The following is a 72089-nucleotide window of genomic DNA, read 5'->3' as shown; positions in this document are numbered from 1 at the left end:
TGCATGTTGGCCATGTCTAGGTCTTCCTCTGTGAGATTTCTGTTCATGTCTTTTGCCCATTTCATGATTGGATTGTTTGTTTCTTTGGTGTTGAGTTTAATAAGTTCTTTATAGATCTTGGAAACTAGCCCTTTATCTGATATGTCATTTGCAAATATCTTCTCCCATTCTGTAGGTTGTCTTTGAGTTTTGTTGACTGTATCCTTTGCTGTGCAAAAGCTTCTTATCTTGATGAAGTCCCAATAGTTCATTTTTGCTTTTGCTTCTTTGGCCTTCGTGGATGTATCTTGCAAGAAGTTACTATGGGCGAGTTCAAAAAGGGTGTTGCCCGTGTTCTTCTCTAGGATTTTGATGGAATCTTGTCTCACATTTAGATCTTTCATCCATTTTGAGTTTATCTTTGTGTATGGTGAAAGAGAGTGGTCTAGTTTCATTCTTCTGCATGTGGATGTCCAATTTTCCCAGCACCATTTATTGAAGAGACTGTCTTTCTTCCAATGGATAGTCTTTCCTCCTTTATCGAATATTAGTTGCCCATAAAGTTCAGGGTCCACTTCTGGATTCTCTATTCTGTTCCACTGATCTATGTGTCTGTTTTTGTGCCAGTACCACACTGTCTTGATGACCACAGCTTTGTAGTACAACCTGAAATCTGGCATTGTGATGCCCCCAGATATGGTTTTCTTTTTTAAAATTCCCCTGGCTATTCGGGGTCTTTTCTGATTCCACACAAATCTTAAAATAATTTGTTCTAACTCTCTGAAGAAAGTCCATGGTATTTTGATAGGGATTGCATTAAACGTGTATATTGCCCTGGGTAACATTGACATTTTCACAATATTAATTCTGCCAATCCATGAGCATGGAATATTTTTCCATCTCTTTGTGTCTTCCTCAATTTCTTTCAGAAGTGTTCTATAGTTTTGAGGGTATAGATCCTTCACATCTTTGGTTAGGTTTATTCCTAGGTATCTTATGCTTTTGGGTGCAATTGTAAATGGGATTGACTCCTTAATTTCTCTTTCTTCAGTCTCATTATTAGTGTATAGAAATGCCACTGACTTCTGGGCATTGATTTTGTATCTTGCCATGCTACCGAATTGCTGTATGAGTTCTAGCAATCTTGGGGTGGAGACTTTTCGGTTTTCTATGTAGAGTATCATGTCATCGGCGAAGAGGGAGAGTTTGACTTCTTCTTTGCCAATTTGAATGCCTTTAATGTCTTTTTGTTGTCTGATTACTGAGGCTAGGACTTCCAGCACTATGTTGAACAGCAGTGGTGAGAGTGGACATCCCTGTCTTGTTCCTGATCTTAGGGGAAAGGCTCCCAGTGCTTCCCCATTGAGAATGATATTTGCTGTGGGCTTTTCATAGATGGCTTTTAAGATGTCGAGGAATGTTCCCTCTATCCCTACACTCTGAAGAGTTTTGATCAGGAATGGATGCTGTATTTTGTCAAATGCTTTCTCTGCATCCAATGAGAGGATCATATGGTTCTTGGTTTTTCTCTTGCTGATATGATGAATCACATTGATTGTTTTACGGGTGTTGAACCAGCCTTGTGTCCCAGGGATAAATCCTACTTGGTCATGGTGAATAATTTTTTTAATGTACTGTTGGATCCTATTGGCCAGTATCTTGTTGAGAATTTTTGCATCCATGTTCATCAGGGATATTGGTCTGTAATTCTCCTTTTTGGTGGGGTCTTTGTCTGGTTTTGGAATTAAGGTGATGCTGGCCTCATAGAACGAATTTGGAAGTACTCCATCTCTTTCTATCTTTCCAAACAGCTTTAGGAGAATAGGTATGGTTTCTTCTTTAAACGTTTGATAAAATTCCCCTGGGAAGCCATCTGGCCCTGGACTCTTGTGTCTTGGGAGGTTTTTGATGACTGCTTCAATTTCCTCCCTGGTTATTGGCCTGTTCAGGTTTTCTATTTCTTCCTGTTCCAGTTTTGGTAGTTTGTGGCTTTCCAGGAATGTGTCCATTTCTTCTAGATTGCCTAATTTATTGGCGTATAGCTGTTCATAATATGTTTTTAAAATCGTTTGTATTTCCTTGGTGTTGGTAGTGATCTCTCCTTTCTCATTCATGATTTTATTAATTTGAGTCTTCTCTCTCTTCTTTTTAATAAGGCTGGCTAATGGTTTATCTATCTTGTTAATTCTTTCAAAGAACCAACTCCTGGTTCTGTTGATCTGTTCCACAGTTCTTCTGGTCTCGATTTCGTTGAGTTCTGCTCGAATCTTTATTAACTCCCTTCTTCTCTTGGGTGTAGGATCTATTTGCTGTTTTTTCTCTAGCTCCTTTATGTGTAAGGTTAGCTTTTGTATTTGAGTTCTTTCCAGTTTTTGAATGGATGCTTGTATTGCGATGTATTTCCCCCTTAGGACTGCTTTTGCTGCATCCCAAAGATTTTGAACGGTTGTATCTTCATTCTCATTAGTTTCCATGAATCTTTTTAATTCTTCCTTAATTTCCTGGTTGACCCTTTTATCTTTTAGCAGGATGGTCCTTAACCTCCACGTGTTTGAGGTTCTTCCAAACTTCTTGTTGTGATTTAGTTCTAATTTCAAGGCATTATGGTCTGAGAATACGCAGGGGACAATCCCAATCTTTTGGTATCGGTTCAGACCCGATTTGTGACCCAATATGTGGTCTATTCTGGAGAAAGTTCCATGTGCACTTGAGAAGAATGTGTATTCAGTTGAGTTTGGATGTAAAGTTCTGTAGATATCTGTGAAATCCATCTGGTCCAGTGTATCATTTAAAGCTCTTGTTTCTTTGGAGATGTTGTGCTTAGAAGACCTATCGAGTATAGAAAGAGCTAGATTGAAGTCACCAAGTATAAGTGTATTATTATCTAAGTATTTCTTCACTTTGGTTAATAATTGATTGATATATTTGGCAGCTCCCACATTCGGGGCATATATATTGAGGATTGTTAAGTCCTCTTGTTGAATAGATCCTTTAAGTATGATATAGTGTCCCTCTTCATCTCTCACTACAGTCTTTGGGGTAAATTTTAGTTTATCTGATATAAGGATGGCTACCCCTGCTTTCTTTTGAGGACCATTCGAATGGTAAATGGCTCTCCAACCTTTTATTTTCAGGCTGTAGGTGTCCTTCTGTCTAAAATGAGTCTCTTGTAGACAGCAAATAGATGGGTCCTGCTTTTTTATCCAGTCTGAAACCCTGCGCCTTTTGATGGGGTCATTAAGCCCGTTCACATTCAGAGTTACTATTGAGAGATATGAGTTTAGTGTCATCATGATATCTATTCAGTCCTTGTTTTTGTGGACCGTTCCACTGAACTTCTTCTTAAAGGGGAATTTTAAGAGTCCCCCTTAAAATTTCTTGCAGAGCTGGTTTGGAGGTCACATATTCTTTTAGTTGCTGCCTGTCTTGGAAGCTCTTTATCTCTCCTTCCATTTTGAATGAGAGCCTTGCTGGATAAAGTATTCTTGGTTGCATGTTCTTCTCATTTAGGACCCTGAATATATCCTGCCAGCCCTTTCTGGCCTGCCAGGTCTCTGTGGAGAGGTCTGCTGTTACCCTAATACTCCTCCCCATAAAAGTCAGGGATTTCTTGTCTCTTGCTGCTTTAAGGATCTTCTCCTTATCTTTGGAATTTGCAAGCTTCACTATTAAATGCCGAGGTGTTGAACGGTTTTTATTGATTTTAGGGGGGATCTCTCTATTTCCTGGATCTGAATGCCTGTTTCCCTTCCCAGATTCGGAAAGTTTTCAGCTAGAATTTGTTCAAATACATATTCTGGCCCTCTGTCCCTTTCGGCGCCCTCGGGAACCCCAATTAAACGTAGGTTTTTCTTCCTCAGGCTGTCGTTTATTTCCCTTAATCTATCTTCATGGTCTTTTAATTGTTTGTCTCTTTTTTCCTCAGTTTCCCTCTTTGCTATCAACTTGTCTTCTAGGTCACTCACTCGTTCTTCCACCTCGTTAACCCTCGTCGTTAGGACTTCTAGTTTGGATTGCATCTCATTCAATTGATTTTTAATTTCTGCCTGATTAGCTCTAAATTCTGCAGTCATGAAGTCTCTTGAGTCCTTTATACTTTTTTCTAGAGCCACCAGTAGCTGTATAATAGTGCTTCTGAATTGGCTTTCTGACACTGAATTGTAATCCAGATTTTGTAACTCTGTGGGAGAGAGGACTGTTTCTGATTCTTTCTTTTGAGGTGAGGTTTTCCTTCTAGTCATTTTGGTCAGTGCAGAGTGGCCAAAAGCAAGTTGTATTGGGAATAAGAGAAAAAGTGAGGAAAGAAAGAAGGAAAGAAAATGAAAGAGAAAAAAAGGGAAGACAAAAAAACGAAAAAAAAAAGAGAGAAGAAAAAGAGAAATAAAAAGAAAGGAGGAAAAAAAAAGGGAGTGGGGGAAGGAAACAAATCAAAAAGCAAAACAAAAAAAAAAAAAAAAAAGAACCACGGGGGAGTATCTTCAGATTCTGTGTACTTTAAGTCCCTTGGGTTCCCCTGGAAGTTGTCAGTCAGTCTAGCTGGTGTTCTGGGGGAGGGGCCTGCTGTGCTGATTTTCAGGTGTTAGCAGTTGGGGGAGCTGCTGTGCCCCTGCCTGGTGCAGGGCTCAGTGGGGGTTGTTTACCCCGTGAGGCCGCAGGAGGAACAGCCCCAGTGGCGGGGCAGCTCTGGAAACCTGGATTCAGCTCCGGCAGGAACTCCGTCTGCAGGGCCTGGAGGCTCCGGGCGGGGCCGCTGATCTGCTCAGCTGGGGCAGGAGCGTCCTCGCTGTCCTGGGCCCTCCCGGCCTCTGCCTGTACCGGGGGAGGCGGGATCCTGGGCTGTGTCCCGGCGCCCTGTGCTCCGGGGCCTGCGCTGTTGGATTCGCGCTCCCGGGCCGCGCAGCCCCCTCCGCGGAGCCGCCGCCCGAGCCCGTCCGAGCTGCTCCTGGAACCGCGCAGCCCCCTCCGCACGGAGCCTCTTCCTCTGCCCGAGCCCCACCGAGCTGCTCCCGGGGCCGCGCAGCCCCCTCCGCGGAGCCGCCCCCGAGCCCCTCCGAGCTGCTCCCGGTCCCGCCGGGTCCCGCCGCGCGCTGCAGCCCTTAGGGAGCTCGGCGCACTCTCCTGGGCGCGCAGTTGCTGTTACTGTCCCGGGGAGCCCGAGGGCATCCCCGCCCTCCTGGTTCCTGCTCCAACTCCCTGCGAGCCCCTTTCCGCCCGGGAAGGTCGGTGCAGCTCCTGCTCCTCCGGGACGGGGCTCTCCTGTCCTGGGGACACTCGCCCCGGCCTCAGCCCGGCTCCTCGCGGGGCCCCTCCCCCTCGGAGGCCTTTGTTCCTTTACTTCTTTTTCCCCGTCTTCCTACCTTGATAGAAGCGCGAACTCTTCTCACTGTAGCATTCCAGCTGGTCTCTCTTTAATTCTCAGGCCGAATTCATAGATCTTCAGGATGATTGGAAGGTTTTCTAGGTAATTTGGTGGAGACAGGTGATTTGGAGACCCTGCTCTTCCGCCGTCTTGCTCCTCCCCCCCCAAGGGGTAGTTCTGAGATGACTCCTGAGTTGGTTTATCTTAAAATTGACTGTTTTAAACAATCCTTCCTTTATAGAGAAAGCAAGTAATAAATATAGTCCCAGGGGCTTCTTCTTCTTCTTTTTTTTTCTGTTTACTTAATGCACAATCTTTTTTTTTATTAAACATTTTAAATCCCCAAAATGGACAATCCAACAATTGTATTTTCTCCTTAAATAATATAATTAGAAGATAGATTTGAACCAAAGATTATCATAACACTTTCTTTTTCTTCAAGATGATATTGGCACTTATGCATTAATACATTTTCACAGAAATACAGAGCTCCTCTATGTCTGAGTTTTCATCAGATAAAAAATTTCCTGAATTCATCTCTTCTTTAATCAATTCATGAGATCTGATATCTTTTTTTAAAGATCTACTTATTTATTTTGGGGAGAGCAAGAGAGAGAGAGTGAGAGAGAGAGTGAGAGAGAGAGAGGAGGGACAAAGAGAGAGGAAGAGAAATCTTCACACAGACTCTGGGCTCAGCATGGAGCCCAACGCGGGGCTAACTGAGATCATGACTGAGCCGAAACCAAGAGTCAGACCCTCAACTGACTGAGCCACCCAGGAGCCCCAAGACGTCTGATATCTTAACTACGAAGTATCCTCAAGAAAAGCAATGGATGGAGTATAAAAGGTGTTTCTTTTTTTTAATAAATTTATTTTTTATTGGTGTTCAATTTGCCAACATATAGAATAACACCCAGTGCTCATCCCGTCAAGTGCCCCCCTAAGGTGTTTCAATCACCAAAGGACTTTCAGAAAACTTCATCATCTATAACAGCTTGTTTCTCTGAATGTGTCTATTTTATTCTGATTTACCAGTTATCCTTATCACATATATCTCCTCTCCTCTGGTGATATCCTCTTCCAAATGAGTTAATACCATATGTAGCAAAATTACACAAAAATGTCGAGAAAAATAATTCCTATTACATACCCACAAAGCAAGCATATTACATATGTTATATAAGCCTTACAAAAAAAAGGAAAAAAGAGAAATAAGAAAAAGAAAGAAAGAAAGAAAGAAAGAAGAAAAGAAAGAAAGAAAGAGAAAGAAAGAAAGAAAGAAAGAAAGAAAGAAAGAAAGAAAGAAAGAAAGAAAGAAAGAAAGAAAGAAAGAAAGAAAAAATCTTTTTGCATGGTAAGTTGTATATACACTGTTAACTTTTAAGGAAATTGAAGCAAAGTTTTAAGAGATTAAGTGATTTTCCCAAAAAATATTCAACAAAAGAGTGATGAAACCAGAATTTGAATCTATGTTTGCTGACCTACAAAGACTAAACTTTTCAATAATCTTAAATGGTCTTCCACATTTGTAAAATAATTATAATATTTCCCTTGGATAGTTGTTGAGATAATTAATTAAGATGTTTACGGAGTGCCTGGAAGATGGTAGCCATGATTCAACAAATGCTATGTCAGTGACCTGGAAGTGGGGTGAGGCTGTATGTAAGAAATACCTAAAAATGTAGAAATCACTTTCAGATTGGGTAAGAGGCGACAGCTGGAAGAATAGGAAAGAGCATAGTAGGAAAATACAAAAAAAACAAACTTCTGTTATTTTAGAAAATTCTAAGATCAGCATAAACAGATCATTGGCAAAAATATGGGCATTCAAGATACTGCTGGTGAACACTCAGAAGGAAATTAGAAGAGCAATAGAGAAAACCTATCTCTTTCTAGACAATAACTACCCCATCACAGGAATAATTTTAGTAGAAATACATGTGTTAAATCATTGCTATTCAGGTTCAGAAGGCAATGAGGACAAAATTTTTGGAAACTGGAGGGAAGAAGACCCCTGTTATCTGGTAACAGAAGACTTAGCTGGATTTTGTCCTGAGATGAGGTAGAAAGCAAGATTTGCAAAGAATGAATTTGTATATTTATCTGAGGAAATTTCCAAGCAAAGCGTTGAAGGTGCAACCTGATTTCTTCTTGCTGCTTATAGTAAAATATGAGAGGAAAGAAAAAAGTTGAAAAAAGAACCATAAAGCCCAAAGGAACCAGAACTTACTGGCTTGGGAAATTCTTAGCTTATCCAGATTTCAGAATATGTTAAAATTAAGAGATTCATGGCCAGCATAGTGCTCTGGAAAGAAAGCCAAGGATGTGGCTGGATGACGTTCTGTTGGTGCCTGGCAGGGACCAAAAGGTCAGAATGTTCAATCACATAGAAGGCTCTTAGAAGATATTAGGTGTACGAATGATGAATTTCATCAGACAGCTCAGTAGAGGCCAGGAATAGAGATATGTTTATCCAGGGAAGATTTGTGAAGGAGCCTCCTGTGTAATGAAGTAAATTCCCCAGACACAAATGGGAGACCCACAAGGCTTTTAGAATGTTATATCAATGGAAACACCATAAGTTTGGACTCAAAAGCACAATGACAAGTTAAAATAAAGGAAGGCTATCTTATCCCCCAAATCCTACAGTCAGGAAACAGGCTGATGAAACCACTTACCTCTTAGAAGATATCAGGTGTACGAATGATGAATTTCATCTTACCACTATCCTTCAAGAAACAGGAGGGACAAGTCTGAGGGCAGAGCCACAGGTCCAGAGGATACTCAATTCATGAGCCTTGAATTCTAATTTGCCCTGCTGAATTTGTGAAATTCCTTGGGACCTGTGATTATGTCTTTCCTTCTGTTTTATCCCTTTGGATCAGGGATTTCTATCACTATCAACTCTTGTCCTATACCAGTCTCACCAGTGTATCTTGGGAGCAGATGACTTATTTTTTACTTTCACAGGCCCAACAGATTGAGAGGGATTTTGCTCCATGATGGATTAGACCCAGAGCCTCATCTATGCCTAATTTAGATGATTTAGATGATGAGATTTGGGACTTTGGAGCTGATAAGACTTAGATGAGATTTGGGATTTGAGCTGATGCTCTAATGGGTTGACAGTTGGGGGGATCCTGTGGTGAGATGAATATATTGTGCGTGTGAAATGGACGTGAATCTTTGGGAACCAGGTGGCAAACTGTGCAGCTGAATAGGGCTTCCTGAGGATGCCATACCCTATTCTCTGGAACTGGCGAATATATTACCTTACAAGGAAAAGGAACTTTGCAGATGGGATTAAGTCAGGATCTTGAGACAGGATGATTATCCTAGATTATCCAGATGACCTGGATGTAAGAGGCAGGTTCTAGAGTCAGAGTAAGAGAAGGTGATATGGTGACAGAAGCAGATTGAAGTGATTTCCTTTGGCTATGGATCATGAACCAGGAAATGCAGGGGACTTCTAGAAGCTGGAAGAGTTAAGGAAACATATTCTCCCCTAGAGTCTCTAGAAGGAATGCAGCTTGCAGCTACCTTGATGTTAGCCTATAAAGCCCATTTAGGACTTCTGATCTCCAGAAACATAAGATTATCAAATTTATATTGTTTTGAGCCACTAAATTTTTGGTGATCTGTTACACCAGTAATGGAAAACTATTACAGTATCATAATAAAAACTATTAATATTGTGCCTTTTCATTTATATATTTAGCCATGGTGATAGATATCTTTCTTATATGCATTGTTCAAATCAATTCCTTAAACAGAAAATACTAAGCAAAGGAGGACATTTCATTACAAAGAAGTCTTCTCATTTTGCCTAATGCCTGATGTATCATGTTATAATGAAGAGAAATAAATATTAACTGGACCCAAATGGACTATTTTAAAGATTTAATATTTGCTATTTATAACGGGCTTTTACAGTATCTTGATCTGTATCAGTTCAAATGTCTAGACAATATTATTTTGCCTCCAGAAGTCCCTTTTCCCTTATAAATTGCAACCCTACCCTACAATTCGCAATCTATAATCTACGGTCTTCAGCTACTACAATAGCAGATTTTCTAACAATTTTTCTAGAGTGTGCAATAGAATTGAATTTCACTTGGAGATTTTTATTTGGCTTAACAAAATTGATAAAAATGTGCTGAAATAAATTTTTGAAAGAAATTTATATATATATATTTTTTGGTTGGTCTGAATCTGGGGACCATATGGCTTAATAGTTTGAGCATTCTTTTCCAAACTTTTTAGATTGCACATTCCTATCATTACATATTTTAAGCACAACCCACAGTATATGTAAATTTTCGTATTTATATACTATATAAGCTTACTATATTATTCATATTGTATATCCTATACAAAAACAATTTTTAAAGAACAAAACACAAAAATTGAAATGAACCTCTTTCAGATTTTCTGCTTATACCCCAGCAGGTCATTTTATATGTCCACAGAGATGTGCACAGCCAGTTTGGAAACTGCTGATGGCAAAGCTTGAGTGGTAGAGGCAACCCGACTTTGTTGGAGGACCAGCTCCTCTTCAGGCATTGTAATCTCTGACAAATTAAATTGGTTTGTTGAGTGAACTAATTCACTTAAGCACATTGGATAGGTAGCCTTTTTCCTGGAAATTAGAAAGAGCTTAACCAAAAATTGTGGTTATTATTAGTATATGATAGTATTATTATATTATATACCTTCTATATATTATTATATTATAGTATTATTATATTATAGTATTCTTATAGTGTTTATAATACTTGCTGAAATATCGTATCAGACTTTTTGCTTGTGTTTCTTCTGGGTTTCAGGTTTGCTTGGGGGAAAAAAAAGTGACTTTTTGATAAGCAAAGAGTTGTCCTTCTTGAGAAATGAACTTGTTTTTAACTTCCACGGTCTCTCTCTACCTACGGTGCTTATCTCAGTGGCATTGTGTTCTGATCGTTCTGCTTTGCACCAGCCTTTGAGCTTTTACTGGACTGGTTGGCCCTTGTCGATTTGGTAATGCATGTTTTATGTTTACATGTGTTCTGATATGACAGACTTCTGTAGAACAGAAAAACATTTTCTAGTCTATGTACCTTTAGTCCCATGCCTTATATTAGCTGGAAAATAAATGCTTTCTTAATCACAATTTTTATTATAAAGAGCATTCCTTAAGGTGATAGGATACCTTCGGTTCGGTGAGGGGCACAGCCTCTCATTTAGAGGAAACAGGCTTTATAGGGAAAAGGCAGTCTCATGTTTTCTTCTCCATGTCTCGCCTCCTAGGTTCTTCTCAGCAAGCAGGATGAATGAGTCTTGTACTTATTGATGAATATTACATTCCCTTATTTTTAATTAACCAACCCTTCTATAACAGTTTGCGATCTATTAAGTGCTTTTCTAATTGTCGAGAGAGTCCCGTAAGTTGGTTTAATTGCAGCAGAATGATTTTGTGGGAAGAGAAACGTTGGCTTTTTATACTTGAGTCTAAGAGATTTGTATTCCTTTGTGTTTTTAAACTACCATTTCCTCCTCTGACCCCCTCCCCATCCTGCACACACCCCTACTCAGGGCAGTCAGGTGTAAAATTAGAAGGGAAAGAAATAATGCAAGCATGGAAAATATGAGATAACATTTCTAAAAATAATTCTGGTAACAGAAGCAGTCCACTTTGAAACCAATAAGAGGGTGTTAAGTCCTCTCCAGACTGTATTTCTCAATCGTTCTTCATTGGTGCTGCCTTCCGCAGCAGGCTAGGACCTCACATTTCTCAATCGTTTTCCTGGGTCACTTACCTATGATTTTAGAAGATTGCCCAACGTTTGATGCCAAGTTTCTTTTTATAACCCAGAGAAGTGCGTGTTCCCACCACACTTCCTCCATCGCTTATTTCCTCCTCTTACTGTCTTGTTTACTTCTGCCCACTATGGGGGGCCAGCCTTTGGTTAAGTTGTGAAATTTGTAGAATGTTCTATAGGCTTCTCCAACACCTCTCTGCAGCAAGCTGATGAGATGTCTTGGAGAATTATTAAGCCCAGTCTCTTTACCTCCTAACAATTAAAACTAGGACAGGTTGGAGAGAAGTTATAAGAAAATATTTCAAACTACAATGAGGAAAACTTGCTTAAGAACAAAAGCTGTTGAAGAATAAGATGACTGACTTGGGATAGGATACAAAATCTTATATATATAATATATATATATAACATATATATATATAACATATATGTTATATATATATAAAACAAAAGTAATACATTCTCATAAGAAGTAAAATAAATCAATCAGAGATGTAGAAAGAAGGAAAAAAACATGAATTTACCTTTTTCGGTACCCTTAAGTCCTACTGTAAAGAATTTAGCATGTATTATCCCATCCTTTTTCTTTTTTTCCTTTTTAAGATTTTATTTATTTATTCATGAGAGACACAGAGAGGCAGAGACATAGGCAGAGGAAGAAGCAGGCTCCCTGTGGGGAACCTGATGTGGAACTCGATCCCAGGACCTTGGGATCAAGACCTGAGCCAAAAGCAGATGCTCAACCACTGAGCAACCCAGGTACTCCCATCCCATCCTTTTTCTATGTCCTTTTTCTTAGCTTTTTTGGGAAGAGTTCCTACGAATATGTCTTATTATGGCAGAGGGAGGGAGCTATTAAACATAGTTCACCACTCCAGTGCTTAAAACCTTCCAATGAATCTTCACATCATGCAGAGTAGAAGGTGAAATCCTGGATGAGTGACCTCCCCACCTCAGCTTTGACTTCCTCTCCTGCCACTCCTGATTTCCTCTGCACTAGCCACCCTGTTCCTGTTCCCCGAGCTCGTCCTTGAACACACAAGGCTCCCTCCAGCCATAGAGCCTCCTGGAAGTGTCTTTTCTCTGCCTGGATTACACTTTTCTCTGATACTCATGTAACTAATTCCTTCATGTTCTTTATGTTTTTGCTCAGATATCATTTTCTCAATAACTTAGTAGTCTTGCTACCATTGCTGCTCTGCTTATTTATAGAAAGGGATTCAGGCCTGGTTAGTACTTGGATTGGAGAAAGAGATTCAAGGAGATGAAAACCCTACATCACTACTGTAGCATTCTTCCGGAAACCTACTGCATGTTTGCTTTTAATTCAACAAATAGAAGTTATGCTTGTATAATTTCTGTTCTTTTTTTAAGATTTTATTTATTTATTCATAAGAGACACAGAGAGAGAGAGAGAGACAGAGACCCAGGCAGAGGGAGAAGCAGGCTCCATGCAGGAAGCCTGACGTGGGACTCGATCTCAGGACTCCAGGATCACATGCTGGGCTGAAGGTGGTGCTAAACCTCTGAGCCACCTGGGCTGCCCATAATTTCTGTTCTTAAGTCCTCTTTCACAGTATACCCTTTTAAAATTATTTTTAACCTTGAGATTTTATCACTGACTCTTTCACTTAAGAGATCTCTTCTTTCCCCTTTGTTACTGGGATTCTTAAGTTGTCATTTTTGCTACCCAGAAACCTCGAACTGTGTGTCCCTCTCTAGCCTGGCTCATTCAGGATTATGCCTTACTCTCCTCTCATGTCTTAGCAAAATCTATTTGGTTTTGTGGAAACTTCTCCTAAAAGGCACATTCACTGAGGGGAGGAGGGGAAGAAGCTGGAAAATCCATGTATTTCCTTAATAACCCAAAGGAGTGCATTTCAAATGGTGGGATCCAGACATTAAACATAAGCAGGTCTCTTGCTTTCTGTAAGATATGTCCTGTACCTAACCGCCAAGGATTAGAAATCTTCGGTCTTGGAGAATATTTCTGTTTTTCATGACAGTCCAGGGGAATTAAAAAGAATTTAGAATCCATCATGCTAAAACAAATTTTATCACTTATAGTATATGTTGCATCTAGATAGGGAAGATCGACAAGAAAGATGGCTTTCCAGCCCTTGGCTCTTTTGGAGTACTGACTTTTTCATCCAGTTCCTGAAAGCAAGAAACTAGAGAGTAAAAAACAGTATGCGCTCCTGACAGCTGCAATGCCAAGATAACTGCCATTTCCCAGGAAGGGAAATGTCATAAGAACTGGGACACTGATTGGAATTAAATGAGATAATCTTGATATTGATGATATCTACTTAGAGTTACATATTGCTGAATTCCTTGTCTGTTCTCTCTGTTTTTAACTAATTGAGTTAGTACTTTTTCTTTGCCTTTGCTAGCTCAAAAATAAGGAGGGCAGAGTTTTCTTTGACTCCTAGCATCTTTTTCATTGTTCTTTCTGTTAATGTTTGTGTTGGCCTCCATCACACACCTATAAATGGACAAGTGAAATAAAAGATCTAATAATATTGTATTAATATCGGTGATATTGCTAAAGAGAAGCAGTATTATGGGTGGAGAGTAGTTAAAAATTATGCAATTTATAATTTTTTTAAATTAATCAATAACATTTAAGATTACTTTTCCAATAAAAACATAAAGCTAATAGCCTGATTTCCTATTATCAAATCCACTGTTTTTTTAAATGCATCTAAATGTTCCTGATGTGTTAGTTCAAAGTGAATATTCACTTGTTTCATTGTCACGGGATTCTCTAAACATTCTCTCACTATTTGTTTCACTAATATAATAAGTGTTGACGTCAATACTCTTTCCTTGCTTCCAACTTTATTCACTCCATGATGGTATCAAATAGTTTCCTGGATGAAGAGAGTATCATAAATATTTTATTATGATACAATCATTATGTCAAATACTTCCTGATCTTCTCTTTGAACTGTTTATTTTTTGCTTTTAATGGGACATGGTTTGAATGACAGTTTTGGATGTTGACGTTATACATGTTATTTGGAATATTTGACATGTGAATTTAACCATACTTTGACTTTGACATACTTAACCACTATAGATATGTATGCATGGTTAGAAGTATATTACTTCTATTACAGAGCAAATATTTACTAGTATTAATAGTTGTGAATTTCACTTTTATTCTACATCTACCCTAAAGTCCACTGAGCTGACAATTATTTTAGAAGTACTATATGCAGAGGTCTGTGCTACCTAAAAAGATCCCGTCCTCCAGATGTTTATCATTCAGACATGCTATCTCATTCCAAGAAATTTTGGAGCAAAAAAGGCTTCCAATATCTTGGAATCTTCTTAATGAGTTGTTCAGTGTAATGAATATACTAGCTTTAACATTTTAAGTCAGTTTGCAATAATTTATAATGATTCAGGAAGAGACAACTTAAAATGCAAATGTTAAACACTAGTCAGCATTTATCCCAAATTAATTCTACCGTTAGACTCCAACGTGAAAGTCCAAGCAGCCAAAGTGGATTAAAAATGCTTGCACAAAAAAAAAAAATGCTTGCACAATATTCATCATACAGTTAGTAGCAAAACCTCCAAATTTATTTTGTAATCCCCCCTTTATTTTCAAATAACACAATAAGCAGAATTGAGAGCTTTGTTTGAAAGGGGGTACAGTCTTGGAATCATAGTAGTGGCTTATTCTACGGGAACCACAGTTCAAACAATGTCCACATGTCCAAGAAATAAATTGGATTTATGTATTTTATCTGGTTTTCACTTTATTGATATAAACTTTCAAATTTGATAATTTAATTAAATTAACCTATTGACAGAAACTCTGCTTGTTAGGAACTATATCTAAATTAGTGATGTCCTGTTTGACAGAAAACTGGGCTTTTTACTGTTTAAAAGCAGAATCTAAGTATTTCAAGGTTATGCTCCCAGGGATTCTGAGATATCAGTATTACGATATAGCTGTAAGTCAAAGATCCAAGCTCCAATCCACAAAGCTCCAGGGCCCCACAAAGCAACTTTAGAGGTTCTTTAAATAACAAGTGCTAAATCCTACTTTCATAATACTGGCAAGAATCGAAGTTCATGAAAAATAAATTGTAAATCTGGTGTTCTGGTCCACTAGCATTACTCTCTGCCCTTCCAGATTTATTCTCAGGCTTGCTTTCCATCAAGGGAGCTTCACTGTAGGAACTACAAAGCCTAGGATCTTTCTTCTGGCCTCTGGCTGTGCTCTTCCAGTGAGAGTTATCATCAGAGGCACAGAAAGTGGGCATGTAGCCTTCTGTCACTTTCTTGTGGGGCTGTCACTTTTCCACTATGGCTTTTGCAGGGTGACTCCTCGTCAACATCTGCAACTCTCTCTGGGTTCTAGTAACCCAATTTTCTCCTTCTCTCTTCCAGGTTTAGAGGATTTATGTCTGGACTGGTGAGCCTCAGAAGGTAGTTCTGGGCACGGTGCCATCCCTTTATGATTCTGTTAATCCTGCCCTACCTCAGCAAATATTCCCTTCATTGAACTCTCTCCAATTAACCATTTGAATTAATTGTGTTTTCAGTTCCCTGCCAGAGCGCTGCTGATACGCGTGGTTTCATCTTCCTCCTTGCCATGAACCTATCAACAGGTCTCTCCACTCAGCACCACTCTTTCTCATCAGGAGTATGGTAACCACTGCCACCACAGACAAATATTAGTAGCTTACTACATGCCAGAGTGAATGCTCAACGCATGCTGGAAACCCTAGCAGGTATTTTATCTGTATCATTACCTCAATTGTAGACTCACAATAGTCCATGAAGTAGCTGCAATTATTTCTATTTTTCAGATGAAGTTAAGGAACCTGGCTGAAATCTGTCAGCCACAAAGTTGTGAAGCAGACCAATGCAGGAACATTCGCTATGGAAACCCTACTTTCAACCACTTGAGTTTATTTCCTTTCTGTAGATAGCTGCCTAATTCATTGGCATGAGTGCCCAAACAAGGAGCTTTTTATCTTAAAAAACCTAAATGCTTCCTTTACTTTATCTGAGTCTGAGATACCTACCTTGAAAATCTAAACCTCAAAGACTATATATTATATCCAAAATACTAACACTGAAAGAAGCAGCATGTGTACCATGCATGAGATGTGTTGCCTATGGGTGGTTTGCAACTGGGAAGCACAGAGTGACCGGCATAAAGTCTGAAGATTTACATGCCGTTGGACAAATGGGATGCCTTAGGAAATGGGTATCTCTCACCTCAACACTGGTGGCAGCAAGAGGACTCAGACTAGGCAATGTAACTAACAGACCCCAAACTGGGTTAGGAGTTTAGTGGGAAGAGGGAGGACAGACCAAGAGAGGACCCACCAGCAGTAAATCTTCAGCATTTGCTAGCTGGGTTCTGAAGAGACACATCACCTGTTTCACATGCTTGACTAAGGCCTGGCTTTCTCCTTTAAGCTTCCATTTCATCTCCCCAAATTCGATTCACAACAGTATTTTAAGCTTAATGAAATGCCAAAGCACCTCACCCCACCCCCGCCCCCAGAGTAATGGTCCTGTGAGATTTGGATTATTATCTTCAAAAATAACTCTCTGCCTAAGAGTTTTAGAAGATACAATCAAAATAACCAATCCACTCCTTGGGTTATCTTACTATCCTCTTTTTAATGGGCACTGCACAATTCTCTAGTTTGAATGTAAACTTTCCTTATTCATTTTATTCTTTCAATTTCCATTTCTTTTTCTTTCTTTTTTTTTTTTTCTTTTCCTAACTCACTTATCCTTTCCTTTGTAGGATTTTCTTTCTCTGAACTTCATCTATTATTACTTTTAGGAATCAGGGCCCCTACCAGTTGAACTCTTCACCTGGAATAAGAATAATCAGGCAGCGAGCACCTGGAAGGCAGGTACTCCAAGGTGAGTCATGCTATCTCCTCATTGTGTTCTGAGGCTTTCATGCCCTCCTCTCAGGAAACGTCTCTCATTCAATTTTAAAAGTCAACAGATTAGAATGGAGTCAGACAAAAGCAAAGCTGTGCAATTGTCCAGTTCTAACCAAGGTTTTATGATGAAGCCTTTGTACCCCTAGACAAGAGTGTATCTCGTGTTTGAGAAACACACAGTGCCTGTACTAATACCATCTCCGACTGATGTAAACAGGCATCGTTCCCCAAAACAGCACTTTCCTTTAAAATAAATATTAGCCTGATATATGTAAGGATTTTTTTCTACCTTTACTATTTAGAACACAAAACAAAGAGTTGCCTCGATAGTCAGAAAACAGTGAAGCATCTGTTCTTACCAGTGAAACCATCTATTTTCCTCCTAGTGCATATAAAACAAAATTAAAGACTTTTTGATCCCTTTTCATTTCAACCTGATAAGGTTTAAGGCTTGGAAAGAAAAATGCCCAGGACAATTTTTAGGACACATTGTCACAAATGTTCAAATGAATAAAAACAAACCTCAGAGTACTGTGTTGAGGAAAGTCGAATGAGATTATAGACCAGAATGAGGGGAATCACAATCACGCCTTTAATGTCATGTTTTGTTGAAAATATGTTGATGGAATCCTGATGGAAGGAAAGAACTGGCAGCTAATGGAGAGGAGAGGAAAACTATTTGTCCTGAATAGTTCCAGGGGCCACCCCATTCTCACTTACCACCATGGGGGAAAATGCAGACTAATAGACACTCATCTAAGCTGCTTTAGCTGGAACTCGATGATGGAAATTTCATAGAAGTGTTCTTTTATGAATATTACCTGTCTTTTCATTTACGGAAGAGGCCAGACATTCTGCTAAATAGTCTCTCCCTGGAATTTTAGAGTTTGGATGCTTGTCCTGGAAGCAGGAAACATCAAGCCTGATTAAAGTGAAAAAAAAAAAATCTGAACATATATTAACCAAATTTTGACTTTTATGTCTTACCCAGATAGTTCCATTTTAATCCATCCCATTCAAAAGCTAAAGAATCCTAAAAGATTTTATTTTATTTATTGGCCTGAGGGGAGTCCAATTTTCATTGTCTATTTTAGATGACATGAGAAATAGTCCCAAGAAGTAAAATGTGTTTAAATTTATTTTTAAAAGGTACTTACACTTCCAGAATTACTTTCAAAAATGCATCAGGCTTCTTTCATTTAGCATTTTAAAAGATAGTATGATATTTTAATTTGTGATCTGTGACTACCAGAGCTTTTTAGAAAAACAAACACAAGTCATGCCAGCATTTTTATCAACACGGCTCTTCATTTCAACAATCATTGATTTTTCAAACTTTAAAATTTCCCAACACATCCATAAAATACACTCTCTCTGGCATGAATCATGTTATTACTGTGATTCAGGAAGTTCTTTGCAGGACTAGCTAATGACACCCAACTTATAAAATGAAATGATATGCTACCTTCAACAATTGGTGTTAGGAAAAGAGAACACGATAAGTTTGTCATATGTAAACAGTAGTCTCAAAACATAGGTGACCATTATTTGGAGAGAGTAATCATTCCAAGAACTATAAAGATGGATGAGAACTAAAACCTTTCTGTCCATCCTTGGACAATCATTTTCCTAAATCCTTGAGAAAATTAGATGTTGAATGCTAAGAGGAGATTAATGTTTTAAAGGAATACCTAACTTTGGATCCGAAAGTGATCTTAGAATTTTTTCACATGAGTCTGTAACTGTCCTGTACTTTTAAAAATTCAGCTACTAAAAGCTGGAGCGCCGGGGATCCCTGGGTGGCGCAGCGGTTTGGCGCCTGCCTTTGGCCCAGGGCGCAATCCTGGAGACCCGGGATCGAATCCCACGTTGGGCTCCCGGTGCATGGAGCCTGCTTCTCCCTCAGCCTGTGTCTCTGCTTCTCTCTCTCTCTCTCTCTGTGACTATCATAAATAAACAAAAAAAAAAAAATCTTTAAAAAAAATAAATAAAAAATAAAATAAAAGCTGGAGCACCTGGGTGGCTCAGTAGGTTAAGTATGCGCCTTTGGCTGAGGTCACACTCACAGGATCCTGGGATCAAGTCCCACATTGGGCTTCTATTCCTAGTTTGAGATCATAATTTAAAAAAATGTATTTTCTAAAAGAAAAAACAAAACAAAATAAACAAACAAAAAAGTAAACAAACAAAAATGTATTTTCTAATGCAAATCATCCACTTATTCTTGGGATAAACCCCAGTTGGTTTGATGTATACCTTTTTCTTTTCTTTTCTTTTCTTTTCTTTTCTTTTCTTTTCTTTTCTTTTCTTTCTTTCTTTCTTTTCTTTTCCTTTTCTTTTTTAAGATTTTATTATTTATCCATGAGAGACACACAGAGAGAGAGGCAGAGACACAGGCAGAGAGAGAAGCAGGCTCCATGCAGGGAGCCTGACGTGGGACTCGATCCCAGGACTCCAGGATCACGCCCTGGGCTGAAGGCGGCACTAAACAGCTGAGCCACCTGGGCTGCCCAGATGTATACCTTTTTCATCTAATGTTACATTATAAGTTAATTTTTTTTAAATTTTGAATTTGTGTTTATGTATATGAATAACCTTTCTGCCAGATACATGTTTCTTTTCTCATTTTGCTTGTGTACTATTTAATGCAAAATAGTTTACATGTTATGATTATAAATCTATTAATATGATTCTTTTTGAGATTTGTTTTCAATGTAATGCTTATAATAAAGTCCTCAAATCCAGGGTTATGCATCCTAATATGTTATTTTTAAATACTTTGATGGTTTCATATTTCTTCTCAAGATTCACATCTGTGTTATGTATATTCGTTTTTAATAAGATATGATTATTGGATAGCCTCTCTATTCCCATCAAAGTGCAAGCCATATGATAATTTATCCTTATATATCTGGGTGTATTAGTTACCTATTACTTTATAATAAATTACTTCGAAACTTAATGGCTCAAAACAATGATAAATCTTTGCTGTCCCAGAGTTTCTATTGTTCAAGAATTTGAGTGCAGCTAACCTGAGTGATTCTGGCTTGGAGTCTTTAAAGAGGTTTACAGAGGTTACAGTCAACATGTTACCAGAGCTATCATCATCTCCAGGCTTGAACTGAGGTTGGAAGATTTACTTCCAAGATGGTTCATACAAATTGCTTGTAAGTAGCTTCTGACTGTTTCAAGAAGCCTCAGTTCTTTGTAATATGGACTTTTCCTTTGGGGTTTCTTGTATACCCTCAGAACATAGTAGTTGACTTCTCCCAAAGCAGGTGATGCAAAAGGGAATAAGACAAAAGGCACACTGCCTTTCATCAAAAGCCAAGTATATTTATTTCTACAATATCCTATTGTAGGGTAGGTCAGCACTATTCAATGTTTGAAGGGAAGAATAAGGACATGAATGAATATCAGGAGACAAGAAGTATCTAGGGGCTATCTTGGAGGCTGGCTACAATGTTGGATCTATTAATGAACTACCCATTCTTTACCATTAAATCGAATATCCCTTTGGGTTCCAAATGTACAGTAGTTTCTTATTTATTTATTTATTTAAAATATCTTATTTATTTATTCATGAGAAATACAGAGAGAGCAAGGCAGAGACACAGGTAGAGGGAGAAGCAGGCTCCACGCAGGGAGCCCGACGTGGGACTCGATCCGGGCTCTCCAGGATCACGCCCTGGGCTGAAGGCGGCGCTAAACCACTACGCCACTAAGGCTGCCCTGCAGTTTCTTATTTAATAGGATAATGCATCTCAATTTATTCCTCTGTTGTATTTTTTCAAATATTTATTTTCATAGGTGAATTTCAGAATTATTCTATCAATTTGAAAACAGATGAGGAGAATTTTTTATGAAGGCATAATTTATATATAATAAAATTCACATATCTTAAATAGATAGGGTTATTTAGTGGTATGACTGATGTATATTAAAATATAGAGAACTGTTTTCCAATCTATAATCAGAGTATGCCTTTCTATCTTTTTTCATTGTGTTCTGTCTTGTTCCTCAGTAGATATTTTTTCATTTGTTAAATTGAAATTTGTTACATTTATTCCTATTTTATACCTTGCTCCCATTGTGAGTGAGATTTTGTTCCCATTATTTTTCCAAATAATAATATTTATTATTATTCTGCAGAAAAGCTATGATAACTTTTAAAAAATGTGTTAGTGTTTATGATCGTTGAAGATTTGTGCCTCTTAGGTTTTCAAAATAGACAACTCTATCATTTGCAAATTATGATAATCTCATTACCAGTGTTTTATTTTTAACTTTTGAGTAAATGTTAAGTTCTAATAAATTGATTAGTACGTTAGGAACAGTATTAAATACAAATGTTTACCATCAGCAACTACCTTGAGTTGTTTAATTAAGAGGGGACGATAATAATAGCAAACACTTATAGAGCACTTACTTTCCCATCAGGCATTTCTGTAAGTACTTGCATATGTTAACACATTATTCCTGAGCCTAGCTTTATGAGATGATCACTCCCACCCCTACAGTGGAGATTCCGAGAAATGCAGTAATTTACCAAGGGTATGGATAGCCGAAACAGGAATTCAACCTTCATAATCTCATTCCTTTCTTGATTCCCTTAGCTCCTAGTTATGTCACCTTTAAAGAGTCTATCTCTGAAATCTTTAGAAAGGAACACAATTCTGGAATTAGAACTGAGTAGATGTGGTGTAAAGAAGCGAGAACTTACCCCAGCTTCATTACAGAGTTGATCCTCATCTCTAAGACAGCATCTTAGATCAAAAACTAAAGCTGGAGAGGACCACTGAGGCCAACCAGTCCCACCCTCTGTAGGTTACAGAGGAGGGAAAACAAGAAATCTACAGAAAACTCCTCTTCTGATGTTACCCAGGTACCTAATAGAAGCTACCAACCTATTAAAAACCGAGTAAAAGAAGATGGAATTATATAATTCATGCCTTTCTGCTGACATGTCATTAGATACTCCTCCCTTCTATTCACAGTGATAAATGACCAACAGGAATAGGTTGCAGAAGGAGAAATGTTTGAATCAATGTTCCTTGGATTCTTAGACTGGGCAGCACTGATACTCTTTGATGTTAAAATGGTGGCATACTCCATTTGTGTGAAAAGTAGGGGTGTTTTTCAAAGTTTGTCAATGTTTATTGTATTGTAAGCAACAGATACAAATGGAAACAAAACAAAACAAACAAACAAAAACCAGATCAACAAACACAAAACCTTAAATGCATCTGAAAAAAGGGCCTGGATTCGTTTAGATTTTTCAAACAGAACTAAGCCTGGTATTCCAGTTTTCAGGGGGTTCGGTGTCGGTTGTTTTCCTTTTAAACATATTTTCAAAAATTTTTCCTCTTTTTAAAAAGTGTTGTTGTTATCCTTTTATTTTATTTAATATTTTTGAGGAGGGGGACTTTTACCAGTCCTACTGGCAAGAACATGTTGTTCTTTCATAGACACATGGAAATTCTTATTTTCACTAACTTACTTTTTCTTTCCATGGAAGACTCTTTGGAAACGTAGCATCTCATTTGGAATAGCAGCGAGTGGTGAAAATCCGTTTTTAGCATTTTGCCCATCATTTCTGCAAGGCCAATATTCTACTCTGGAAAGATGGCACTAGCTATGTCCTCAAAAAGCAGTCCATATTCCTTAAAATAGTTCTAGGTTACCAGTCTCAAGTTACTCTTTATTCTTACAAGATGGAAAGGGTTAATGATTTGTCTCTGTTTTCCTGGAGAGTCTTTCCAATTCCATTTCCAGGTGTCCATAACTGGCCCTTCACAAACAAAATACTGCAACAGCTACTGGTCTTCCATAATCTGTTTCTCTCTTTACTTGTAATATGGATTATAAATTCAGTAAGAAATCTATCACTAATCTCATTAGCAACAAATGGAAAATGGTCAGATGACGCACAGTTTTGAGAGCTTCGGTGCATAAATTAGATCTAGTACGTCAATTGATTGGAATATTCTGACCTTTTCCCCTTTAAAAAAGTATATTAGGGAAAAATAGGTTTGGATGACATTCTATGTTTAAAATATTCTGCATTAACAATTTAGGCAACTTCTTTGGTAAAAAGAATGGAAAGTTGGCAGCGAACACCAATGCATATACTACAAACCATGGCAAAATACCCAAGGTCTATTTTACACATTGTCTACGTATGGACATGCAGTATGTTACCGAGATGGTTTCACGAAATGCCCAACAGGAGAGGAAATGTATGTTTTTTTAAGTGACAAGTAAGAAGTCATTCTCTGCATATATTATGAAAAAGAACCTTAGAAGCTGGATACTGTTGTTTTTGTGTGTGTAAAAGTCTGTTTGATCCATATAGAACTGTGGTACATACTCATGCATTTTTTTTGTTGTTGTTAAAAGTTTACTTCCAAATGAACAAAAGTAAACCACAGAATTGAAAATTAACGGGAAAATTAGAATTATGTAGGCAATTGATCCCTTCTTTCAAGTGTAAAAATCTTTTGAACCACATCGTTTAGTCTTTTAAAAATACGCACATAGTGTCTGCATGTGTGTGTAGATTTTAGCTAACATCTTCATATTTTCAAAAGTAGGGACTTATCTTTGACTTGGAAAGAATCTGTTAAGCAACAAATACAATTAGACAATGCGTCGTCTTAAATCCGTTATAAATGCACAATTATAAATGCGCGTGTATTTAATCTATTTGAGACTTTGTTGGTATGTCAAACCCTTAATAATATTCACTTTGTTTCAATTACTTGTTAGGAGTCCTATATTTTCTGAAAAAGATAGCCCTTTGTTAATATTCAGTTGAAGATGTGATGAAGAGTCTCTCTATGGGCCAACTGCAGACCCTTCGTATAATGATCCCTTTTGCTAGACAGTGTGACACAGCAAAACAAATACTTCCAGTGTTACATATAAATGTATATTTCATTTTCCATTGAAGTTAATATGCATGTAGCTGTTATCCCTAGTCTGAAATAATCTGTAACACACCCTCATACAGAGTACATACAGAAGTACAGAGTGCAAAAGAAATATGGAGACACATGAATGGAGGTACAGTGAAAATAATGCCCTTTTCCTATGCTTTGGAGGATGGCTGACAAACAAACAAAATGCTATCAGTGTCCCTAATTCTATAAACATAACTGGCAAGATGCAAGTGCTAACCTCAGAAGTGGCATCCAGTTTATAGGGGATGGGAATAGTGAAAAAGTTCTTAACTTCCTAACATAGCATCAATAAATTAGAAAAATCAAGTAAATCAAGTAGCGAATTCAATCTTCTACCTATACAAAATTTTATTTTATATTCCAAGATGCTTTTACATATGTTGGTTATTTTGTATCTGCTTTCTTAGATAGGTAATATGGGTATGATCAACATCCCAGGTATGAGGTAGTGTAAGGGATAGAGACATAAAGTAGAAAAATGTAACAATAGCAAGCTGACTATTCTAACAACCCTGTGGCATTGACAGGGCAGGTAATATTTCTGGTCTTAGGAGAAGAAAATGGAGGTGGTGTGTACATCCACGTTTCATGGCAATAGGTGGCCAGGCTACGATGTAGTCTTCTTGGGGCCAACTGAATTTCCATTCTTCCAGGGCTTACCCAAATTCCATTCCATGTTTTTCTAAAAGTGTGGAATTTATGTTAACCAGAGATAAATTGGTTTTTCCTCAGGATCTTTCAGAATCTCAATGTGCTTAAGAATCTCCAAGAGGGGCGCCTGGGTGGCTCAGTCAGTTAAGTGTCTGCCTTCAGCTGAGGTTATGATCTTAGGGTCCTGGGATGAAGCCCAGGCTCAGTGGGCAGTCTGCCTCTCCCTTTCCCACTGCTCTCCCCCCACCACCCCACCCATGCTTTATCTTTCTCTCCCAAATAAATAAATACAATATTTTTTTAAAAATTCTACAAAAGAAGTACTTATCATGAAATATTTTCAAAATTTTGAGATCTTGAAATTTTTCCCTTTCCATTTTCATCCTCCTATTAAAATCTTCTGGAACCATTGTTTAGCAAAATATGGTTTGAGAAACATACATAGCACTCTACTTTTGTAAGTAAAAATAGAATATTTTTCCTTTAAAGTATTTGGTTAAGGTTTAGGAAAAGTAGTACCTGATGTGCTGAAAGCAAAGAATGATACCCCAATGGCACTGTTCCCACTTGTTCCTGGGCAGTGGTTCCCTGGGGAATCATGAGGGTCCTTTGGAGTTACCCATTGCTTAGCAGACCAACTCTAAAGTCCAGAGAAACTCCTCTCTTGTCGAGATGATGATATGATGATGGTCGCATTTCTGTATTAGTTTCCTAGCACGGCCAAGACAAAGAACCATAAACATGGTGATTTAAAACAACAGCAGTTTATTCACTCAACTTCCAGCGTCTAGAGGTCTGAAATCAAGGTGTAGTCAGTCCATGGCTCTAGAAAGGAATCCTCCTTGCCTTTTCCTAGCTTATGGTAGCTCCTGGGAATTCTTGGCATTCCTTGGTGTGTAGCTATATCCCTCCGTTCTCTGCCTATATCTTCACATGGTCTTCTTTCTCTCTGTATCCTCTCTTCTTCTTCTAAAAACATTAGTCACTGGATTGAGGATCAGTTCTAATCAAGTACAAGTCATCTGAACCTAATCACACCTGCCAAGACCCTGTTTTCAAACGAGGTTACATTCTGAAGTTCTGAGCAGACATACATCTCGAGGGAACACTGCTTAACCCATCACGCCTGCCAAAGCTTTTAATTGGAAGGAAAGTTTCATCTACTAAAAAATAAAGCTTAAAAATTTTAGGTTTGAAAAAAAAAGTAAAAAAAAATAAATAAAAAATAAAAAAATTTTAGGTTTGGAAAGAGGAGCAGTAGTAACCTCTTACATTATCATGCAGCAGAATGAAAACAAAGATTCAAAGAACCAGATAAAGAAATAGAAGAGACATCATTGATTATAATTTGATCCCTATTTTGCATAAAAGTGCACAGAGAAATGTAAATGCATATGCTTTTTGTTTTTATATAGTTGGATTATTATAACATACATACCTCTATTTTTACCTTGAATTTCTCACTCAAATATTATGACAACTTTACCGTGACAATTGATATAAATCTACAAAATTTGCTTAGCTTCATTTTTAAATTTATTTATTTCAAAATGTTCTTAAGGTTTTTTTTTGAGGGTAAAAGGAGCAGGGGGAGACGGAGAGAGAGAATATTAAGCAGGCTCCAAGCCCACTGTGGGGTCCATTGTGGGGCTGGATCTCACCCCCCTTGACTTCATGACCTGAGCCAAAATTGAGAGTTAGACGCTTCACCAACTAAGTCAACACAGGTGTCCCAAAGTATTCTTAATTTAATAGAAGTGCCATGATCTTTATTTTTATGTAGCTATTATTCACCTCATTTTTACTAGTGTTGTATAGAAGCAATCTGTATCCAAGTGAGGGCTTGCAAAAAACGAAGGATGTCTCCCTTCTCTCTCACCTCCTTCCTGACCATTTGCTTCAGTCTCTCATCCTCTGTAGAAGCAACCACAGTGAAAGATTCTTTTTCTTTTTCTCTTTTTAAAAATATCTTGGTGATTATCCCATGACTTTAGGTGGTATACCTTTATTTCATGATTTTGTGGAATTTTAGCCAGCCAATGTTGGCTTCATTTAATAATCTCTTCTGAATGGCAAGATAAAGGTCATCTTAGTCCACTGGAGAAAAGCTGCTAATTCCAAACAAAATAAGCTGCATACATCACCATGTCAAATGAGACAAAATCCTCTTTGAAAGGTACATTTCTAATGTAGAAAGAAACAAATCAACCTTACTTTTAACCACCCAAGCAGTTAAAAGGAAGGATAAGCTGTGAATTATACATTAAATGTTGTGGATAAACTTTCTAGATGGGTTTATGCACAGGACTCGTGTGAATGAGAGGAAACAGAATCAAGCTTTTAAAAAACACGATACAAGTGCCATTCTCAGATTGTGTTTGGCTTCCAGAACCTGGATAACAATTACACTGTGGCAGACTATAAGTGCTATCAATCTCAACTCTATTTCAAGTTTAAACTTTCAGCCAAACATGGCAAAGCATAAATGTAATTGCTTTCCAAGCCTTAAACCTTATCGGGTTGAAATGAGAAAGGGGACAAAAAGTCTTTAATTTTGTTTTATATACACTAGGAGGAAAATAGAAATCTTTCATCTGAAATCATTCTGACATTTTGACAATGTATAAAGTGAGGTCTTCAGATGCATGATTGGAGTCCTTTTCAGTAAATTGAAGGTTTACACATGTTCAAATGGCCGAGAGTCTCAGCAATTCTCTTGGTCACTTGGATTTTCATTGTACTCTGATGACCAGAAACCAAGCTTTCCACTATGCTTAAAGAACTTAGGCAGCTGAATTTCCTTGAAATTTCTAGATGTCTTTTCTTTTTCTTTTCTTTTCTTTTCTTTTCTTTTCTTTTTTTCTTTTCTTTTCTTTCTTTTCTCTTCCTTTTCTTTTCTTTTCTTTTTTTCCTTTTCTTTCTTTTCTTTTCTTTTCTTTTTCTTTTTTTTCTTTTTCTTTTCTTTTTTCTTTTTTAACACCAACTACAACAGAAGCTTTTCACAGCCATTCTAACCTCTTTATTTGGACCTGCCTGGGGGAGAAGCTTTACATCTTGAGAATGTCTAGTCTGGGTTTGAGCAAGAAGGAAGAAAAAGATAAATCAGAACAGGATGCTACCCATTCCTTAGGTGAAGAAGACTCTCAGATTTAAAAAATAACAACAGCAATAACAACTTAATATTGCAGACCATGGGGCATCTGGGTGGCTCAGTGGTTGAGCATCTGCCTCTAGCTCAGGTCCTGGGATCGAGTCCTACATTGGGCTCCTCACAGGGAGCCCACTCCCCCTTCTGCCTATGTCTCTGCTTCTCTCTCTGTGTGTCTCTCATGAATAAATAAATAGCATCTTCAAAAAAAATTTGCAGAACACAATAGTTTAAAGCCAATATTTTAAATAAAGCTTTTTCATTATATTTATTTTCCTGCCCTACAACATTGTATAGCTGTTGTATAGCCATGTTTTTTGTTTTCATTTTGTTTCTTCCTATGATTTCTTCCTCTACTTTAATTGTTAAGAATTTCCATGTCAGGGAAAACCACCCAGGCCTTGGAAATAGGTGAGTAGTTTTCACTGATTTGCCATTGAATTTGGCTATATCACAACTTTGAACTTTGAATGTAAATGTTTCCTGTTCGCTGCAATGTAAATTATTTTTGTTTATTTGAGAATATACATTTCTGTGGGTCAAATTCTCATTGGAACTACTTGTAACATCTTACTGGATTCCTCATTAATTAATAAGTTGAATAAAATATTTGATATGTGTTTACTGAATGTAAGTCACAGTTCTGAGTTTTGGAAAACATTTGTACTTTGACAGTTGTCACTCATGGAGGCTCCGTATGTCTCGAAGATTAGAAGTTATTTTATAAGCAGTCCATTCCAAGACATATAAATCATACAAAATTGAACTTCTTACTCATAGTTGGGACTCAGAAATTCTAGTCCTTCAAGAAAATAGTAGTCTAACAGAGGTTATATTTGGAAGCCATGCAAATCTCAATTTCACGTCTCTAGGGAAAATGCAAAAGGGAAGGGAATGCCTTCCTAATGCACAGCTAGACTTAAATACCATCTATTTTTCTTTTTTTTTTAAGATTTTTTTCACCCATTCATTTGAGAGAGAGAGAAAAAAACACAAGTGGGGGGTGGGGAGAGGCAAAGGGAAAGGGAAAAACAGACTCCCTGCTGAGCAGGGAGCCTGATGCAAGGCTCTATCCCAGGACCCCAGGATCATGATCTGAGCCAAAGGCAGACACTTAAATGACTGAGCCACCCAGGTGCCCCTCTTCTATTTTTCTATGTCTGCTACAAGAGTAAGATATCTGCCCCGTATTCCAGAATGGGGACCCCTGCTAATATACTCAATACTAAGAATGTATGGAAGTTGCAAGAAACCACCACTGATTCCTCCTCACCATGGATCAATATGCATGCTGCCGAGAACACCAAGTCCCATCATACCTGCGAAAGGCATTGTGTCCTGGAATTTGCATTGAGACTTCCCACTGGGAATGGTGAGTTACTTTGTACCTCTAGATGAGAGGGAACTACTCAATCTCCACTGGGACCCCATTGTCCTGCCACAAGCTGGACCTATTGAAATGCACTATATCAGGAATAGAACATGCACCATTGAAAGAGAAGAGAAGGTAGAAGGGTTCTGGACTGAATATCTGGCTCCAAGTCCATCTCCTCACATCTGACATTGCTGCTTCCTGCAGCCAACATGCAACATGTATGGTATTTACAACCCAGTCAAGTTCCTAGAGTTGCCAACCACCCTCTCCTTGAGACTAGATGGGCATATTCTCTTTTCTTCTGCTAAGGTTGCTGCTGTCTTTATTCCTTCCATTGACTTGGTGGACATTATAGCACACATAGAAGCCATTACCAAATTCACCCAACAAGTCTTAAATAATAGTTGACAAAGTCTGTCCTTACTGAACTCTGAAATATCTCTAATGGGAAAAGTTGTCCTTCAAAATAGAAGAGCCTTGGACATTATTGCTTCTCAAAAAGTTACCTGTGCCAGTATCCAATGGTGTATATTCATACCTGATAAGTTCACTACTGTATCATCTTTAGTAAATCACATGAGGTTGCGAGTGAATGCCCTGAGGGATCTGACCCCCAGCCTAGGGGGCTTAATAAATCAGTGGTTTGGATTATGGAGCTCTTGGAGGAAAAAAAAATTGGTACTTATTTTGAATCATTACGAGAATCATTCTCGTAAGCCGTGTTTTCTTTTGCATGTGTCTCTAATGTTACTGTGGCGTCTGCCGCAATGCAGCCAGACGGCCACCAAATGAGCCACCCCCATGCTGACAAAACTGCTTGCTGATTGCTCAGGGCACATTGTGGAAATGGGATGCTGCATAAGAGATTCTAGGAGCCAGTCACCAGGAGTGTTGAAGGAGGTCATGGAGAGGACATGACCACATGTGACCCAGGAGCTGGGCTTGGGCCACTGGAGGTTCCTCACCCCTCCCTGTCCTTGAAATGTACAATGTATATTCCACCCTCTGGGATGACAGTGGGAACCGGTTCCAAGGACACAGCCTTGAGAAAGATGGTATGCATGATGGAGCCTCTTTAAGGCCTTTGTAGAAACACTGAAGATTATGGTGTTGGGTGTGGAGATCTACTCCTTTGGCAGCACCAGAGACAAGTCTCATAAGTCAACTCCCCTTTGCTTCTTGAACCCACCACCTGCCCACCTGGAGTGGCCTGTCTGTGTTTCCCATCTCTCCTGGCTCTCCGTGTGTGGGGCCAGTTTGTGAATCAACACTATGTCTTCTTGCCTCTTCCTCTTTCTTCTTCTCCTCTTCCTCCTCCTCCTCCTTCTCTGGGTTCAAGCCTGAGGAATGGTAGCAGGACAGTTTAGAATTCAAGAACCAGATCCAGGATCCCACGTTCTAGGCCCAACTTGCAAACTTAGAAGCTGTGAGCCTTTAAAAAAGCTGCTTCATCATCCTCTGCCTCAGTTTCCTCTTTGGTAAAAAGGGGATTGTCATCATCATCATAATCGTTGTCCTGTCAGGAGGATTTAATCAGCTGATAAACCTAAGTGCACTTTGATTGTGCACTTGATCTATTGAATTTTGAGGGGGAGCTATGGCTTAAGGCCCTTCTACTAATAAGAACAGATGGGAATATATTTTTTTAGAGATTTTTATTTATTTATTTGGCAGAGAGAAAGGGAGAGAAGCACAAGCTGAGGGAGTGGCAGGCAGAGGAAGAGGGAGAAGCTGATGTGGGGCTTGATCCCAAGACCCCAGGATCATGACCCAAGCCAAAGGCAGATGCTTCACCCACTGAGCCACACAGACACCCCTGGACAGGAATATATTTATTTAAATTACCTTCTAATGTTAAATCTCTGAATATCTGACTTTATGAGGCATCTTCCACATTCATCAATATTATTACTGACTCCAGAATAAAATTTTGGAAGATTTTCTCCTTATCTTTGGCTCTTCTTGAGTCTTGCACTCTGGCTTTGGTTCTTTAATTTATATTTAAAATAAAGTTTTAGTCATGTTAGTCCCTCTCATTTCAAATGTTCACTATTAACTTCTCTGGGAGTACTTTGCTATTTTTCCACTTTTTTCACTGTGCTCCCAGAAACCTTTGCACTTTCTTGACTCAAGCAGATATCACCTTTGTTACCATTGTTTTGCTGCATCCTCAATACATTTTATCCTTGTTTGCTAGGGTGGGGACTTTGGTTGCTCATCTTTTTGTCCTTGTGAGGCCTTAACAAAAATATCTGGCATGTTGCGTGTACTAAATACACGTTAGCAGATTGGATACATAGAGGAAAAAGTGGATAAAAGTGTTGTTGAATCAGTATGATTTTTGTTCTTTATCGCCTATGAAAATTCCAACCTGGGTTACCTGAGTGGCTCAGTGGTTTAGCACCACCTTCAGCCCAGGGCATGATCCTGGACACCTGGGATCAAGTCCCACATCCGGCTTCCTAAGTGGAGCCTGCTTCTCTCTCTGCCTATGTCTCTGCCTCTCTCTCTGTATTTTTTCATGAATGAATAAATAAGATCTGAAAGAAGAAAGAAAGAAAGAAAGAAAGAAAGAAAGAAAGAAAGAAAGAAAGAAAGAAAGAAAGAAAAAGAAAAGAAAAGGAAGTTCCACTCTTTCTATCCTCTCTTTGATGTCTTGTTAGAGTTTCACCTGGTGAATGAAGCCCTCCTTGATTATCCCAGACTTGGGAATATTTTTTTTTTCCCTAAAAATTGCTCCAGGATTAGAATCCTACTACTACTACTGCTGCTGCTACTACTACTACTACTACTACTACTACTACTACCACTACTACTTATTCCCCTTCTCCTCCTTCTTCCTCTCTTCATCTTTTATTATTGTTATTATAATTATTATTTAATAATTATCTTTTTTGAATTGCTACAAAGTCTTGGGGTAAGGACAATGTAATACAATCTGGTATCACCTTCAGGTCCTCACACAGCATTAGATTCATGTTAGATGCCTAGTACATTCAAGATTAGTGAAGGCTGCTGTGCTTTTCCCAAAAATTCACTGGGGGCAAGGAGCCCCCCTGAAACTGAGAAGGCAAGAACCCAAAGACCCTCCAGGGAGTCTGTGGTTGAATGAACCTGTTTGGGCTTCAGAACAGACAAATGAGCGGCTGGCCAGCTCTACTCCCATTCTGAGTTTCCAAGTTGTATGCAACAAGGACTATAAATAACTAAATTCTTAGAAAAGACAGAGGAAGAGGGACAGGAAAACACTGCCGAAGCAGGGGAAGCAGGGACATACAGGCGCTGAGAGCAGCTCAAAACAGAGCCTTGAGACATAACGCAGGTGCCTTGAAACAAGTGACTGTGGATGGAAACAGATGTGTACCAAGCCTCGCTGAGTAAGAAAGAGAAAGTGCCCTTGGGCTGTAGTAACTCTCGTTTTGCAGGATTGTCGCACTTTTGAAAAGCCTTTGAACAAGTATACCTAAATGGCGTAAAAACAAAATGACACCCAGGGATAAAGGTTGGGAAGCATCTGGCAGCAGCTTCAAGTTCTGCTAGCCGGGCCTCTTTTCCTTCCTTGGGTTTTGATTGTTTTGCTTTCAACCAAGGAATAAGAAAGAATAGCAGGCAAGTTTCCAGGGTTTGGAAAATTGTAGGACACCCCCATTACTATTAATTGCAATATACTTTCTACATTCCTTTTTTAAGAGAAGTGTTGGATTAGGAAATGTACAGGCTCATCAACCAAAGACAGAATGCTGGCTACTATTCGGACCTCACAGGAGATTTTTGGAAAAAAAAAACCTGGAATGGTGAATGGAAAAAGGACAATCTAAGAGCAAGGCCCACCATTGAAAAGCAATCCGCAGGCACGTTTGATTCTGAAATCCCATCTCAGGTCTTTAAACTTGGAAAAAAATGTGTTTTCTTTAACTCTTGGACTGTGTCAATCATTTGTAAGACATCAGAAATTAATTAACCTTTATATTTTCAGATTTTTCTGAAATTATGAGAAGAGAACTGAATAAAATAACAACAGTCCTGATATCTGGCAGAGGATAAAACGTGGCTTTAAGAACCTTAAGATCCTTTTAAAAAAAATGCCGACATTAAAACAAAAGCTAGATGAGGGTCGAGACACGATCTCTCAGAGATAAACAATTTCATGGATTTGATTGCTCTACTGTTCATCATTTTCTGGAGTTGTGCTTATAATGTAATGATACCATGATAGCGTAAAACCATGTCAGCTTTGCAACAAGATATGATTTTAAGTTAAAAATGAAATTGTTTCATGTTTTGGTTCTTCATTTGGCACAAATGGCACTGTACCTAAATTCAAAGGACTGATTTCATGTTTCAGTATATTTATCACTCAGTACCCATTGGTGCTACTGTTATGTAATTGGAGTAGACTTGTAGACAAGCATTCCTTCCAACCATTATAAGATTTCTTATGCAATGATGCTGAGTTGGTTAGAAATGTAAAGTTTCAACATCATCACCATCACGATTATAATTACTTTCTTTCAAAAGTTAAGAGCAGCTCAATATGAAAAGAACATTCATGAAATAACTCTGAGAAAGCTGAAGTCGTTGCTTTGGGTCCCACTTTGGATGTTTCTTATTTGAGATGCTGGCTGTAAAGGTATATTTTTCGGTTGTTATTATTTCTGTTTATTCCTTTGCAATTTCATATACAGGAAGGCTGAGGTCCAGTGACCTCTTCACCTACTCTTAAAATAGCTTCTTTATATTGCTTTCAAAGTAAGAAGTAATAAGACTAACATAATGGGAAAAAGGATGTGCTGTGGGGCCAGACAAACCTGGAAGCAAAGCCTAGCTCTGTCTTTTAACAACTGTATCACCTCTCTGAACCCTTTGTTTGTTCATCCATGAAATTAAGATATTAGGACTGACCCTGCCTCTGATGTTTCAAGGATTTAAAACAATGTAGGTAGGTCTTTAGTAAATATTGGCTAGTGTGAAACAGTATCTCATTTGTTTTGCTCTAACAGTTGACAGATTAGGTAGGTCTACTGTCCCAGATGACTCCTTTATGACTATGCCCTATTTAGAGCCTCCTTGCAGATAAAGTCATGAAACATTATTTTCTTACAGATGGATTTCCTCTAGAGATGTATGGATATGCCTTCCTACACACTGGTACCTTCAACTGCTGATGGAAGGAAAGATCAGTCTCATTTTATTAAAACAATAAAAATAATGTAATTTAGAAACAATTTGTGCTTTCTTCCACCTCTCTCTCCCCAGAAGAGATGAAAACTTTGCCAAACTGGTGGTATCATTCACAAATCATGATTGTGGGATGGAGAGAGCTCTCCAGAAGACATTTTCCAAACAGTGGAATTGCTTGTATTATTTTCAAAATGAAACACAAGATCTGCACTATTCTAGCAAATTTATTTTTGGATAGAAATATTTAACCCATTAATTGAATGGATAGTATTGACCTTTGCATAAACCTGATGAAAAATTATGCTGCGTGCTTGAATTCTCATGTAGAAAATGAGGCAAAGGGATCATTTAAATCTAACCTTGCATTGTACGTGAGCAAACTTCAGTAAGAAGAACTATGTGTATCTAAAGTAATATAATGTAATGCATTTTATAGCATATACTATGTGGATCTTAAAAAATGAAAGTATTGAGAATTGCCCAACAACTATAAATACTTGTAGGATTATCTCAAAGAAATAGCAACATTCCCCCCTGCCTCAATTTAACGATAAGAAGTTAATTGGCGGCAGATGTCACCCTCAACAAGCATAACTGATTTGTTTTTTTTTTATTTGACTTTTAATGATTCAAATAAGAATGAAAGTACAATTGTCTCTCTTTAATTCACATTGCTCTGAAATGTTCATAGACAGGTATATTGCCATTGTAACGCAGTTAATTCAAGTGTTTGTTTTTTGTTCTATTACCATACTGTTTTGATTACTATAGTTTTATACTGTATCTTGAAATCTGGCATTGTGATAACTCCAGCTTTGTTCTTCTTTCTCAAGATTGCTTTGGCTAATAGGGGTCTTTTGTGGTTCCATACAAGTTTCAGTATTATATGCTCTCATTCTGTGAAAAATGCTATTGACATTTTGATAGGGATTGTTTCTAACCTGTAGATCGCTTTGGGCAGTATGAACACTTAACAATATTAATTCTTCCATTTCACGAGCATGGGATAGCTTACTATTTGTGCTGCTTTCAATTTCTTTTATCAATGTTTTATAATTTCAAGAGTAAGTATTTCAGCTCCTTGGTGAAGTCTGTTCCTAGATATTTTATTCTTTTTGGTGCATTTGTGAATGGAATTGTTTTAGTAATTTCTCACTCTGCTACTTTGTTATTAGTGTATAGAAACATAACTGATTTCTGAGTATTAACTTTTTATCCTCCAACTTTACTGAATTCACTTGGAACTTCTAATTTTTTGGTTGAGTCTGTGGGGTTTTCTATGTATAGTATCATGCCTTCTGCACATAAGTGACAGTGTAATTCTTAGAACTGGTATAGCCTATTGAATGCCCCCCACAAACTAAGATCACAGCTGGAAAAAATTAGAAGCAACTTAATTGCAGGGAGATGCCTGGAAATACTTGAAGTGAAATGGGTTCATAAACAAAAGAGGTAAATTATTTTATTGGGTAAACAAAAAGTGTCTTTGAAACCTATGTTGCCAAAAAACCATAAGTTCGTTTACCTATTCATTTTGCTTAACATAGGTTTTTTTTTTTTTAATGATAAGTAATTTGAAGGCCTGAAGCAGACATGCTATTTAACTATTTTTTAAATGTGGTCCAGAAAAGGAGAAATCAAATGATGATTGTATCATGGTTAAATGAAAAACATGCATAAAAGAAAGGTAGTGGAGGAGAAGAGTAAGTTCACTAGAGCATACAATTTATTTGAATATGTCTTTCTGAGTTTATGACTTTATGAATGGTGCAAATGGGAAAGATTACCATTTGAAGTGTCCATGCTAGTTCTCAGTATAAAGGAACCTGTTCCATAAGAGACTCTTCTCTTGTATACAGATTTGTATGTTCTTTCTTATTAGGTCACAATATGTTGTGCTTTAGTATGGCTGATGCTCTTACTGTGTGTACAAAATACACGGTACAAAAATCTAAACCTTCACTTTGAACCTGATTCTCTCTGTTGTCTCAGGTTTAGCATTAAGACTCCTTGGCATAAATCTTCAAAATGGAAATAATCATGTATCCATAAGACCTAGGGCCTATTCAAAAGAAAAATGATACTCTTTAGTGCCACAGACCAGGACCATCACTGAGAAAGCAATCCCCGTCACTGCTTCAAATGTTTCCTTTTTTAATAAATTATGTTTTTCCTTCATAACATTTGGATGTGTTTTTCATTTTGCTCTATGGACACTAATATTTTATAAGTTTTTTCCCACTTCTAAATTCTGGACACATGATCATCATTCTTCTTGACTACTGAGGACATTTTCTTGAAGCCATTTATAGATACAAACACTTCCTCCCAGACTTCATATAGACTTCACTCCATGATAATAATGTCTTTTGAGCAATTGAATGCAAGGACTCCTAGATGTAATGTGGAAGGCAGAAAGGAAATTCACCGTGGATGGAAAAGAAAATGAACCACCAGAGACAAGATAAATGCGTACAATAAATATAATATTGTACCCCAGGGGATGAGAGAGTCACTGTACCTAATGGCTACAGAATATGGTTAAGCCATAAAGATAACATAAAATAAAATAGTACACTATTCCCAGTTGCCACTCTTCCAAATGTTGCCATAAACCTAGCAGTACCACCGGAAAAATTAACAGACATTTCCATGATGCATGGACCACCAACGAGGCTCAAAGAGATATGACTCAATTGTAGTTTTCTGGTTTATCTTTTAAAAGCAGTTTGCATAGGAATGTAAAGTAAAGACCAGCTTCAATTTCCAAAAGAAACCTAAACTGTACATAATTTATAAATTCACATAAAGGGGTGTGTATATACCACTATTAAGGCCCAGGTTGGCATTATTAAGGAATTATACAATTATGAAGAAATAATTATAAGTAATGAGTAATTATTGAGGCTGTTATTAAGGAATAATGACAAAATTCATGAATCTTAGGGATAATTACCTATTTTAAAGAAATTATAGTTTCCAAATATAATGTATATATTATTTTTTAAACTTTTAGAATTATGAAATACAATGAACAAATAGTGCATAAACATAAAATAGTGTCTTATTCAGCTGAATGAAGTGTAATAAAAAAAACACCTGGGTTTTTTATGCCTAAGTCAAGAAACAGAATGTTGATACATCCCAGAAGCTCTTCTCTATCATAGACTGCTCCCTTTCCCCTAGTGACAACTACTTTTCCAAATTTTTTATAGCTTTATGGAGGTATAATTGTCTGCACATATTTAAAGTCTGCAATGTGATAAATTTTGCTTTATTTAGATGCTTGTAAATCAGTTATCATAATAGAGTCACTGAGCATATGTGTTAGCCCCTCAAATTTTCCTGTACCCCTTTACAATTCTTCTTTACATTTTCTATTGCACGCCCATCCCTAGGTATCCAATCTTTTTTTTTCTGTTCCTATATTTTAGTTTGAATTTTCCTATAATTTTCCAGAGATGGAATCATACAGTTGTATTCTTTGTCTTTCTGCTTTTCCTCTGCACATTTGTTTTGAGACTCAGCCATCTTGTGATGTTTATTAATAACTCATTGTTTTGTATTACTAATAGCCCATGATATATATAATGTTAAGATATAATAGTATGTAATTATATAATATAGAAATAATAATATTACTTATATTGTATATATTATTTTATAACAATATATTATAATAGAACATTATGTATAGAAAACAATTATTTTATCCACTTTCCTGTTGATGGACAAATACATTTTTGTCAGTCTGGTATCCTTTCACATACAGGAGCATCAACCTTCTGTGAACATTCCTGTACATGTTTTTATATGGGTACATGCTTTCCCTTAAAATACCAAGGAGTAGAATGGCTGGGTTATACTGTAGATTTATTTTTAAATGTTTAGATAACTGCCAAATGATTTTTCCAAAGTGGTTCTATCTGTTTACATTCCCACCAGCAGTACATGAGAGTTTCAATTATTCCACATCTTTGTCAAAACTACGTATGGTCTGTCTTTGAATTTTAGCAATTCTATTTAGTAGGAAGTGATATTCCATTGTGTTTTTAAAATTCATTTTCTAAATGACTAATAATGTTGAGCCAATTTTCATGTGTCTATTCCTCATCTGTGTATCTTCTTTGGTAAGGTGCTTGCTAAATTCTTTATTCTTAAAAAAAAATCCATTGTTTGCTTTTGCATTTTCAAGTTCTAAAAATTCTTTATATACAAGTCTCTTATCAGATATATTATTTGCAAAAATCTTCTGCTAATCTATGGTCATGCTATCCCCTTCACAATGTCTTATGAAGAACAGAGATTTTTAATTTTGATAAAATATGATTTATCAATTTTTGTGGTTCATGCTTTCTGGGTTGAGTCTAAGGAATTTTTACACAGCCAATTTTAACAAGCCATTTTTCCCCTTAAGTATTCTTTAAGAAATGCTATAGCTTTACATTTTACATTTAGGTCCATGATCCACTTTCTGTTTATTTTTGTATATGGCACAAGCATGGCTCAAAGTTCCTTTTTTTTCCATATAGGTATCCAATTGTTCCAACAGTATTTATAGAGAATTTTAAATAGCCTTCGCTCAATAACTTCTAAAATAACTAGAGAGACAATTAGTAAACATATAGAGACTATGTAGATAATATACTTTAAATCAAAATAAAATAGTGTGGGTGACAGAGAATTGTGATTTTTAGCATTTTAGAAGTGAAAAAGAGATAGACTAGGAAATTTTATTCTTTGTTTCCTTTCCAACAGCTCTGGGCCCATTGGAAATCTGTCTTCCTCCCTAGTGTAATGCCTAGGAAATTATTCTGTCTCAATATCCTGAGTGCCCAATTGCCTATTATCAGTATGATGAAGGTTTTGGATTCTTGGAAACAGTCAAATGCAATATTTCACTATGTAATTAATTTCTGGTGGGAGTTTTCCACCAGATGTTGACAATGTTTCTATTATGCATTCAGAATATTTGGGATAAAAATGAAAATTTTCTCCCAATCAAGAAAAATTATATATATATATATAGAAAGAGAGAATTATGAATTTTATATATATAATAAATTTATGTATATATATACATTATATATATATATATAATGATGAACATCATAGATTATGAGGACCAGTAGTTTAGCTGGGAACAAATACTGTATCAGGCAAAATTCAGATTCTAGGCTATTTATGATGACCCAAGATGCCAATGATGACATTAATAAATTACCTTTGGAAGAATATCATTAATAACTATTTTAAGCCTTTATGTGTCTAGAACTGTAATTTTTTTTTAAAGATTTTATTTATTTATTCATGATAGTCACAGAGAGAGAGAGAGAGAGGCAGAGACACAGGCAGAGGGAGAAGCAGGCTCCATGCACCGGGAGCCCGACGTGGGATTCGATCCCGGGTCTCCAGGATCGCGCCCTGGGCCAAAGGCAGGCGCCAAACCGCTGCGCCACCCAGGGATCCCCAAGAACTGTAATTTTTTTATGTTTCAAATGCTTCATCTAGAAAGCAGTGAGGTTAAAATTGAATATAATGTGCAAGGAAAGAGAAGTAGAAAATGTGGCTGTTATCTAACCCTGAAATTCTTTAACCACATTAGGCTAAATAGTTACTTTCCCCTCTTTGAAAATCACATGTTGTTATGTAACAGAAAAGTGTAGGTTTATATCCACTACTTTAGCTTTCCTGAGAGATAAAACTGAAGCCAGAATTGTCAAATACACACATAAACACACACACACACACACACACACACACACACACTTAATAAAATAGGTTATAACACAGGCACATTGAAAAGGTAAATCTCTATCTCTTGTTCAACAAGTTCAAAAACTAGGATATAACTGCAAGACATTCACCTTGAAAACCCTGAGAATATAAAGTGTAATCCATGTTGGATGCCATCTCCTATCCAATTAATACTTGTTCCCTATCCTGTTACCATGAAAGCTTCATAACTAGTTCACAAGACGTACCCTTGGGACATCTGGACTTTAATTTTTTTTTAAAGATTTTATTTATTTATTCATGATAGTCACACAGAGAGAGACAGAGAGGCAGAGACACAGGCAGAGGGAGAAGCAGGCTCCATGCGCCGGGAGCCCGACGTGGGATTCGATCCCGGGTCTCCAGGATCGCGCCCCGGGCCAAAGGCAGGCGCCAAACCGCTGCGCCACCCAGGGATCCCACATCTGGACTTTAAAGGTGATGGTTAGCTCCTGTGAAATACAACCCACTATTTATGACCTCACTGATGTTACTGTGTAAATTAACTGGAATATAAATGGCTTGGATTTACCTAATCAAGAAACATCAAAGGGCTTTTCCAACTTTTGCCATTCACGATTGACTGTAATAAAAATCATACTCAAACAAATTCATTTCTTAAAAACATAAAAGGTGAGGGGCACCTGGGCTCAGTGATTGAGTGTCTGCCTTTGGCTCAGGTCATGATCCCGGGGTCCTAGGATGGAGTTCCACATTGGGCTCCCTGTGGGGAGCCTGCTTCTCCCTCTGTCTGTGTCTCCACCTCTCTCTTTGTGTCTCCCATGAATAAATAAATAAAATCTTAAAAAAAAAAAAGAAAAACACAAAAGGTGAAACATTTCCTCTAACACTTAATATTGTATCTGTTATCTGCATTCAGTGGCTTGAACATCTCATACTAAGGAATGATACTCCATAAGAAAATAGTTTTAGAAATAATAACATGTAGAGAAACTAAACTGTTCACTTCCAAACAGAATGTAAATGACTAAGAAGCAATTACGATCTCCTCAGCTTCAAAAAAACTGAAATAGAATATTAATAATGAAAAGAAGTAGAGCTAGGATAAGAGGTTCATTGTTTAATGAGATTGTACTCGCAGTGCTCTGAACAGGGTCCTCAGCATCTCTACTTCCAGATCCAAGCTCTCATTCCTGGCACTCACTCTAGACGCTGGGAGTATCTCCTGCTGACACAGCTGAGTCCCTCTCTAGGATTGTCCTTGGCTGAAGAGAATTTATGTCTCCTCCTTGGGGATGGTCTATGTTCAGTGATTTGTGTCTCTGCATCAGGTCTCACTCCTTTGCCTTGACTTGAGGCATCTTGAAAGGACCATTCCAGTTGCAGAACTTCCCTCTGGATTGGCTAAACCCCGTGATGCATCTGCTTCTCCTTCAGTCCTTCTCTCCTTGCTCCTTATAGGTGATGGGCTTAAGACCTCTCCCAAGGAAATCTTTTGTACATACATCTCCATGTAGGGGTCTGTTTTTGGTGGGGAGCCTGACTTACAGAGAGTCAGTTTCTCTCTCTGAGCAGAGAAAACAGCACTTTTCTCATGAATAAACTTGGCTCACTTTCCTTCCAGGATCACCAGGAGCATTTTTGTCACACAACATTAGTCTTAATTAGTACACAAAAATTCTATTTGCAATCATTTTCTACATCATACTTCCATTCAGCTTTTAGAATCATGAGGAATTTCATGAGCACAAGTGAAACCAGGAGACTCAGTAAATCACGTTGGTTAATAGTGGAAAGAGAAAGTAGAGAAATTAGAACTGGTGATTTCGGTGTTTGTGTAATTATAGAATTACTGTTTTGTTATTGGGCTACATTCAAAACACTTTCTCTTATTTTTCTTCTTACTAATCTTTCATGGATCTGAATTTTATATAAACTACAAATAATGTGGAGATGGTATCTATCAATTTTAAAAGGGCATACTTCCCTAATATAATTTTCTAGAGATTAGAAAAAGGTGTATATTGATGCTTTTGAGTTAGAGAAATCACTAAGAAAAAAAGAAGCAAATTTTAATTTTCCAAGTTTAATTTTGATCATTTCCATTAGCACCAACAATATATGTAGCAACATTAAATCATCAAAGCAATCCTAGTATTTTTTTGCATAAAATCAGTAATATTTTAAACATTTCAAATCACCACCAGAGGAAAAAGAAAAGTAAGTCATCCATTGGCACAAGCTCTATGCAAATGTTATATATACTCATGTTTTTAAATTGAACATATACTTATTTTAAATTAAAGCATCTGAGAATCATAGGGCCTGAAATATGAAATATACTGGTTAAATACAGTGGTATATTGGAGCTGACTTGCACTGGCTCATGAAAACCAATTGTGAGCATCTCTTTCCAACTTCGCCTTCAGTGATAGCACGTTTGTAGCTTAAAATGGACCATTGTGATAGTATTTACGTATAAGAAATCTGTAAAAAAATACACATTAGGGCTTTAATTATATTTTTTCTGGTTGTTAAACTCTTACCAGGACTCCACAATCTGTAGACCAGATGATGGGCTCCAAATTAAAATATCCAAAAATAAAAATGGAAAATACTTCAAATAATTTATAAGTATTAATTAAAGAAGAAAGTAGGAGATCAGGGGTTTTCCAATGAATTCTTATTTGATTTCTATATTCTGGGGAAAAGATCTGTAGAGTGCCTAATTACTACACTCTCTCTATTTTTTTTAACACATGCGGCAAATCATCATTAAAATGTTATAATTAAGGGGCAGCCCCGGGGGCTCAGTGGTTTAGTGCCACCTTCAGCCCAGGGCCTGATCCTGGGGACCCGAGATCGAGTCCCACGTCGGGCTCCCTGCATGGAGCCTGCTTCTCCCTCTGCCTATCTCTGCCTCTCTCTCTCTCTCTCTCTCTCTCTGTCTCTTATGAATAAATAAAATCTTTTTAAAAAATGTTATAATTAAGAACTTTTTTATTAATTCAATATTTCAAAGAGTATTTTTTCTCAGAAAAACACATGAGTTTTCTCTAAAGATGAGAAACAGAAGTGCAAGTTTTTGTGAAGATTCAACAGAAAAAAAGGAAGGATTTTACTTTCTGTCTTTACTTGTGATTAGCCAATCCTCCAGCAGTTTATGCTTTATTGGAGGTAAGTTTGACAAGTAGTGTTCAGAGGAGATTATAGCAATGCTTATAATACATTTGACATATGTTATCACAAGGTAACATTTAAAAATACCTCCTTCAGGAATGTCTAGCAAAACTCATTTCATTTATCCTAACATTTCTTTCAGCTCTTGACTATCAGATTAAAAATTACAATTTCGTTGTATGTTTATTTGGCATTAAAAGATCACAAAGCTTTGAAAAGATTTTTGAATTAGGTCTCTATTATGACAAAATGAAAATGATTGAACTAGCACTGGTCCTCGAATCAGGAAGAAGTAATAAGGGAAAAAACATTTATTTTTCTGCCCTTACAAAGAAGTTATAGTACCTAGCTAACAGATGATCAAAAGTAATTGAGCATCAAAAGGATATCTGAAAATAAAAAGGATCTGACATGTTTTATAGGAACCTGAATTCTAATTTTCTTTCCTTTTCCTCTTTCTCTTTCTTTCTTTCTTTCTTTCTTTCTTTCTTTCTTTCTTTCTTTCTTTCTTTCTTCTTTCTTTCTTCGTCTGAATTGCCTCTGTTTTCTCTGGATACCTTTAATTTGTTTGTTTGGTGTCTTCAGATTGGAAATTCTTATTCAAAATTCTGGTGATCCTCTGGTATAACTCTAGAAAAACCTTTGGAATTCCATAACATACATATAATGTACAAGATGCATATTAGTTAATGGGTTTGCATGTGGGGTGATCAGACTGCAGCTGGCCATTTAGTTAGAAGTCCCTCTGGCAAGTAAATCACACCTCTTAGGTTTTAAAGCAAACAATTCTTTAATCTTCTTGAGATGGGGTTCTACTCCTAGTTGCTAAAATTCCAGGTGGAGGATATGGGAAGGAGTTTGAGAGACTGTATTGGTTTTTGATGCTGCATAGCAAGTTACCATAAACCCAGGGGCTTAAAACACATTTATGATCTCTAAGTTTCTGTAAGTCAGGTGCTGGCATGACTCATCTGGGTCTTCTACTCCAGGTTCTCTTTTGACAGACTGAAATCCAAGGCTGTGGTCTTATCAGAGGCTCCAGTGAGATAGATCTACTCCCAGGATCCCTCACATTGTTGAGAGATTTCTTTTCCTTGTTGTTTCAGAACTGAGGCTCCCATTTCTTTCAACTACTTTGTGTATACTCAGCACTCCACTTTACCTCACCTCTGGGTAGTAGCCATAGTCTGGAGTCTAACTCTTATGAGATTTTTAGGGCCAGTCAAACTCTTAGGCTGCAAATTCTTCCTATCTGCCAAGTCTTTTCCTTTCCTGAATCTGCAGTTTTCTTAAAGTCTGTTGAAATTTCTGAATTGTATTTGAGTTCTCTCTATTTTTTTTTGTTTTTGTAGAGTTTCTCCTTCTTTTATTTATTTTTTCTTTTTTTTTCTCCTTCTTTTAATGTTAATTTTATTGTTATTTTAATGAGGCTGGGGAGGAGAAGAAATCTGCCATATTTAACTTGCTGTTTCTCCTTAAGATTTTGGATTTTTCCTTTCCTTTTTTTTAAAAAAAAAATCTGTTTATTCATGAAAGACACAGAGAGAGAGGCAGAGACATAGGCACAGAGGGAAGCAGGCTCCCCACAGGGAACCCCATCCAGGCCCTGTGATCAGGGCCTGAGCTAAAGGCAGATGCTCAACCACTGAGCCATCCAGGTGCCCTGGATTTTGCTTTTCCCAATGCTATGCCTGCTCTCTCATATCCACAGTATCTCATGGGAGGATAAAACCAGAGCAGTGTCTCTGTTTTCCCAAATCACATGAAGCATCTTTTCAGAGTTCTTGCATCAGAAAATATAGAAGGAAAATAAAATAGAAAGATTAGCTAATGACAACAGTTAGATACAGGAACTCTTAGGTCCTGGAATAGTCATGGTCAGAGCAGGTATCCCCAGAAAAGATCTGATGGGGAGCCCCAAAGCCTGGAGTGCCCATGGGCCTCAGAGAAACCCACTTTTTAGCCAGAGAAGTAGCCTTGCCCTCTGGCATCCCTTAGGCCACTCATTAATTAGTACACAAGAGGAAGTACCTTGGCATATTTCACAAAGATAGGCTACACAGTCTTTGCAAGTGCAGTACATGCGACAGCAGCAATGTGTGGAACTGTAGCCATCGCAGTTCATTCTGTGTCACCCAGTAGGAGAGGAAGGTCAGGATTGCATTTTCATTGTGTCCATGTGTCTCTCCTTCAAATCACTAAGGACCAAATGCATTACCTCCTAGTGACACATTTTCGCCCCTCAATAAGGCATTAGAATTTGATAAAGGGAATGCAAAATCAAACAAGAGCAAAGAAGAATGCTGTGCAGACTTAGATCTGTTAAGTATAACCAATTTAAAATACTAGAAAATCTGCATCAGGTGTCGGAACGCCCTCCCCCTCCCAAATCAAACCCAGGTCCTAATATTAACTTCTATAACTAAAATCCTGTTGAAGTGGTTATTCCACAGTGAAAAAGTAAGCTACCCCTGAATTTATTCACATTTCCATTCTTTGGGATGGAGATACTGCTTACAGGTTTGTTATGTGAGTATTTCCTAGTTGCTAGCCTTAAGAATTTCCTAATATACAGGGACGCATTCTCATTTTTTGTCTTGAGTTAATTCTAATAGATGCGGCATATGGAAAGTATGCATGTAACGGTGGGAGTGTATGTGTTTCAAGGAAAGTTTTTGAAAATTATCCTAAAAATTTTAATTTTAAAATTAAAATAATTTAATTATTAATTGCTGAATATGCCCGACAACAAGTATGGATGTTTTGGGGGAGGACAAATGAAAGACCTCAAGAACATAATTTGACCAAATTGTTGCTACTGTGATTCAGTTCTCTCCCCTAAACACTAAATATTCCTGACTGTCTCACATAGTTTGGTGACACGGAGCTAAAAAGAACACTATTCTTCTTTTGTAATTAACATGGAGTGGTAGGGACCATACATTATTCTCTTATCACCCAGTGAGTAAATGATACTGGGCCCTTCCAGTGGACCCTGTTTATCCACCTGCAGCAGAAGCTCAAACTGAAATAAGCAATTTGGGCCTCACATTCTCTTCTCTGTTAACTTGACAATGTCCTGTTTTGTATTTGCTGCAAGCCACACCCCGAGACTTCAGAATGCACTTAAAAATAAAAAATAAAACACTTGCCACATCCTTATTCAGCAATTTAGAAATCCTCTAATTATTAATATCATTTTTTCCTATAGAGGGATATTGGCTTCATACAGTGAGCACTAATCTTTGTTTTAGAAAAAAATGCAAGTCTTAGCATTTCTTTAATCTATGTCTTTTAAGGGTAAGCTGTTGAAACTTAGAAAGGAGAGAGAAAAAAAAAAAAGGACTGTATCCAGCGATTATTTGGAAAAAAAAAGAATGACCTCAAAAATTTGAACTTAGATGCATGAAAGGAAATACATCATATATATTTTTTTCCTATGGGTGATGACAGGGCTTAAGATGCAAAATGCTATGCTTGCCTGGAAAAGCTACCTATTTAAAAAAAAAAATTAGAGTTTAAATGATCTCCTGGGTACTACTATGTTACTCAGGACTGTCGACACAGAGAAATGAGGCATTCCAGTTACTGAAATGTTGAGAAATGGCCCAAACACTGCCAAGTGCATGTCCCCTACCGTGAGCCATTTCTACTTTCCCTGGACACTAGCCCAATTATGGAGTGATAGTCATTCCAATGCCAAATATGGAGACTCAGGATGCCAGGCCAGAAATGTCCCTTGATGTTTTCCCCTGTACTCATTCAAGAGAATGAACATATAATTGTTAACTGTGATAAGATAATACTTCGCTCACTCTTGTAAAAGTGTCTAAAAAAGTCTTCAGATTTTCCAGCAACATTTGGATAGTGATATGTAGTATATGGTGTGTGCCAAACTCAAAGTTACAAAGCCTTATTCTTGGCAACAACTACAAACAATTTCCATTTTACTATGAAAACTAAAAGAACACACAAAGTTACAGTCTTCTTCTCTGGGGTATTTCCAACGTGTTATCCTAGAGTAAGTATGTTCTTCTTTTGAATCATTTTTCCACCAGAATCACAAGTAATGTAAAAGGACAATTAAAATGATTATTCTAGAACATAAAACCCTCACAAAAGAATATTAAAATGTTACTTATTTTCTTTTGGCTGATTATAAAAAATCATTTAGAATGGTACATTTAGAAAGTAAAGTAAAAATATGATAAAATGTCACCCGTAGTTCCTATATCCAGAATTACAAGTAATGTCATTGTTTTTGTGCATGTATTTCCGGATAGATATGTATGCACATGTATTTTGTGTCTATGCTTTTGCATGTTTATTTTATCATGATTTGTGATCGTACTGTGTAAGTTACTATTTAAGTTTTCCCTTATCATGAACATTTTTAAGGTATCTGAAATCATGAGTGCAGATAAATTTTACAAAATGCTTTGGTCAGAAAATATTTATGTGTCATCATAAGCAATGGCTACCATAAGCAATATAATTGTAGAGTGACATATCTGGAATGGTTTTTAAAAGTCTTTAAATCTTAAAACAATCTATCCATAAAGGAATATTGGATTTACTCTATAGAAGTTTGGACCTTCATTTACCTGCTTTTGTAAGAGAAATGCCATAGGCTCGGACTATCATAATTTTTTTTCTTATGTGGATGCTGTAATCTGGTTTCCATTTTGACTTATTTTTCCTCTTTGAAAGAAGTGGCAACCTGGTTTTCTTGAGTATTCCATTGAGTCACTTCATGTATTTTTTTGGTACAATTTATGTTCCCTGTTTAGAACTGTGTTACACAGGATAAATATTTTGAATAAAAATATACTATGTACATCAGTTTATATATTCCTATTGATTTTATTTTTGAAATGAATTTTAAGTTCACTTATGAATCAGGTGTCACTTCAGGTATTAAATTCCTTTGTCCAAAGTGTGGCCACCGCCTTGGCTATGCTAGGAATGTAATCCTCTCTGGACTAGATAGTTTCTATTTGTTTCACCAGATTCACTCTGCCCTTCCTTTTTTCCTGTGCTCTGTCTTAGGAAGCTGGTCTTTTGGGGTTCAGACACTGGGAAGTTTGTGTCGAAGTCAGGCAGTGGGAGAAAAGTGAGGCCAGATGCCTCATCCACAGGCTCCCTCACTGTGGGGGTCCCTCACTCTCTCTCTCCTCTACTTGTGACATCTTATCTGCTTTGTCCAAATCCCTGTCTTCTGGTCTGCCCAGAAGCTGGCTCTGTTCTTCTGTGTTTTATTTGGTAGAGAGGAGTAGACTTAGAGTCACAAGATTTAGGGGGAAAAAAAAAAAAAAAGCAAGAGAACATGGCCTATTTATACTAAAACATTTATAACATTTATTTGTTATTTACTTGAAATATAAATTTAATGGAGCACCTTATATTTTATCTGCTGATCCTAGGAGTGATATAATCATTTTGCTGCCCTCTCATGCCGTTTATCTTTGTGCTTTCCTTACCAGACCCCCACATGGGTCCTTTGTCAACCAGATGTTCTCAGGTTTTCCTTGTTTGATTATTCCATTTGTTTCCTATTAGGAACCTCACTGACACACTGTCTCATCAACTTTTCCATCATCAAGCTAAGTTTAAGATAAACCAATTTTAGGTGTCTTTACTTGGTGTATCTTGATTTGTACCTGTGTTAAAAGGAAAGGATGTCTGTCCCATCTCAATGTAAAAACAAATAGTCATGAGCTCTTTTAGGTTATAGAATGCAATACATTATGTCAAAAATGACAGAGAAAATAGCATCTATAGTGACCCTATGTCAGAAATCCCAACTATGCCGGGTTAGATCTGGAGTATATATGACCCAACTTAATTATTCATACAGTTCTCTTTCCATCCAGGTTAGATCTAATGTATTACAGGATCAGCCCAAACATCATGGTGAAAAGCTAAGGAAAGTATACATTGTGTTCTTGGCATATTCACTATATAACTGTGTGTCCTTCAGAAAGGTAGCTAGCTTCCAGGGGCACCTGGGTGGCTCAGTTGGTTGAGCCTCCAACTCTTGATTTCAAATCAGGTCATGGTCTTGGGGTCATGAGACTGAGCTCAGCATTTGGCTCCACATTCAGTTGGGAGTCTGCTTGAGATTCAATCTCTCCCTCTCCCTCTGCTCCTCCCTCCACTTTCTCTCTAATATAAATAAACAAATCTTTAAAAAAAAAAAAAAGCAAGGTAGCTAGTTTCCAGAGTTCATAATTTACCTATGAGTAATGTAATTATAATAGTGTGAATGCCTTAGATATTCTTTTTTTTTTTTCAAAGTAAAGGATATTTTTACTATCAAAATCTTTGGGTTCTGTTTCCTCATCTTTAAAACAAAGAGAAGGAAATGATTTGGTATGGGCAGAGCACACAGAGGATGTTCTAGTTGTTCGTAGCCATTGCACACATAAAATAATGTGTTACTTGATTACCAAATCTGAGTGTGAGATGCTACTTTGACTAGATTTAGGAGTAAAATAGCCATATGATTTATTATCCAAAGCAGGCAATTAAAAAAAAAAACCCACCCTGCTTTATTATTATACAATTTACTTATACTCAAGTGCACCCATTTTAAGTGTATCCAATGAGTTTTGACAAATACACACACTTATGCAATCACCACCCCTATCAAGATATAGAATATCTCCATCATTCCAAATGGTTCCCTTATGTCTCTTTGCACAGTTTCTACCCACAATTAGCCCAAGGCAATTCTAGGCTATTTTCTGTCATTGTTGATTAGCTTTGCAAAGGACTTGTGAAATACAGTTTATTTTATAAATAGTCCCAGATGGACCTCTAGTCAAGAAAGAATTTCAGTTACAATAAGAAGTCACTCTGGAAATTAAATCATAAATGTAAAGAGGAACATCAAATTCCTTTTTTGTCCTTCCCAACTTCAGAGATTAGCCATTGCAGAAAATTGCCATTTTATGAATAAGGGACAAAAATGTACATTTTTACTTTTTTTTGTTACTTTTTAACATTTTTTTACATATTACATTTTTATATTTTTGCTATTGTCATACTTGTAGCTTCATTTAATAATTAATGGTGACCCAATGCATTATTCTAATACTCTACAGAGAACATATGCTCTTTGTTTCTTCTCAGTAAGTTGGATTTTGAAATTTGATTTAGTAATTTTAATTATTATATTAGGCAATGGTAGGAAGGCATGTTTTGCTTCTGGCTTGTTTAAGTCGAGAGAATTTATTTTATCTTCAGCCTATACATTCCTCAGCCTACAGACACACACACACACACACACACACACACACACATATACACAATTCCCTAAAATAGGAAGCAAACCCTTCATCAGTGAAAAAAAGTTTGTTAGTTTATAGTGCAGGAAAAGGGAAAATAGGAATCCTATTTACATTTTGATTAGAGAATTGTTTTTTGGGGTAGGGGTGGCCCGTTCTTTGTAATTCAGCATGTTTACCAGCAGGCCTGACCTCTACCCACTAGATGTCAGTAGTAAACCCCCTCCAGCCAGGCTAATCAAAACTCTCCAGACCTTGCCAAACGTACCCTGAGGGGCAAAATCACCCTTTGGAGAATCACTTTTGGGAGTATTGGGATGTATAACATTTTTTACTCTCCTATTAAGATAGCAATCAACTAGAAGTTGACCTATAAGATTTTCCTGCGGCTTAAATCATTGTTTGGCATTAATATTGCTACATATTAATGTTATGCATTGACATTTTTGCCCACTAACATTATGCCCATAAAAACGACGTCAATATGTACTGTGGGATGATAGGTAAAGCAGGAATCATGGCATTTATTATTTTTTAAATTAATTAATTTTTTTTAATTAGGGCAGGATGCAATGGACAGATTTACAATTAATTAGGAAAAACTTCCAAGGGGTGGAAGATTTCTTTCTTTTTTTTTTTTTTTTGAAGCAATAACATGCAATAAAACTATCATAGGTTACATTAAATTTTAATTTGTATGTGAATTAGCTAGTTTGCCTGAAACATCGAAATCATTAATCCACTGTTGTTCTTCCTCAGTAGAGGAGCAGTGAGAGCGGATTTCCCCAATTGGCTCGCTTTGTACAAAGGTAACAGATCCAAGATCTGCAGTGCAAAGAATTTGGAGAAACAAACAAGTGAGCAAGCCATCAAAATGTGAGAAGTAGGAAAAGCCCTCATTTGGATCAGGAAAGCATGTATCAGCCGTTTATATTTAGTAAATTGTTCAGAACACAGCTCGTGGCTTCCTATCAGTACGAATTAGAGATAACCTTTCACTATAATAAAAAAAAAACAATTAGATTGTTGCACTCGCTGAAATGCACACATGTGACTAAGATAAGTTCCCAGGTTAATTCCTCTAATTCATCTCTCTTTCTCCATGGACTCTCAGAATCCAGATTATTTAACCCTGAGAGGAAGTATGTCAAGACGGTTCTCACCCTTGTGCTTGAGAACTAACGTATTCTGAGATCCCACAGAGGACAGTTTCCTTGTGATTTACCAAGTGAATGAGCAGCGTGGCTGAGAAAAGTACTTTACCCTTCTACTTGGATGGCCACACGTCTTGGCCCTCAGCTCTTTGCAATTTATTTAGAATTTACTTATAACCTGTGTTCCTGCAATAGTGGCCATCTCTACATACATGGAGAGGAGAGGTATCCACAGCATGGATTTACCAGAGCAGCTTTTTAAATGAGTTCCCAATTAAAGTCTCCATCATCTTCCTAACCTGCCATTTGTGAATGAGTTAAATTTCCTAACTTTATTTTTCTTTAAAATAGTATTCTGATAGTATTCTATTTATAAAAATAATTTTAAGAGCATTTCAAACTTCCACCTCCAGCCACACACACACACACACACACACACACACACACACACTTCAGAATTCAGTTCAATAGCCTGTTTTCCTTGCTCAATGCTTTTTCTTATTTATACTACTTTTCAGTATTAAATTCATAAAGTATAGAAGGTATGCCTTAATAGATCTATTAATTATTCACTCTTTTATGAGCAATTAAGAGCATTGGTTTTGCTCTTAAAAGTATGTACCCCTACATATAATGCATTTATATCAAATATCCTGAGACAGATTTTCCACAGATTACAAACTCATTTTGCATATCTCAATTTATAAACTTTGTTAAAAGATACCTTTCTCTTAAAATATGGAATTTTTATAGTAATTTTCATTTTTTGCTACTACTGTTGACACTGGGGTCTCCCAACTTATAGTTAGGTGCAGAATGCCTCTAGATAAACATCTAGCTTTAATAAGCCAAGGTGGGGAAAAATGGTTATTTCAAATTATCTTAATCGCATCTTCCTTGAGCAGACTTACAAAGTGACTTCTGTTGCAGCCTAAAAAGCCAGTTAAGAATGTGTGTGTGTGAGAGAGAGTGTGTGTGTTTGTGTGTGTGCGTATGTGTGTGTATGGGGAAGGTCAGAGGTTGGGCAACAAGGAGAAATTTGTGTCAGGTTATGAGTATGTAAATTCAACACATTTTCAATAGTTTTTTAGAGAGTTGTCCCCATAAAGGATATTCTGGGAGATTTGGTGTGCTGTGCATTCAATACATTGTAGCGTCTTACTCTCAGGAGCTATGTAGATTCACACAATTGAAAAAGAATACTTCTAAAATCAAGGGTATTCAAGTAGTTGGAAGACCCTAGTTGTTGAAAGGAGCATACCAGTGTAACTGTGAACTCTCCACTGGAGGGGAATAAACTTTTCATTACTAAGTAATTCCAAAGATGAATATTCCCTCTTCTTTTTGACATGCTTTTCTTTCTTTCTTTCTTTCTTTCTTTCTTTCTTTCTTTCTTTCTTTCTTTCTTTCTTTCTTTTCTTTTCTTTTCTCTTTTCTTTTCTCTTTTTTCTGTTTTCTTTTAGTATCAGTTTGGGACTTTTGATGCTTTAACCTTACAAAATTCCTTGAGTCTCCAAGCCCAGTGGGTTCCTCTTTCCATGTCATGCAGCAGTTATTTTTGTTTTTTCTTTTGGTGATGCCACATATTCACTTTAGCTCTCATAGTTCCCTTCAGTGCTCCATCAACAGTCCCCATCTCCTTTCCTTCAGTCTCTTCCTTATCAAATTAACTAAATCTGCAACAAGCTAAGTCTTTAGAATGTGACACTTTAATTCTGGTTTTAAAACTCAGTTTCTTTCATTTCCTCAAGGGTAAACCCTTAAATTCTTAGCATGCTATTCAGACCTTCTACTGTCCAACAATCCATCTTCCCTTTTAGTCTTTTGTTTTGTTTTTCATCTTTCTTTTTAATCTTGTCTGCTCTTTACTGCTAGCTAGTCAATCCAACAATCCCTGCATTATCTTACTTCCTTTCCTTTCTTCATACTTACCTCTCTTGCCTAAAATGCATTTGCTCCCATTTCAAACAATTCTTCTAGGCCCAGAGAAAAAGTCCCCTCTTCTATGCAGTTGTCTCAGTTCATTCATGATGAATGTAACCTCTCTCTCCTGTGAAACTACATGAGCCGTTGTCCTCACCAATGGAACATACCTTGTCTTGTGGCACTGTATACATATATCTTCAATTATTATTTAACTAACCTATGTTGATAGCTTGTTTGCCCAATATGATGTCATGCTTTATTTTTTAGCTTAATTGTCCATTTATGTATTTTTTATTTATATTCAAGAAATGATAATGGATTATGAAGAAAAGAAGGATCTAATTAAAGGAGGGAAAAAGAAAATTAATCCTACAGATTTCATGTATGTTCAGTAGAATTAGGAGCTATTTAAGACCTAATCAAAAGAAGACTGGCTCTGTAAGACAAACATAAGTGTTTTTCAAAGCTTACTTGGGTGATGGCAAAGGACAGAAGATATTGTTATTGTAATATCTGTACTTTGAGGAATCATTCTATTAGTTTACCAAATTAGATAAATGAGAGATGAATTAGAAATTATAATAGACTAAAAATATCTACCAAAGAGGAACCATTCATTAATAAATGTTTATTTCTCCTTGTACCACTAAATGCCAAGCATGAATCCTATTATGATAAATCAAGTATGGGAAGAAGTAGCTGTTGCCTTGAACTTTGAGAAAAGTTTTGTTGAGGTCTTATGTGAGCCTTGAAGGATCACAGAGATTACAAATCATGGAGAAAGGGAGTCAGGAAGTTTTGGAAAGTGGCAGGCAAGAAGGGGAGAATAAAGCAACACAGAACTTCACAGGATTCTAAGAAAACTGCTCTAAGAAGATATTAAACTAGAATTTAGTACTTGGCTTATGTCATAACCTGTTCATGATAAGAGGAAATCTTTTTAAAATTAAATCTTCTAAGGATAGGCCTTGCAGATGTGGAAAAATGTTAACAAGATGATATTTTAAATTTCCTCTTGGTTAAACTTGCCTACTTGTAGCCAGTATTAAAGGAAGAGGAAAGAAAGAAAGAAGAAGAAAGAAAGAAAGAAAGAAAGAAAGAAAGAAAGAAAGAAAGAAAGAAAGATCTCTTTCTCTCTAGATCTAGCCCATTGTTCTCTCTTCCAACAAGTGGTGACCCAGAAGTATAAAAAGCTACCCCCTAGTATAACATGTTTTGCATCATTTTGGTACATATATAAAATGAAAAAGGAAGTCTGTGGCCTAGTGACTAATGTTTATACCAATATGGATTTTATGATACCACATGCATTAATGTTAAAATGACAATAGAACTCTACCCATATAAAGATTTCTACCCCAGTCTCCTGAAACAGACAGAAATTTGTCCCAATTCAATGGACTTTGTTATTAAGACATTACATTTTTGAATTAGATGTTTATATTAATAACTGGGAAATTGAATTCAAAATAAATCACTTTTGAAATAGAAAAACATTTTAACAAGGACCTATATTAGTTTCCACTACATAATGTCATCTACAAACAGTGGAAAATAGGTTGCGGGACTTGAATTTAAATTAACTCTTTTTATATGCAAGTAACTAGTCAAGAGAGACCAATGCCATACAGGCCAGGAGTTAAAACAAGGGAAATTATTCTTCTGGAAAATTTAACACCTGGGAAATAGATCCTATTAAATAAAAGACATTTTATAGGAGAAATAAAAGCCTAACCAACGTTGTGATGATTCCAGTTGGAGAAAGGATAATATGTTGTCTTTCTACACATTCTGAGAGCAAGAAATTTCAGAGAATATTGGTTGAGAGGGAAAAAACTCGGAACTTTTCACACTAAGTAGACACAAACCAGATTAATATTAAAATATTTCCCCAAAGCAGTTTGTGATTTGATATGCCAATTAAACTGTGGCTTTTTCAAGATACCCTACTCACATATATTGTTAAAAAATTTTACCCTTAAATGAGTAAAAAAGATTCAAGAAATATTCAATAATCACTATCTGCAATGTGTCATTAAAAACTGTAGTATGTTCTTTAGAATTTCTATTTCTCAGAATTGTCATCACATTGTTACATTTCATTTTCATTTCTAAAATTAGGTATAGTTAGGTTAAAGTAGTTATTATATTCTATAGTTACCTGTATGAGACAGGAATTTGGGGGTATAACCATTCAAATCAATTTTTGTTCATTTAAGTATCAGAAAAGAAGCTTATTAATAGTGAGCAATGTCTCTAGAAATCAGGGTTAGAAAGTAGGCAACAAGTGGAATGAAGAAATGGAGACTTTAAGGAACCCAGGATGAGATGTTTGTAATCTCTCTGGACATATCCGTCATACCTTTTCATGGAATGGCATTATTTGCCAATAGTGAATTCAGGTGAAATGATTGTGTTAACCTCGGAAATTTTCTCTCTCTCAAGCTGATGAGAACCACTTAGCCATTCTGTCCAGCTTTTAGGGGAGAGGATCTTATTGGTCCCATTCCTTTCAAGTGCTTACCCTTGTTCAATCAACTATGTTCAATTTTGGCTGCCGGAGACACATTCCATTGGGTGTTGTGGCCAAGAGAAAAAAGTCATTTTGAGCTAAGCAAACATCACCTCTGGGTATCAAGCTGAAAAAAAAAAAATAGTAAGATTCAAGCATTTGCATGATTAAGATCCCCATAGTCAGTGGTAGAGTTAATTTTAATCTAATTAACCTTTCTCACATAACTTCAGCTGCAAGATCTCTATTGATGAAAGAAATATTCAAGATTGTACCTGACTTAGGATCAGTTATCATTCCTATTTTCTTTTGTCCAAAGGGTTGATATTTTAATACTGTAAGTGTTGACTTATTATGTGAGGTGTTTTAGTGGCTTTTTCCCCCCCTCCTTGTCTTACTCCTTTTTGTGTATGTGTATATGCTCTGTGGTTGTGGAACAGGGACATGGTAGTACTGGCAGAGATTTATCACTGAAATTATATTTACCATGGCATTACTAACAGATGATCAGGTAGGGGTGTTATTACCACTATGTAATTCAATTTCCTTTGAATTTTAATATGAATCTGGACTTTGTATCCTCAAAATGGTATTTCAAAACATGTTTGTATAGCTCACTACTTATAAAAAAAGAAAACTCTTTGGCAGCACAATTTACGTTTCCAAATCCTAAAGATGTGATCCTGAAGCTCCCTCCTGAAGACAAGATTTTCAGAAGGATTTTAGAGTATTTAGTAAATCCTCTCTGCTTTCTCAAATGAAGCATGATTCCATATTTCTTATAGCAATTCTGCTTCTATGTAAAGTGCAGTTCTAAGAATGAAAACATAGGAACCGGGATTAAGTACAGTTTTTAAATCTCCAGATCATGAAAGATAATTGTGAAAGATTATTCTGTCCATTAGCAAATACTTCTGAAATGACACAGCAGACAGGAGATAATTCATTTGGAAAGTCATTCATTTATCCTTTCCCCTTAGGTCACAAGGTGTTTAAATAATTTTGTAGAGGAAGTAGGAAACAGCTGTGGTAAAATTGTGGATTTTATGTCTTTCACTCTTGGGTGTGTAGCTGCCAAAATTAAACCATTAATAAGATGGAGACTAGATGAGGTTGAAATGTACAAACCTGAGCCCCTTCTTTGGGTGAGGCCTATAATGTGCTGCTTTTCTATTCCATTGTTCCCACAGAACACTGAAGGTACATGAGTTAAGGAATTTTTTTTTTTTTTTTTTTTTTAGCTTAACTCTTTGCTGGAGTCACAATGGAGCTAAGCAAATAGAAGAATTCTGAACAGGGTCTGGCCAGTAGTTTATGTTCCCCATGCCTCTTCTCACCACCAGATGTAAATTGAACACTTGAAGATATTTTCAAAGCTTTTAGGTAGATGGGATATAATAATTTAGTGCACTGAAAGAAGAGATTGTTCTAAATAAAGAAATAAATCTTAAGGTACTCTAGGGCTTAAGAACAGGACTAAAGAGATCCTATTCTGGAATGTTCTCAAATCATATTCTTAAATGTCCCGATCTAGAAATTGATATAAATATAGATATAATATAGATTCACAAATATAAGATGAATTAGTGGGGAAGTTCATGGTACAATAAACTGATTATTAATGTGAGGCCATAACCAAATGAGGTCCCAATCTCAAAAGAGATTAGTCTAGCTGCCTGGAAACTTTAAATCGTATCTCTGAAAATAACATCCAACACCTAATGGAACAAATATACCAGAGAACCTTAGGTATAATCAGGCAGACAGCAAATAGCAGCATTTATTTTATAAATTATTTAAAGACATCATAGATAAAATTCAGACCAATGTAAGAGGATTGCAGAGTCATAGCATTTTATCAGCAATAGGAAACTTTGGGATTAAATAATCTCATTACTGAATAGAAGGGAAGCAAAATTCAGAGAAGTTGATTTACTTAACCAAGATCATACAATGAGGGCAGGACAGAGAAAACTTTGTGTTCCATTTCCACTTCAATTCCAGTGTTGTTTCTACAAAGCCAGGTTGATCTTTGATGTCTGATACTCTCTCCTATGAGAGAGGTAATAATTCAAGGGGAAAATAAATCATGTCTCTTACTATTAAGAGTTAATAGTCATGGAGAAAAGCAGATTCATTTTTCAAAATTACGGTATAGGTTTGTCAAACTCACAATGTATTTAGGCATACACATAAAATGAAATGTATATAAGCAAGATGCAGGAAAATGGATATATTCTCTAAATGAGACTATAACCTTTGTTATTACAAAGGTTTTTTCTTTGCTTCACTTCCTAGTCATGACCAGTACTTAGAATTGAAATACTAGTCTAGTAACTAGTTGTGGTTGAGTGAATTTGTTCAGAGAAGAAACACTGAGAGTGCTGTAATGATATTAATGCTATATGTAATGATATTATAACTGACCAAGAGAAAGATTGGGGGGAAAAAAAGGGAAGTTCCACTAGAATCAGTTGGTTTGGAATTTATCCCACAAAAACTAACATGCATTTTATCCCCTTCATTCCTTCTTCCTTGTAACACTTAGAAAATACTGCAAAAAATATATATACAATGGTTATCTAAAGCAAGACACTGGGAATATAGCCTAAGAAAACTACCAAAAGTACATTTGCAAACATAAATCAACATAAGGCTTGTAAAAACACAAGAATAGGGCTGCATTCTTGGGCATCAAACCAGAGGGGTGTTGGTTGCTTCAGAAACCATTTCTCCATTGTGTCTCTTGAATTACCAATAATTCTAGCTATGTACTCTTTAAACATCAATAACCAAATACACGATCTAATGCAGTTTTTAAACACCAAACATAAAATCAGGCAGTTACACATAGCATATGCTTATGGAAAGCAAAGAGAAGGGGTATAATAAAGAAAACGAGCATTCATTAAGTACACATTATAGCCAAGGCATTTTGTCTTTACAAAAACCCAGCTAAGATTCCTGTTTTACAGAGGAGGCTCAAAGAGTTTGAGTGTTTTTTTCCAGAGTACATATAGTAGGAAGTTATAATTCCAAGATTCAAAGCAAGGTTCATTTGAGTTGAAAGGGCAAGATCTTTTTGCTGAAGTGTTGTGAAGTGATACATTTTCTGGATCACTGATCTCTCTCTCTCTCTTTTTCTCTCTGTCTCTCTCTCATCCTCTGTGTGTGTCTCTTTTTGCACAGGCTTGGAATGGTAAAGGGATATGTTGAAAAGGAGTTATATACTCTAGATAAATTTATAGTTAATAAAATCTCCTTCCCAGCATAATGGGATTAGGAAGCCAACTATCTTCTAACCGAAAGGAACCATAAAACTGGGCAAAACTGTCAAACACAATCATTTCAGATTGCTAAAAATCTAGAAATCACCCAACATCGAACATCAGTGTAAACAGCATCTATTCATGAATACTATGAAACTTTGGGTAAGAACAGCATGAGCCTATGGTGTTCTTGCCTAGGATGGATCCCATGACCTCACTGGCTCTGCCCATGATAATTCAGCCAGGGAGAGGCAGGCTGTCACTGTCACTGCTAGTAAGATTACACAGAATTTAGAACACTATTATTAAAGTGTTGTGATGATTAATTTCATGGGTCAGCTTGAGTGGGTCACAGGATGTCCAGATATTTGGTTAAATATTATTTCTGGGTGTGTCTGTGAGAATGTTTCAGGCAGATATTAGTATCTGGACCCATAGAGTAAGTACAGCAGATTGTCCTCCCCAAGTAGGGAATCTGCAAACCTGTTGAAAGCCTAAATAAAATGGAGGAAGACAGAAGAAGAGAGAATTCTCTTTCTCTGACTTACTGCTTGAGCTGGAGGTTGGCTTTTTGCTATCAGACTAGAAGTTACATCATGGACACTCCTGGTTCTCAAGGCTTTGGACTCAGATTAGAACTAACCACTGGCTTTCCTGGGTCTCAGATGCCTTGCAGATACCTGATTATGGACTTCCTAGTTTCCATAAACACATGATTAAATGTAAATATGCAAAAATACACATGTATTTTCATATATATGTGTGTATGTGTGTTTGTAGGTGTATTTGATTTGTTCTGTTTCTCTGGAGAACCCTAACTAATACAAGGGCAATCCTGATGCAAGTGAAAAGAGAGGCTAGGAGCTCTATTTGCTTAAATTTGCATAGCTAGTGATTAAACAAGAGTTCCAGTAAATGAGCACACATAGGGGGTTTGATAAGCTTTCTACACATCTGGGATTGGCCAGAAGCAATGTGGGTATACAGCAGAGATCACAACGGATTTAAGCTGCTTGTACATCTCTGGCCTTTGGTGCCAGGGCACACGCTCAAAGGAGACACAAGAAAGTTCTATGGATAGTAAAAAAAAAAGAAAGAAAGAAAGAAAAAGAAAAAAAGAAAGAAAAAAGGATAAATCTAAAGCAGCCTGTTTGAATCTGTTCCTTAACTTGCATACAGATTGTCAGCAGAGAGTAGAAAGACTCATAAGTTTGAGGTGTTTGAAAATAATCTTTAATCCTGTACTGAACAGTAAGCTATTCCTAGGAAATACACATAGGAAAGCAAACTTGAAAATAAAAATAAAATAACAAAAACAACTCAGCAGAAACATCCAAAGCCACACATTTAGAGGGAGACATACATCACAGATTTAATGAAGAAAAACAAAACAAAGCAACAACAATAACAACAACAACAAAACAAAAGCCAAAACAATTCTCAGGAGAAAAAAAGCCAATATTGTCTGAAATATGCAATATTCCACAGAAAAATATGTGAAGCAATAGGAAAATGTGCCTCAAACTCAGAAAAAAGAGGGGTAATCAATAGAAACTGTGTGTGTATGTCCCCCCAGCCCTGGTTTTAGATTCAAAGGAATCCAAATAGCTAAAGAATGCCATACTGAAAGAGTAAAAGGAAAGTATGATGACAATGATTCAATGAACAGAAACTTGTATTAACTCGTATTAAGGAGATGGCAGTTGTAGAAAAAAAAATGAGGATTTGGGATTTGGAAAGTAAAATAATTAAAATGAAAAGTTCACTTGACAGTTACAACAGAAGAGTCATATGGGCAGGAAAAAGAAAATAAAAAAGAATCGATGAAGTTGAAGATAGATCAATGGGAAAATTAACAAAACTTCAGAGATCTCTGAAACACTACCAAGCATACGTGTGTGTAATGAGTGTGCCACAAGGAGAGAAGAGAGTGAAAGGGGGGAACTAGTGGAAGAAATAATGGCCAAAAACGTCGCAAATTTAATGAAAGCCAATAATCTATAGATCCAAGAAGCTCCGTATACCCAAACGTCTTTTTCTTTCATTCTTGAATTTTAAATTCCAAATAGTAAAATAAGCCATTCAGGCATATACGTCAGGGTTGTAATTGCTTTTAAAAATATGTATGTAGAAAAAAATACGTATGTAGATATATTGAATTGGATACTTAAAGTGAAAGAAGCAGGATCATGGTACATGCACTTGACTGTTTTCACTGGACATCACCGCCAGCTCCTTCTCAGGTTTTCCTGTAAGTGCAGAGAAGGAACTGAGAGCTACAGTTTCCAGAATGTGCTCATGTATCTGATTCAGGGTTAACAAGTAAGAAAGGCAGGTATTGGAGTCCAACTGGGAAGTCTGGACAGAAGGATGAATGGCCTTGACAGGATGTCTGAAGCAGAATGTGTGTTCACTGAACTTTTGATAATTATCCACATAGGAACTTCAGACTGATATAAATCATTAGGAGATTCCCAGGGGTTCTTATTCTTCTTTTAATCTCAGGGATTCTTGAGATTTGGAGACACTGTAAGCAAGATCCTGAGAATCCGTTCTAGTGCTGAAGCTCCCACTTGGGAGCTGGTTTCCCTGACCTTCACTTCCCTACTAGCCCTTCACTATAAACCTCTAATCCCAAATATTAAAACCATTCATAATTTGAGAAAAAATGTAATGATGCTTCAGTATTAACATGATGCTGAATTTTACATTCTGTGATTCTAGTTTCTTAAATATCTTTGCCACCATTAGGAGAATAACCACTACCATACCCCCCAAATAACTGGTCTGATTCTTCTAGCTAGCTGTGTAAATTTTGGTCAGAGGGGGTTTTATTTTTTTAATTCTTTATTTAAATTTAAGTTAGTTAACATCTAGTGTATTATCAGTTTCAGGGGTAGAATTTAGTAATTCATCAGTTTCATACAACACCCAGTGCACATTACTTTGAGTGCCCTCTTTCATGCTCATCACCCAGTTACCCATCACTCCACCTACTTCCCCTCCAGCAACCCTCAGTTTGTTTCTTATAGTAAGAGTCTCTTATGGTTGCCTCCCTCTCCCTTTCCATTTTCATCTTATTTTGTTTTTCCTTCCTTCCCTTCTCCTATGTTCATCTGTTTTGTTTCTTAAATTCTATATATGAGTGAGATCATATCATATTTGTCTTTCTCTGACTGACTTATTTCACTTAACATAATACCCTCTAGTTCTGTCCACATCATTGCAAATGGCAAGGTTTGATGACTGCCAACGGCAAGATTTCATTCTTTTTGATGGCTGAATAATATTCCCTAAGAAGTATATACCACATCTTCTAATCCATTCATCTGTTGATGGACATCTGGACTCTTTCTGTAGTTTGACTACTGTGGATATTGCTGCTGTAAAGATTGGGGTGCATGTGCCCCCTCAAATCACTATGTTTGTATCCTTTGGATAAATACCTAGTAGTGCAATTGCTGGGTCGCAGGGTAGCTCTATGTTGAACTTTTTGAGGAATCTCTATTCTGCTTTCCAGAGTGGTTGCATCAGCTTGCATTCCCACCCAACAGTGTGAGAGAGTTCGTCTTTCTCTGCATCCTCACCAACATCTGTTGTTTCCTACATTATTAATTTCAGCCATTTGGTCAGAGGAGTTTTAAGAACACTTGAATTGACCCAGAGTTGTTAATTTTCAACATGGCTGGGCTAGATATCAGCAGTAGAAAATGCGAAAATTCCAGTTCCACAGATGGGACAGGTCTTACCACAAAACCTAGAGTGAACATTCAAGTTTGCTTTCTGGAATATTAAAAATACTTTTGAATCTCTAATGTTCCAATCTACAATCTCTTTTTCACTGCTAACTCTTTATTAGAATGCAAATGAGGAAAAGGCGGGAAAATAACCACATCTGTGCCAGAGAGATGGATAAACGATAGCCAGAATAAAGCCTCCAAAATGCACAGAGCACATTGCCTAGTTCCCTTAAGAGAAATGCCGCTATTGTATTTGTTGTTTAATAGTTTTGAATTATTAATGATTTATAATGATTCCTTCATCGTTAAAGCTAGTCCTTTATTTTTTCAACACAATATGGCACAGATTGAGGAAATAAAAGAGATTTTTAATGGACTCAAGGACAATGCCGAAGGATAAATGTGTTTAAAGCACTTGGATTTAGAGAAACTGGTCGTTTTCTTTTAAGAGCTATATGACAGAGAAGCCAACATTCTCCTGTACTGCTACCTTCTATGGACATATTTTGAAAGTGATTTCCCCTCTTTTTAAATAGGATTTATTATTATTATTTTTTTTTGGTGCAGCTTTAGGTTCACAGCAGAATTAAATGAAAAGTATCATGAATTCCTACATAATGTGCCACAGCATCCTTTACTATCTACAACCCACCCCACTACCCAGAATAGAACCTATATTCCTATATCTTTATCAGTCGAAGTCCATAGTTTATATTAAGGTTCACTCTTGGTATGGTACATTTTATGGGTTTTACTTTTTAGCAAATGTAAATGTCACATATCCACCATTATTGCATCATACAGAATAGCTTCACTGTCCTAAAAATCCTCTGTGCTTATTCTCATCATCCCTCCAATCCTCAGCCTTCCCCTGTAAACCACTGATCTTTTTACTGTCTCCCTAGTTTTGCCTCCTCTAGGATGTCATAGTTGGAGTCGTACAGTATGTAGCCTCCATATTCCATACAAATGACTGATTGTCTTCTTTTACTGAGAAATGTGGACTTAAGATTCCTCTGTGTCTTTTAATGGCTCCATAGCTCTTCTGTTTTGTTTTGCTGTTGTTTTTAAATGCCAAATAATATTCCATTGTTCGGATAGATCAAAGTTTATTTATTCATTCACCTCCTGAAGGACATCGTGGGGTTGCTTCCACGTTTGCAATTAAGAATAAATCTGCTATAAACAAAACCATCTGTGTGCAGTTTTGTTGTGGATGTACGTTTTCAACTCCTTTGGATAAACACCAAGCCACATGATTGCTTGATTATTTGCTATGAAGATGTTTAATTTTGTAAAAGACCATCTTTCCAAAGTGGCTCACCTGCTGCTCTATAGCCTCACAGGTGCTTAGTGTTGTTAGTGTTTTGGATTCTGGCCATTCTAATAGGTGTGTGTATCTCACAGTTTTTTTTTTTTTTAAGATTTTATTTATTCATGATACACACGAGAGAGAGAGAAAGGCAGAGATGCAGGCAGAGGAAGAAAGCATGCTCCATGCAGGGAGCCTGATGTGGGACTGATCCGGTCTCCAGGATCACGCCCTGGGCTGAAGGTGGTGCTAAACCGCTGAGCCACCCAGGGATCCCTCACAGTTGTTTTGATTTATCTTTCCCTAATGACATATGATGTGGAGGATCTTTTCATATGCATATTTTCCATGTGTATACTTCTTTACTGAGGTGGCTATTCAGATCTTTTGCCCTTTCTTTGAGTTATTTTATTTTGTTTTAAGAATTACTTTTATATTTCGGAGTGAATGCTTTTGACATAACTCTCAAGGATGTGGTCTGGGCATAAGGAAATGCAGAAGGGTCACTGATAATGATTTTGGTGAGGGGTCTCCCCACAAATACCAATACACAGACATTAATTCCTTCCAGGGAGAAGAGTACCACTGCCATGCAAATGACATTGGCTTTTCAAATGAAATATTATTGGAATAGGAGAAGTTGAGAAATAATCATTACTTAGGTTTAAACACACATGAAGCATGAAAAATGAATTCTAAAAGCTGCCAAAGTCTGCCACTTTTCTATTTTTTTAGGCAGAGAATATGTTCACTTATAGAATTATACTGTTCGCAATCATAGTTATAATATAAACTAATAGATGATCATAGATAAGTAGGTAGAGTATTATAGGAAATGCATTAGGAATAGAGCCAAGTTACGGTGGTTTGGTTATTTGGAATTTAAAACCAGCAATTTGCCCCCAGGATCCAGAGATTTACTGTGTGTTTGGTTCTGTGATTGGAATTTAAAACCAGTTTGCTTTGTATCCTTGGTGATAGATGACTGAAAACCTTCAAATTCTAAAATGTTTACATGAAGAACAGGAGCTTCAACCTAAAAAAAAAAAAAACTAGTCCACAAATGATTTAACAAAACAATAATGATAAGCATAACAATGGCTGTTCTGAATTAGTCTCCAATTCACTTAAGGTGTCAGCATCTTATCTTCCCAATCATAAATAGCTCATCCTGCAGGAAAGTAATATTAAGTTAATACCAGTTTAAAACAAGAAAGGGAAATACAAGAGAATCTACCTAAATTCTTTCAAAAAAAAAAAAACAAAAAAGCTTGAAAAATATACTACAAAGATATCAGAAACTAGCTGGCATTTTGACCACTTCACCCAGAAATGGCTATGGCCATGTATTTTAGAGGTTCTTTAGAAACATATTGGTACAGCCATGAAAAAATGCCAGATTTTGGGATGGGGGTGGGGGGGGGTGGGGTGGGCAATAACTTCATTCTTCTTCTTTCCTAAAGTTCCTGATTTGAAAACGCTACAGAAAGTTAATTTTTTCTTCTTTTGCCTCTAGTTACCACCATGATATGCTATTGCTGTTACTTCTATTAACTTTTTTCTTTTACCTATAAACAGGTTATGATAATTCACCATTAGGCATGATAGTGTCAACTTTGGATGTGGCCATAAATACCAGGCTTTCTCAGGAGGCACCTGGCTGGCTCAGTCAGTTAAGGCGTCAGGACTTAGGCTCAGATTATGATCCCAGGGTCCTGGGATAGAGTCCCAATCAGGCTCCCTGCTGAGCAGGAAGTCTCTTGCATTCTCCCTTCTTTCTCCCCCATGCTCATACCCTCTCTCTCTTTGAGACAAATAAAATCTTTAAACACAACACCACTGAGGCTTTCTGTAGGCATAGCTGAGATACAGAAAGAAGCATGTGGCTGCTCAAGACACTTACAAATCTTTATTTATTAAGACTTAAAAGGAAAAGAAAAATCTCACACCATAGAATTTTGATAAGTATAGAATTATGTCCTAAAATTCTCAAGGCTGAGCTGAAAATCTTGCTTCCTCAATGTATTTTTTTCTTTTTTCTTTCTTTCTTTCTTTCTCTTTCTTTCTTTCTTCTTTCTTTCTTTCTTTCTTTTTTCTTTCTTTTTCTCTTCTTTCTTTCTTTCTTTCTTTCTTTCTTTCTTCTTTCTTTCTTTCTTTCTTCTTCTTTCTTTCTTTCTTCTTTCCTTTTGTTTTTTTGGTTTGGATGGTGGACTTGGAGAGGTGGCGAGAACATGAAGCAAGTCATTTAAACTAACCTTCAGTTTCTGCTATTGTAGAACAGAGCTAATAAAACTCCCTCCACACAAACTTGTTGTGAGAGCCAGTAAACCAATAGTCATGAACACAACGTCTAATCCAAGAAAAAATGCCATTTGTGTTACTCATCGTGACATGCAGTTGGAAAACAGAGAGAGCCAACACTCTGTACCTCGCTGACCATGCTCTTCTTGAACAGCTCCAAGGCTATCAGGCAAGTCCAAGGCAATATTTTTAAGCATAATAGGTTCCCTAGTTGGTATTCAGCAGACACTTTCCCAATGTTTGGTCACTACTGATGTACATGAAGGGGCAGGTATGCCCTCTGCATTTCTGCAGGTCTCTCTGTCTGCTGACAGCGACATGCACACATCTGGTTGCTTCCTGTTCATTTCACAGATTCATCTGTATGTGTGCCTTAGAATATGCCTTCAAACGTGAAAGTCCTACGAGGTCTCTCTCTCCCTCATTCATAAAGTTCATTATGTGGTATTTGCCAATGTGTAACCCACCCACCCCCAATCCCCATCTTGGTGTTTCCTCAATCAGAGAGGATGCCTTTACTTTTCATCCAAATTCACCTCTAATTTGCTTTGAATGTCAATTATAAGAACCCCTGCAAAATGTTTTATTTTTCAGAATTCTTTTTTTTTATTAATAAAATCTGTTCCTGCGTATCCATTAAAAATGAACAGAAGAAGGTTTTGGAAACATTTAAGTTGATTACAACATCTTTTACAAAGTACATAAAATTGTTTAAGTGTCCCTAATAATATGTATGAAACAATTGATTCCCCTCACCCCCACTCCAATCTAGCTAGCTGATCTCCTTAGTCAACTGCCAATAGATTTCATTTTGGTAGCAGCAGAAAGGAACACATAGTTCTAATTATTTAACAATTACTTGAGTGAAGAGTTTATTTTTATGCTACAGGAAGCCAAGCATATCTATGAATATTGAGCACAGATACTCTTAAAATATTTTTCAAACATGCAAACTGTTCCCATTTTATGGATATTTGGCTGATATTTTTACTTAAGACATGGGTCCTCCTACTCAAGGGAAATGATGGAGACACAGCCATGACAGGGGGTGTTATATGATTTTTGTCCCATTTAGTGCCTGTGGCCCTCCGTCATGCCACTTGGAAGAATGAGGAGGTAGATCAAATGAAGAGTGGTGGGCAGCAAAGCAAAGTTTATTAAGCAAGAGTACAGAGTTACTGGAGAGGCAACCCAACCTAAGTGGGTTGCCCCAGAGTTTCTAAGTATTGGGATTTTTATGAACTCTTTGCAGAACTATCTTAAGCAATCAGGGTGTGCTGAGTTGTGCCAATCAGGGCTTTGGTCATATAACTTATTAGGTTAATGCCCACATGCTGATGGTGTTCTTTTGCTGACATCTGGGGTTGTAGGTTTTAACTGCCTCTTGCCTATGATATTGACAAATGCTTTGCGGTTGTCTTATTTTAGGACATTTTTCAGAAGTCATTTATGCAAAGGCTGCAAAGCAGAGTATCAGTGCTGTTTTATCTTAGCTGTCCTGACTCCATATTTTCTTGTTGGGGATCCTGGCCCCAACTCCCTAACTGTCCAATTAACTCCTAACAAGAGGACCAGCTTGGATGGTGACCCATGGAGCACTGCATTTGCACTGAGGACTGGAGAGCCTTCTTTAGCATAATACATTTCCTTAGTTTTCTTTGGTGAAGGGAGATAGACCAGTAACAATTGAGATTGAATATCCTATCACTCATTCAAGGTGAATTTTAGCTTTATTTAGAACCTTTTTTAAAACATTTTATTTATTTTGAGCGAGAGAGAGCAAGCACACAGGGGCGGGGCACAGGGAGAAGGAGAGGGAATCTCAAGCAGATTCCATGCTGAGCTTGAATCCCTACGCGGGGACCCATCTCACAACCCTGAGATCATGACCTGAGCCGAAATCAAGAGTCAGATGCTTAACTGGCTGAGCGACCCAGGAACCCCCTAGATCCTTTCTTATTCATGTGTGGCAGTGGTGAATTCAATTCAGTATATATAGAAACTTAGGAATTGCAAAGCATCCTTACATACCAGCCTCTAATTCCAATCAATAAGCTATGAACGATTCTGTTGTGTGAAAATACACTTGTCTCTCAGAAGTCACTCCAGATTGGAGGGATACTAGTAGATGCTGATCAAATTAAGATGGAAAGAATGATGGTTAATGCTTTGAAATCTCCAGACAGATTCAGAGTGGTCTGCAGTCAGATCAGTAAAGAACTAAAGTAGTAGTAGACTTGCTAGAACTTGCTGAAGAGATGAATTTCTCTGATAATCCCAAGAGTTGTCATTTTATCGGTAGACTATACATTCAAAATATTTCAGTATAAACAATGATATGTGTACGTATACCAGTTAACTGCAATGTATTCTTTAGGGGTCTTAATTGTCATTTGAGGAATACTAATAATATATCCTGGGTGATACAAATGATCTTCAAAGGAAATATTTATAATATTTGATCTCACTTTACATGATAATTTTAGATCAAATGCACTGTATTTTCATATAGTACCTTTTAATACATTGCTATCACAAATATATATTACATATAATTATATGTATATATATTACATATAATTATATATGTATATATTACATATAATTTATTTCATATAATATATACATACATCAATACTCTGTTGCCTCCAACTTCTGAATATTTACTTACATATTTATGTAACTATAAGTTATATTATTTTTCTACTTGGTTGATTGATTGATTGATTGATTTGTATTTGTTTAATGTCAGGTAGCTGTTTTGGTTTATTCTGTGTCACCCATAATCCCTACTTAGGTTTCAATATCTGATCTTGCCTTAGAATGTGAAGCACTTTCTTGATTACTACCTTGAAGAGCTCCCACTTAGTTTTTACTTTTTCTTTTTCTTTCTTTTTCTTTTTTCTTTATTTTTATTTTTATTTTTATTTTTATTATTTATTTTATTTTTATTTTTTGTTAAAGTGTCCAGTTGGGAACCCTGATATCACTCTTTTATAATTATTACTGGTATAAGAAGAAGCATAGCCTAATGGATACAAATGTAGACTCCAGAGTTAGTCTAACACAGTCTGAATCATGATTTCAATAATTTATTGGCTATGTGACCTTGGGGATGTTATTTAACTTCCCTGCCTAGCATTATTTTACACCTGTAAAACTGAATACTAATAGTACCCTGTTCTTGGGAATTACACGAGATCCTAAATACCTGAAACACACAGTATAAATGTATAGTAAGTGCTCAAAATTTATCATCATTGGCAATAGTCATTTTAAAAGCATAGCCTTATTTTTTTCTCTTTATAGTTGGTAGTAATATTGTATTTCTTGCTAAGTAATATGTTAAGAGTTTTACTTAAATTCTAACTCAGTCTTCTTGGAAACTCTGAAGAATGTACTATAATTGTCAACATTTTGAGAGAGAGAGTTTGATACATGATGTGCCCAAGGTAATATGGAGAGTAAGTGGCTGAAGGGAAATGGGGATCCTTTCTTTATCAAAACAAAGCTAGAAAAATCACACAAATGTAGATGTTGAAGGGCAAGGGTTATTAACTCTGAAATATAAAAAGAAAAAAAAACAGAATCAAAACATGTTAGAAAAAATGGAGTAATTATTAAATTATGCAAAACTCTGGGAAGCTAATAATAAATTTTGTTTCTTATTTCTTTCTCATAGCTTACGTTAGTATAAATTAAGAAATAGTTTGGTGCCATCATGGGTATAAATATCTGATTTGTGGCCTGTAATTCACTGTTGTATCAGTTGTATTCTTGACTAGTTCATACCATACAATTTTGTCAGAAATAACCATAAAAGTGTACGATGTACTTGTTTACCTCCTGGCTAATACAGAACTAATAGTACCAAGCAAATCAAGTCTTTAAAAGCGCTGGAACCGCATAATGTTTAAGAGATTGGTTGGGTGATTGGAAATTGTATAATACCTCTAAATATCTTTCATAGGAATCTAACCAACTTTTGAATCTTGGAATTAAAAACTCTTCAGTAGACTTAAAGAATGGGAGATCTGTTATCTGCATAAGAAATCCCAGGAACATAAAGGTTAGTAGGTTGTGAAGGAGAATGATGAAGCTGGGTGTGACATAAAGTTCTGCATGCTAGAGATAATCCACAGAGCTCACAGATAAGCTTCCAGACCCTGATTGATTATTCTTTAGAAAGTGAACATTTTGACAGTTTCCAAGTAGGTAAATCAGAGATTCTGCAGTTATCCTGTGCTTATAAACAACGAGGGAAATTGATCTGGACATTTAGTGCCCTTAGAATATATTCTTTATCATCAAAGTTAAGACGTGCTGCAGAATTCCAAAAACAATTATTTTAACTCCTAACTTATCCTGCTGGGATACTAAAAAACAAACAAACAAAAAGCGCTCTGAAAAACAAAACAAACAAAAAGTGCCTTAAGTGGCATGTGTGAAGTGGTTCTCTATCCACCTAGACACAACTTGTTTTATATAATTCCCTGTGTCCTCTCTGCTCTTCAATCTCTTGAAAAGCAGTAAAAGATCTCAATCCTTTGCCCAAAAAAACTTTCCCATCCTTAATGTCCCCCCTTTTTTTTCTTAATGTCCCCTTGACAGTGATATTGAGGTTCAACTGTGAGGGAGTGTTCCTAGTCTATCTTTAATTGTCTAGAATTACTGTGCTCATTTATGTGAAGTCCTGGAGTAGACTTTGAACAGAGCTCACAGAACATCTTGTTCTGTCTAAAAGACTTCAATTAAATGCTGGCAATGTCAGAGCAATCACCTGGTTCCCTTCGGCATGGAAGTACACATGGCTGTGTGGCTGGGCCAGCTGTTTGCTGGTACATAATGCTGTGCTTGCAACAATACAATTCCCAGGGTTCTAAGGATTGATTTAATACAAGACTGCTTTCATGAATTTGTCAAAAGATGAACATCTCAAATTTTCTGTTATTTTAGGAATATCCAAAATTTAGTCTTAATAGGGGGAAAATTAAGTTCAATAAACTCAATTAAATTCAGCATAGGTCTTGAGGTATAAGCCTATCTAATATAATATTGGGAGAAAGAGAGAAAGTGTTTGGGAGTCAAATAAAATTGATTACAATATGGACTCCAGCAGGTTGACCTCGTTTACCAGGGATTGAGTGTCTTGGCAAAGACCTAAGCAAAGCAGGTCAAGCTGTTGACTCTATTTCTACCACTTCCTTGGGCAAATCATTTCACCCTCTAGTTGCAACTAGGACCTCATTTATTATATATATTATATATATGAAGATAAGGTATG

The 72089-nt window shown here is 36.9% G+C and overlaps 1 long non-coding RNA gene across 3 annotated transcripts; it reads right to left on the bottom strand.

The window, feature by feature from the left end:
- Positions 1–17656: 17656 nt before the first annotated feature.
- LOC112653002 (uncharacterized) lies at positions 17657–57412 on the bottom strand. 3 transcript variants are annotated; one of them, XR_007413175.1, is made up of 4 exons: positions 57312–57412; positions 56196–56310; positions 30406–30545; positions 17657–17991 (listed from the first exon to the last, which is right to left on the bottom strand). It is a non-coding gene; the product is annotated as an uncharacterized LOC112653002 (long non-coding RNA). The 3 variants fall into 3 exon arrangements; XR_007413173.1 differs by lacking the exon at positions 17657–17991 and adding an exon at positions 25428–25651; XR_007413174.1 differs by lacking the exon at positions 17657–17991 and adding an exon at positions 26836–27751.
- Between the last annotated feature and the right edge of the window lie 14677 nt (positions 57413–72089).

Source organism: Canis lupus, chromosome 9 (assembly GCF_003254725.2).
Source record: "Canis lupus dingo isolate Sandy chromosome 9, ASM325472v2, whole genome shotgun sequence".
Taxonomy (NCBI): domain Eukaryota; kingdom Metazoa; phylum Chordata; class Mammalia; order Carnivora; family Canidae; genus Canis; species Canis lupus.
This window is presented reverse-complemented; position numbering and strand designations above follow the sequence as displayed.